This window comes from Centroberyx gerrardi, chromosome 23 (assembly GCF_048128805.1).
Source record: "Centroberyx gerrardi isolate f3 chromosome 23, fCenGer3.hap1.cur.20231027, whole genome shotgun sequence".
NCBI classification, from domain to species: domain Eukaryota; kingdom Metazoa; phylum Chordata; class Actinopteri; order Beryciformes; family Berycidae; genus Centroberyx; species Centroberyx gerrardi.
The window spans coordinates 11,272,277-11,343,528 of NC_136019.1; the positions used below are offsets into that span (position 1 = coordinate 11,272,277).

The 71,252-nt window shown below is 42.6% G+C and overlaps 4 protein-coding genes across 6 annotated transcripts; 3 read left to right on the forward strand and 1 right to left on the reverse strand.

The window, feature by feature from the left end:
• Positions 1-1,202: 1,202 nt before the first annotated feature.
• Positions 1,203-15,126, reverse strand: tnk1 (tyrosine kinase, non-receptor, 1). 2 transcript variants are annotated; one of them, XM_071899010.2, is made up of 14 exons: positions 14,852-15,126; positions 11,935-12,120; positions 10,461-10,531; positions 10,128-10,313; positions 9,393-9,545; positions 8,878-9,155; positions 7,537-7,663; positions 7,208-7,354; positions 6,869-6,963; positions 5,649-5,921; positions 4,660-4,727; positions 3,129-3,631; positions 2,933-3,028; positions 1,203-2,022 (listed from the first exon to the last, which is right to left on the reverse strand). In XM_071899010.2, exons 2-14 carry the CDS (start codon positions 12,095-12,097, stop codon positions 1,846-1,848), a joined length of 2,337 nt encoding a protein of 778 aa, XP_071755111.1. In that variant the 5' UTR covers positions 12,098-12,120; positions 14,852-15,126; the 3' UTR covers positions 1,203-1,845. The 2 variants fall into 2 exon arrangements, with proteins under 2 accessions (XP_071755111.1, XP_071755110.1); XM_071899009.2 differs by having other exon boundaries at positions 11,935-12,124.
• A 3,023-nt stretch (positions 15,127-18,149) lies between these two features.
• trmt44 (tRNA methyltransferase 44 homolog) lies at positions 18,150-30,351 on the forward strand. The gene is made up of 11 exons (XM_071899019.2): positions 18,150-18,513; positions 18,609-18,726; positions 19,496-19,715; positions 19,846-19,914; positions 20,372-20,479; positions 21,170-21,241; positions 22,875-22,981; positions 23,444-23,627; positions 24,818-25,166; positions 29,273-29,389; positions 29,981-30,351. Exons 1-11 carry the CDS (start codon positions 18,180-18,182, stop codon positions 30,223-30,225), a joined length of 1,923 nt encoding a protein of 640 aa, XP_071755120.1. The 5' UTR covers positions 18,150-18,179; the 3' UTR covers positions 30,226-30,351.
• A 20,090-nt stretch (positions 30,352-50,441) lies between these two features.
• Positions 50,442-52,854, forward strand: gpr78b (G protein-coupled receptor 78b). The gene is made up of 3 exons (XM_071899022.1): positions 50,442-51,109; positions 51,253-51,366; positions 52,617-52,854. Exons 1-3 carry the CDS (start codon positions 50,442-50,444, stop codon positions 52,852-52,854), a joined length of 1,020 nt encoding a protein of 339 aa, XP_071755123.1.
• A 5,355-nt stretch (positions 52,855-58,209) lies between these two features.
• LOC139911471 (carboxypeptidase Z-like) lies at positions 58,210-65,826 on the forward strand. Of its 2 annotated transcripts, none has more exons than XM_078291859.1 (11): positions 58,210-58,356; positions 58,866-58,895; positions 59,695-60,069; positions 62,127-62,354; positions 62,455-62,684; positions 63,162-63,323; positions 63,470-63,628; positions 63,989-64,121; positions 64,375-64,514; positions 64,744-64,843; positions 65,100-65,826. In XM_078291859.1, exons 1-11 carry the CDS (start codon positions 58,248-58,250, stop codon positions 65,450-65,452), a joined length of 2,019 nt encoding a protein of 672 aa, XP_078147985.1. In that variant the 5' UTR covers positions 58,210-58,247; the 3' UTR covers positions 65,453-65,826. The 2 variants fall into 2 exon arrangements, with proteins under 2 accessions (XP_078147985.1, XP_078147986.1); XM_078291860.1 differs by having other exon boundaries at positions 62,130-62,354.
• Positions 65,827-71,252: the final 5,426 nt, after the last annotated feature.

Below are 71,252 nucleotides of genomic sequence, written 5' to 3' on the forward strand. Positions count from 1 at the left end.
GGCATGTCCGAGCATGTCCATCCTCGCCTCGCTGCTGGTGGGCAATAACCCATGATTTGATTGTAATCCTGTAATATGTAATATTATGGTTCTTATTCTGCAGCGATCACCAAATTCAGTAGCTTACCAGTCATCAGTAGGAGCAATTCACCTTCTACCTGCTACTGAGCTATATAAATATTTACTCTAAGTCAATATACAGGGTGTCTGCAAGTTTCATCAAGTTAAATTTAAACATTTTAATGCCGGTTAGAAGGAAACATAAGACCAACTTCATGTAAAATAAACTCAAAAATGAAAATGACTAGACCCGTCTGAACATAATCTAGATCTGACAGTCCTCTCAAAAAGTACTTAATTAAGACTTCTATTTAAGACCCTAAATGCTTTGTTTAGCTGCATTCAACACCATTTAAAGCCTTGAGTTTAGATACCGGTAATATGATTTAAGACATTTTTAAGTCTTTTTCATGACCTGCAGACACCTTGATAAAAGTAAAGTTACTATATTAACTTGCAGAGCGGATGGATAAGCATAACGTTTTAGGTGCATAAGTTCTTGGAGTAAATGCTCCAGGTCATCGGTCTGAGTATTTTTAAGGCTGATAGGAAAGGAGTTTTAAACTAGAATTACAATGGAAGCCTATGAGCCTGAACTGATGATGAACGGCTTCATGCCAGTATATGAACCCAAGGGGAAAATATTGTAAGTGCACAATAAAAGTTAATGAAAACTGTACCGAGCACATTATGTATGTGGGAGAAATACATTACGTATGAGGGACTTATAGAGTATTACTGTAACTTACAAAGCTTTTCCATTGATTAATACACTGGAATGAAACCATTTTAAAGTAAAGTGTTGCCTGAGCTTGACCAGCGACCAGTGATTCAATTATGAAGTTTCTAATATTAAAACTGAGTGAGTTGTGAATATAATGAAAGCTTGTAGGCATACTACAAAACTCAGCAAGTCTGACAACAGAATAATTTGAAGGAAGCACACATACTTTTTCTTTTCTTTTCTTAAATGACTATTGTCCATAGCAGACTCAAACCCACGACTTAAATAAAAGGATTACTAAAGCATAAATGTCTGTTATGATGAACATTTCCACGTATTCCCATGTATGAAACGTTACAATTCAGAAAAGAGAAAGGAACTAAAAAGTGCACAGGAGAATAATCTGCTACTGTAGTTAGTGAAGCACAGACAGTAACAGTGATGTTGTCATGTGATGAGCCAAGGAGGGAAACTGCTCATATTGTCACATGAGACAACTCAACATATGGCTTGATCAACAATTTATTCAACACAACAATCAATACTAACACAATATATACAAATTTATCAAGATAGAAAACTATTTGTAAAAAAACAAATAGATAATACACTGGATAACACAATATAAAAGCACAAGTCAGAAGTCTTTTGGGTGAATTCCTGTCTTTTTAAATCTTTTCTTCTTTCATTCATCTTCATTTTTCCATTTTTGTATCCTCTGTAGTGACGTCCCATGCCTTTTTTTCAATATTTGGGCAGCGGCAGCCTAAGAGTTCGAGCGGTGGGTTCGTGACAGGAAGATCGGTGGTTTGAGTCCTGAAGTGGGCTGGAAAATCTGGGCAGAGTGAGAGTGAATGGGAAATGCTCTTCCCTTCCCACAACTACCATCAAGCTGCCCTTGAGCAAGGCATCTAACCCCCAGTTTCTCCAGCTGAGCTGCTCAGCGGCCGGCAGCAGCAGACTGTGTTTGTACTGGGCAGCTCCCAGTGCGGATGTCTGTACGCTTGCTCAGTCCAACCTTCCCTGGATAAATAAAGATGATAATAAGAAAAGAAATAATCTCAAACTCGTCTTTCTGAGCTGATCTGAGGCCGCTCCCTCTCGCCGGGGCCGGGCCGGTCTTCGCGGGACATCCGGATCAGGTAGCGGCTCGCTAACTGCAGGTTCCACTGGTATTTGGAGAGGATCCTCAGGCAGTCCTCTCTGGAGCAGAGGCTCAGCGAGTACAGCTGCTCCAGCTGAGGAGAGAGGGGACAAGGACAGAGGATGAGGCTCAGCCGCAATGGTGCTACTGTGGCTGTGCATTTAGTTTTTTGCACATACAAAGAAATGATAACACTTACAGAGAAGAAAACATGAAAAACTAAAGGTGAGACGAAACTCCAAGAGGCTTATAAAAATAACTCGCCCGAAAAGAAAAAAAGAGGAAAACATTCAGCAACAGAAATCACATAACATAAAAAACTCAACAAGGAGGGTGAAAATTCTTTAAAGTTGTCTTCACACTCTTTATAGCAAATGCCCTGTTGATTGGCCAATACAGCTGCACTAGGCAAGATTTTTATATAAAACACACCCATCTTATCAGCCTAAATCACAAAGTGGGCCTGCAACAGAGAAGAGCATCCCATCTCACCTTACTGAAACGCCGTAGACTTTCCCTATTTGCCCAAATGAAATTCTGGTGCCAGATATGGACACTGGTGTGAAATAATCTCAGTGATGAAGGAAGTGACAGACTGAAACCTAAACAGCAGTGAGCAGCACTCTGTCCAGAGAAAGCTGGACTCACCATCATTAGATCTTTTGCCTTTATCATCCTTTGATATAAAACAATCACAGACCGTCCGGTTTGGTAAAAATTACTGGCATCACATTGATTTCTGATTCAACTTGATTTCTGGGTATTGAAGTCAAGAAACAGCTACCTCTTGCTGCCAATTGGGGCTGCCGACGTGCAAAATTACGAAGTGCAGCTTTAACTTCGCGCATAAGAAAAAAGCCTATAAAGCTGTTTTATCAGTGTCGATCATCTATTGGCTTGTACTTGATACCCTGCTCCTCTTACACACCTTAAATGACTCTAGGCAACAAAAGAAACAGGTAGACGTGGTGTTTTTTTTTTCTTTTGTATTCACAATTAGTCACCTTCAGTTGTTGTTCAGCTCGCGTTGGGTTCCAGTCATTACGGCGAAGTGCGCTATGAACTTCCTCAATGGTCACTCCGTGTACCGCCTCCATAACCTGACCGGAGCAGAGCAGAGCAGGGAGGCTCGTGTTTCACTCCAGGAAACAAAAATGAATCAGAAAAAGCATCTAAAACAGTGAAGAGCCCATCTCATACCTGTGCGACGACAGCGTCCCTGGTGTTCTGCACCTGAGGCGGGTACCGCTCCCTCTCTCGCTCCCGGACTCTCTCCCTCTCTCTGTCCCTCTCTTTGCCGTCCGTGTGGTCGTCCAGCTGCGGGGTGGAGCGTGCCATGTGGGCCATTTTAGCCAGGTTGCCGCCCCCGACGCCCTGCTGAGGCTGGGGTTGGGGTTGGGGTTGGAGTTGGAGTTGGGGTTGCGGCTGCGGAGGCCAGGAGGTTCCCGGGACCGGATGCACCGTGGGCCTCCGGTCCCGCATCAACATCTGAGGCTTGAGGCGCTTGAGGTTGGGGGGCGGAGGCCTGGGAGGCGGGACGATGCTGGCCTCGCTGAATCTGCGGGGGTCCTGCTGCATCACCACACTGCGCGCCACCAGCGCGCCGGGGATGGGCCGCCCCTGCTGGTCCACTCTGACCCCCACGACGGTCTGAGCCCGGCCCTTCGCTCCACTCAGGACCGACTCCAGGCTCTGAGACATACCTGAACACAGAGGGAAACGCGTTCCAGTCTGCCAGTCCCACCAGTGGGTCCATCATTACAAACACATGTTAAGTGGTCAAGCTTTGCTCAAACCCACAGAACTTTATTTTAAATTCTAGTCAAGATCCCAAGGTTTCCAAAGATACCAAATATGTCAGGCTGAATTACAGGGAAACATGTATAAAATGATACACAAGACATCTAGATTTTTTCCATTTGACGTAATGGTGCAGCCAAAAAAACTGCCTGAGCTTGACCAGCCTGTGATTCCATTATGAAGTTTCTAATATTAAAACTGAGTGAGTTATGAATATAATGAAAGCTTGTAGGCATACTTCAAAACTCAGCAAGTCTGACAACAGAATAATTTTAAGCAAGCACACATACTTCAGTATGAGAGACTCACTTTTCTTAAAATGACTATTGCCCATAGCAGACTCAAACCCATGACTTAAATATTAAAAGTTATTATAATATTAAAACAGTTAGAACTTTATTTTAAATTCTAGTCAAGATCCCAAGGTCTGTCAGGCTGAATTACAGGGAACGATGGAGCGAGGAGACAGAATATATATCTGACATTGTTGTACAGTATGAAAAAATGTTTTGAAGCTACTTAAGGTGAAATTTAAGGGGAACGTCAGGGTGCAAGGGGTTAATGGCATCAGGTCTACCATAATTGATGCTCAAAACCACTTTAGACACTACGCACTATCATTTTATAGTTTTTATATTTATTTATATTACCTTTCCTGTATTATTTTTGCTGCTGGCACCCGAATTTCCCCCAGGGGAAATTGCAATCTTATCATATCTCATCTTATCTCATCTTATCTTAATAATACTCAAGGCAGCATGGGCGGTCTAGGGCAGCGAGGATAGTAAAGTGGCAAGAGGGAAGGACGTAGAATAGCAGCTAAACAAGTTAGCGGCCATTTTTCTCGAGGCTAGAAAGCTCACTGCATCATACAGCTCTCTCTACATCCCACAACTGCTTTTCTGTATCATGCTTTCTATTCCCTCCCTACCTGCCATCCTCTGGAGGTTGGAGCCCTCCCTCTCCCTGCTGGCCGGGCCGGTCCTCCAGTTACCACTGCTGTAGAAACCAGAATAGTAAACACATTAGTCAAACAGCCTTGGGGTCGCAGAGTTTACTGACTGACAGCAGATCAAAGTTCAATGTCAGACTACGGTTAACATTCTGGAATAAATTACAGTGAAGGGAAGTTTTTATCTTCTACATAATATAGGCAGTGTGCGATCCTTCTGCAACCGTAGCTGTATTTAGTTTGCTAGTGCTAATTCTGTTACTACTTTGGGAATCTTCTAATTTGAAAACTGAATAACAAATGAAGAAAAAGGCCCCAAGGTTGCAAAAGCTAGTACACTTAAAAGGAAAACTCCACCCTAAGACACTTTAGCACTGTTAAAAAGCTATTGGTGATGTACCTTGCATTTCTGGGCTTAACATTTTTTTCAGCTATCTAAAACATCAATGGTAAATGTCAGATTTTGGTGTCAGCCCCTCAGAATCAAAGAGCAAGGCTTTCTTTCTTTATTCACCATTTTGCATCAACATTTATCATGCAGGGAGAGATCCATCGTAGAAGAAGCAGAGAGACCAATTTCTCCACCGACAGTAGCCTCAATAGACCAGAATGCAATGCAGCTACAAGAGATGTTGTGTTTTCAGTAAGGGGCACGACTCTTGCTTTTTCTCGAGTGGAAAAACTCTCACTCTCTTACTCTTACTATGCTATCGCTCTGTCCACCTGAAACAGCTACAAGTTCAGGCCCATTCTCTGGGGAATGTAGGAAATCACTAACTGAAGTAGAAGTAGACGAGGGAAAGTGGGTACACCAAAAAAGTTAACTACAACACTTCATCTCAAGATAACTAACATCATAGATTGAGGACATGTAACAGAGTATCTAAGTGTGGATTTTTCCTTGAAGAGCCTAAACGAGTTCTAACCAAACAGCTTATGGAGAGGAGTTAATGAGGAATATCACTGACTCGTCCAGGCGCTCAGGCGTTCCCCAGCTGCGGTCGGCATGGACGTCTCCGTGCCCGGTGTGTTGCAGGCTGCCTTTCAGCGGGGCTGAGATGTGGGCGGAGCCTGGAGCCGGACCGGGAGCCGGACCAGGAGGTGGACCTGGAGCCGGACCTGGAGCCGGGTTGGGCGCGGCGGTGCTCGGGGCAGGGAGGCATGGCACGGCCAGGCTGGCAGGAAACCAGCCCACCGCCAGTGTCCTGTGGCTCTGGCCCTTCCACTCACACAGCTCCAGACTGCACAGGGAGAGGCGGCACAGTCAAATCAATTAGAAACACACAGAGGTTCTACTGTACAGGTGCACAGGGACCATCTGGGTGCTAACGGGATACAGATAAGCCAGTCTCTCTTTATGCCTGTAATCATTATCATTTAACATCTCTTGACAGCAGAGACTGACAAATAGCTAAAAGTGCATGGCTAATGAAAAACTAAAACGATTTGCATCATTAATTATCTGAATATAAGATATTTCTACCCCATTTAACTCCACTTATCTGTGTATCTATATTGGTCTGCTAACATACCAACTGCCAATACACTAATCTCAAGCCATAACTTAACATCAGCATTACCAGATGTTATATTCCAATATTGGTTTATTTTTTACATTTTACTGGCATTAAATGTGAGAATGTTCAAAAACTGCACACTCAAAATTGAATGCTAAATAGGAGGCAGTATACACTTTATGACTTGAATTTTAACAACAGGTTTCAATGCATGACTTGAATAGTTTTTAAGTATCTGTAGATATCAGTTCATGAGCGATATAATGTATCCATGTTGAGTTATATGGATTTTTGTGTTGGATTATATTCTATGTTGATTTTTGTGAATCTAGGATCTATTTGTAATCAGTAGATCACAAATGGATCATGGGGAACTAAAGGCTGCATGCAGCGACAGGTAACTGCATACACCTCACTTTCAATAACTTTTTCAATAAATAGTCTTGACCACAGATCTACTTTATAAAGACACTGTAAAGAGAGTGCTGCGGCTGCTAGACTGAGCCAAAACAGCAAAGATGGAGAGGAGACTGTGAGGACTCAAATCACGGTTGGAATGCACTGTTGAGAGCGGGCCGGTCTTAAACCCCACGTCTGATCTGAACAAAGGACCATTGTGTCCGTCTGGGTTTTTTCCCTCTGTTCTTTTCGTCCCGCCCTCTCTCTCTCACCCGTGGTCTATGATGGTCACAAGGTCGTTGGCCACAAGTGTGAGTTTCCTGGGTTCAGCAAAGTCCCGTATTACTTGTACCTCCATTGGATGAGCCTGTGGAGGCAGAGAGGCAGTGAGGACAGAAGTGAGGGCAAAACACACAGATGTACAGAAAAAAGGATTAATTTCTGTATTTATTTAGTATATATTGCAATTATAAGCACACTGTGGGTTATCTTTAATTGTAGGATTCCAAATTATAGTAACAATTTATGACTTGATTATGACAGATTGCTCCTAAATGCTCTCAACAAAACAAAAGATAAGAACTGTTGTTGGATGTTGATCAGCTCCCGACCTCTGCCACCATAGTGGTGAGCTGGGAGAAGGTGGGCCGGTCGGCGGGGTTGCAGGCCCAGCACTTCCTCATGACGCCGTACAGTTCCTGCGGACAATCCGGCGGTCTCTCCAGGCGCTCGCCCTCCCGCTCCACACGCCACAGAATCTGAATTAAAACAAAAACAAACAGCAGAGGGAAGAGATTAAGAGTTAATGGTAGAGATACTAAAACTCTGAGTCATAGACCGTATTATAAAAACACCATGTGGCGGGTGGAGACACACATTCCAAATACTTTTACACAAACATTTTGGCATCAATATTCTGATGTAGCTGACAAATGCATACCTGTCTGCCAGACAGGCCAAACCAGGGCTCCTCACAGTAGGTGAACATCTCCCACAGGGTGACACCAAACATCCACACGTCTGAGCAGTGGGAGAAGGAGCCAACGCGCAGACTCTCTGGAGCGCACCTGGAAGAAAGGGAGGTGGATGGAGCGGAGGGAGGGATGGAGGAGCAGAGGTTAGAGGGGAGAAACGTTAGGCAGCGATCTCCCTGGAAGAGCTGAAAGCATGAGGTGCGCTGTTTCAGAGAGCTGGCAAGCAAGCAGACTGACTAGCAACTGTTGCTATGGCACCGTAGAAAGACCCAGTCAAAGCATGGTGGGTTTAAGTTGGGCCAAGTTTAAAGCTACAATATGCAACTTTCTGGACATTAAAATAACCATAAATAAATAGGATATATAAGACATTATCAGTCTGTCTGTCTGTGAGTCTGTGTATACAGGCCTAAATCCCCCCGTTTGCCTGAAATTGGCTTTTCAGTGATGTTTGGGATGTTTTTGTGTTTATATTATTCGCTGTGGCTGTGCTTAGTGGTGAGTTGGGTTGTGGCTATCAAGGGTAGGGAAGTCATAGCTACAACAACAATGGAGGAAACCAGTAAGACACAAAAGAACAGCGAAACTAAACATGCAGCAGACTGGGCCCGTTCAAAAACACGGTGAACATCAGCATTGTTTTTGTTTTTTTTATTGCAGATTGGCTGCATTCACCATCTGCTTCTTCACTGCCTGTGGAGGCTTTACAGATGTGGGTTTCCTCAGCCTCAGGCTAGATGCCATTTCAAGGTAGGCAGCTCATCAAGATGAGTGACAAGTACTGGGGCATGAACTCGACCAACTGAGGGGGAAGAGGGCGGGACTAACAAACATTTCCTGCCTGAAGGCAAAAAGCTGCATACTGTAGCTTTCACTTCAAACGGTGCAGTGTGTACCGCAATACGCCAAACCCTTGTGAGGTGAAATGGTTATGCTCCAAAACCATTGAAGTGGAGAAAAGTGCACTAGCGCTTCAGCTTCATGCCGTTATTGTAACCGTCACTTTACTGACAGATAACCAGAGCCAAACCAGCAAATCAAGGCAAATCAACAATTAAAAGAAAAACCCCTCTCAGATACTCTTACATTGTTAAATATCATCAATCTGTGATGTTCAATGTGTTATTTTGTGGTGAAGACTTGCTCTAACAAAAGTAATCTCTCAGATTAGTTTTCAGCAAGCATCAGTAATGCCCAATCTAATCAATCTTAGACCTCAAACCTAGATTCCCTCCTCCACCTCTGAATTCCCCCTTGTTGATTTTAAGCACCCTCCTATCCTCTCCCCTCCTCCTCCCGGTCCTCACCAGGCAAACGGGATCCGTCTGTGAGCCGTCATGACGTAGTGGTCGGTCTCCTGGCTCAGGCCCCTCATCAGCCCAAAGTCCCCGATCTTCACCAGCTCCCTGGAAGCCAGCAGGACGTTTCGGGCGGCCAGGTCCCTGTGGATGAACCTCCGGCTCTCCAGGTACTCCATCCCCGCGGCGATCTGGGTGGCAAAGAGCCAGAGGCGCGCCAGAGGGTACTCATACTGACGAGAGCGCAGGGTGTCATACAGGGAGCCCAAGGCGGCCAGCTCCGTTACCTGGGGGAAGGAAGAGGAGGAGGAGAGAAGGAGTTTAGGGAGGGAGGAAAGGGAATTCATCATGTTTATTCAGGCTCCTCAATAGATCTTAGATTGAATAGATCCTTGATATAAGTCGAGATATAAATCCATGGAGCAAATAACCGCGTCTGAAAGGCAGACCTGAGATCTGTGCGCCAACGGAGATCTGTACCAAGACATAAAAGGTTTTGTACATGGCTTATAAGAACATCTTACCATCTTGAGCGGCTGTGTGAGCACCACACCGTAGAGTCGGATGATGTTGGGGTGGTCCAGGGACTGCATGGTGGTCACCTCCTGGAGGAAGTCTGTCAGTGTTTCTGTCTGTCTGGACATACTGCTCCTCAGGGACTTAACCGCTACAGGCAGCTGAGAGGGGGAGATGGAGAGATCAAAGTGTGCCTAAGAATGTGGGTGATGGCTTTTATAACGATCAGCTATGCAATGTCTGTACAACCAAATGTATAAATCACTTTTATTTTGACAGTTCAAAGTAGAAATAGACAGGAAAGACTGGGAGAGAGAGGGAGATGACATGTGACAAAGGACCTGGGCCGGACTCTAAACCAGAACATTGTTTTTACATGGTACCCGCCTTAGACCACTGAGCCACCAAGACGCCCCAATCCAAGCTCATTTTTAAGGAATATTAACCCTTATTATTCAGATTCTGTAAATTGTGGTCACTCAAACTGGACACCCTAGATTTCAAAAGCCACTTTACTGCTGCCAGTTTGAATTCCCGGACTGGCTGGGAAAATGTGGGTGGGGGAAACGCTCTCCCCTCCCTCAACAACTGTCAAGGTGCCACCGAGCAAGGCAGTTAACCCAGCAGCCACCGGGTGTGAATGTGTGTAACTTTGTGAATGTGAAGCAGGAAAAAAGCAGGGAAAGAGCAGGCGTGTTCAGTGGACTCCCCCCAGATAAATAAAGGTTAAAAAATTCCCTCACCACTCTGCCGGTGGGTGTTTGCCACTCTCCCCTCTTCACCACCCCGAAGGAGCCGGAGCCCAGCTTCTCCCCCAGCGTCAGCTCGCTGTCCTGGATCAGACAGGGAAGAGCCCGGCTGCCCGCCTCCTGGCCCGGACCCCCTGCGCTCCACTGGTCACTCCCATCCGGACCTCGACCGCTAAACACCTACGGATAAATAAATTGAGGAATTTATTCTTAATTTACCCGCCTGATTACATTAAGTTTACATAAAAAGAAATTAAATTAAAAAAAAAAAAGGTAAATGAGTCCCACTCTAGAGGGTTAATGTAATGAGACGCGTCAGTCGGATACCTTGGCCATCCATGACCGCGGCCGCGTGTTTGTCTTGTAGCGCTTCAGAGCATCCCATAATCTTCTTTGTGCTGAGTGGGATGGAGGAAAAATAGAGGTGAGCATACTCAACATGACGCATCAGTCTGGTTTCACAGATAGAGATTAAGCATAACTCGAAACTAAAAACATCACAGGGCAATACAAAACAAATCCTATCTTGATTTTACCCCAACCTTCAGTGTAACTGATTCCTCAAAGGTTTTTTTGCTATGGTCTTTACTTCATTACATCATGCAATAACATGTACACCTTAAAGGTGCAATGATTGTTTTGATTTGAAAACATATTCACTGTGCCAAGTATATTGTTGTTGTTGGGTGAAAATGTTCATGTTTTAACATAAATCTAAAGATTACATGGCTCTCTGTAGGTTGAGTAAATTCTGTGATTCTTGGGCTTTCAAACCCCACTGGATAAACTAAAAAATGCATAGTCATCAAGCTAAAAACGGGCCTGTTTTTCTTAGCTCCTGAAAAGTCGACATTTTGGAGATATAAGGTTTTCACCAGACAACAGCGATATGTAATAACTCACTAACTTGAAAGCTGTATTCTTAAAAAGTAGCAGCTTTAAGCCATGCTATTTTTTAAATTTTCATAATTTCACTAAACTGTATTTAACTCTACATTGAATAGTGTCGTCAAGATGACATCGCTTTGATGACATTTACGCAGTTTTGGCATATGTGTGTGATTAATGTGCAAAAAAAGAGTTCCCTTAAATGAGTTCTCAATTAAAAAGGAACACTTTAGTTTAGAGGACTAAGCTTGAAAGGGAATGCCACCCATTTTAATTAATTCAGATATGTTATTTCTGTGCACCAGGACAGTTCAGTCAGTGTCTGTGATGACTTGTGATGTAAAATCAGGGGCTGCTCCATAGACAATGAATGGAACCCTGATTTTGTTGACCAATAAGATGCTAAGTTGAGTTGTCACACTAAAATGAAGTTCATAGTCTAGCATTGCTAACAACTATGACCCAGAATTTGGCTGCAAGAACTCACACAAAACACCATTCACTGTGTATGGCGCAGTGCCAGATTTTTCATCCCAGTAACATCTCAATTTCAACGGTCAGTTCTCCAGTTTCTAGCTTGAGGAAGGAGTGGTGCACGTTCACAAGAATCTGTCCTGGGGCACAGAAATAACATGTGAATTTTTAAATTGGGTGGCATTCCCCTTTAATTCATGCCTATGAACCAAACTCCTACATAACTATCAGCTTGAAACAAAGGACCAGGGAGGAATCCATGACTGGATCCATGGAGTGACTAACAGCATTTGAAAAACAAACAAACTACTGTGGGAAAACAGAAGGCAATGCTTTTGTAATAGACAGCTCTCCCTTGTGGTGAGCCAAAGCTGATGGGGAAATTCTCTCTGGTCAAGGAGATGAATCAGCCTGAATTAACGGAGCGGTTCGGACTAACCGGGTTTGCTGATTCCAATCTGCTCGAGGTCGGACTCCTTGACGTAGGAGAAGTGCTCGATGCGGGTGATGTTGAGGCCGTCCCGGACGCGCAGGTAGAACTTCTCCAGCTGGACCTCGGCCAGGAGCTGGTACAGCCACTGAGTGTCCTGGTCCATCAGCATGACCTGGCCTGCCAGGCGCTGGCCTGCCTTCAGGAGCAAAAGGGCAAAGGTCACAAGACAGCGCAGGGCCAGACAATTCAGTTTTTTTTAAATCTGTCTTTTGTCGTTTCTCTTTTAAGTGTTAAACATTTTGCTGATGTGCTAATCATTCTAAGTGCCTTTTTCATTCAGCCGTCGTCTTCAGGCCACGTTTTCCAGTCAGGCCACATGAGAGAAAGACAAAGATGCAATTAGGAGAAAGTGTCCTTGCCGAGTCTTCCTCAGCTCATTAAAGAGCCTGTTTTACAGTATCTGTGTTCCCACTCGGGCCTCGTTTGGTCACCATGGAGATCTAACAAAAAGCCCTTGATGTGCTTTGTGCAGCAGGGGGGCTGATGAGCTTTCAGCGATGTGCCAAAATTTAACAAGTTGTTTGTTGGTACCCGACAAAGAGGAGGAATCTCATACAGGCGACTAATTTACTGTCTGCTGATTCAAGTTTTATTGTATCAAAGTTTTACAAAGACTGAGTATCCCCCCTAACAGAATGATACTCCTTCAAGCTGACAAAAATAGACACAGGATGGGAAAATGATGGTGCTTCTGTTTTTTGGATAATCAAGAGAACATGAAAGAGTGTGCCATGAATTTCATTTGCACAGACTCAAACTAACGAAGCAGCAGTTAGCCACACAAATGAAACTGAATATGAGATAAGAAGTAAGAAGTAAATGGGTGAAAGATGATAGGAGGAGCAGAACAGTTCGGGCACAGAGGAAGAGAGGAACAGATGGATGAGCGGACAGAGCGGGGCAGGAAACAAAGACAGAGATAAAAGTGTTGCTGTTTTTTTTCCCTCTTTTCCCTCAGAAGCATGAACGTCAGTCACAGACGACGATCTTGCAAGGAATCCTGCAGCAATGCCACAAACCCAGACATGGAAACATTAGCTTGTGAAAGGTTTAGGGGTTCCAGTCCGACCGGATCCTCTTCACACAGTATTTACGTAACTGCGTTTACAAAATCCACAAGATGCTCGACTGCTAAAGACATACTTTGTGTGGGAATTACACCATGAAATAGCAGCATGACCCTGAATAAACTGATATGGGTGGTGGCGGTATCACTTGCACTTTCTAATGAACTACCTGTTCTGTTTGCTTTAATATCTTTAGTGTGTTTACTTAAATATCTTTATTGTAGACAATTACAGACTCGCTCCGTTTGTCTCTCTCTCTCTCTCTTGTTGTTGTTGTTGATGTTGATGTTCTATATGTATAAGTGTCTTAATATGCGTTGTTTTAAAATGATGGACTTTTGGAAGACGAGCCTTTGGGCTAAAAGCCAAATAAAACCAAATCAAAATCAAACACAATCCTCTGCTTCAGCTTTCTTACAGTAAGCCAAGGCTGCAGCAGCAAGGGCGATAAACCTTGTATTCCTTCCTCTTTATTGCAAAATTAAAAGTTAAAACTCATCAAATTCATACAACATTTCATAAAAATGCTGGCTGCCTCCAGGTCTATGTATGCCTGGTTGGTACTGTAGTCATAAATCATCCTCTCGACTCAGTGTGTTATCAGCGGGCCGAGCAGAGCGGGTGTGAGTCAGGAGGACCTTCAACATTCCTGTGTCAACCACCCTGGGAAACCTTAACTAAGTGACTGCTACAGGGTTATTGTGCGTCTGCATTTCACGGCTGTCTTGGACAGATGAACAGCCTGTCATAAAACACTGTCACAGACACACAGACAGACCAACCGACCGACTGACACTAACCAGGCAAATCCAAGAAGGGGCTAGTCTGGGCTTGTGCTGCATTGTGCCTAAATTAATTTCCAGGGACAACTCCCAAACACACACCCAACTGGATCTCACATCAGACAAATTCTCTTCAATTAAAAAAAAACCCCAACAACTTCACTGTGCAGCAAAGGCAAGTAAACAGAGAGGTCAGCTCTGGCTCTGAGATCATCCCCTCTCTATATGTACAGAGTGATGAATCTTTAACCCACCCAGCTACTGAACAATCCTCCCAGCCTAATGGCATGTGTGATATTCATTTAACATTGCTGAGGAGTCACCGGTAAAGCTCGCCGCTCTTTTATCATGCGAGCTATTATCAGACAAGTTGGCTTCAAATGGCCAACAGGATTGTTTACCCAGTCCGGCATCAACTTCTGTTGGACTGCCTTTCTTTACACACGTGATGGCTGCTTCCTCTGGGTGAAGCCAAGATCAAACCAATGGGACACACACACACACACACAGTGCTTGATCAGCGACAGAGGAAAGAGTGTGACAAAGCTTCTCAAACACCAAACACCTGCAAAAGGAAGTGCATGACTCGAGTTGTTAAAACCACTGTCACACTAATCTTCACCTATCAACAGAGGGTGTGCCTCTCAAAAATATACATGACCTTAGTCCTATGCAAAACTGTATAGACAATAGCATGGGAGTGTGTAGAGACTTATTTGGGTGTTTTGGATGTTCACCACTGAGTTCATATAGCTGGAAAAGGAAAAGGGCATGACAGGTATGCACCTAGAGGAAACATAAATAGTCAAATATAGAATTTTGTTAAAGATGAACATGATAGATAAAGCTATAGACAAACCAAAACTGGAGATATATTCGACACTTGCTTATTTTTAATCTGCATTTAGGTGCATTCCAGGACTGTTTTATGTCATTAAAACTTGCTGGACTACTCAAGTTATATTCCTCCAAATGCCTGCAGCGTCCGAGCCAAAGAGAAACACTGATACCTACCGTTAATGAAGAAGAGTCAGTCCTCTGGAGGTTGACAGGCTGTTATTCCTTATGAACCCAGCGTCACATTCACACACGCTCGAGGATAATCCATGTTGGCGACGTCGGCTCTCCACAAATCACGACTCTGCTCTATTAACACTCGAGCTTTGTTTAAATTCACCATTTGATAGATACTCGACCTGTTTGTCGGCAGCGCTGTATTTTCATTTAGTTTTACATTTCTCGGCGAGTCATAAAAAGTTCACTTGTGGGATCTACCTGTGTGTTTTCAGCCTGTTTCTCCGCCCCTTCCTGGTTGAGTTTCACACTGACCACACCTCTTCTGGGTTCCCACCTGTAGCCTCCTGACAGCAAATCACCGGTGATACAAATAATACAGTCTGCTGCCATAAAGCCTCAACACATCAATAACACATATCTGTAATGTTGGTTCCTAATTAGATAATCACTCATCACTAACTAGTTTAACCAGGGATGTAGTGGAGGGTAAACCCACTTAAATCCAGTTTATCCATGTTTTTATTTGAGTTTACACACTTTTTTAAGTTGACATGAATCTTTGGGATGTAAATTCCTACATATCATAGTAAGCAGTATCAAAGTGATGTTATATGAGGAGAGGTAAATAAAAATATTTAGGCTATCTTATGAGAATTTAAGTTATTTTTGCTCTTAATGGTTGTTGTTTGCCTTATGATGATCACAGCAGATCATAGTTTAGCCATGTTTTTATTTACTACCATCACTGAGTCTAATGTAATAGAATTGGGAAATTCCATAGGAGTCACGTCAAAGAAATTAGAAAAAAGGTGAAAAATATTGCTCCACGTAACATCACTATTGTTCTTTTGTGTCCATTATCCATGTTTAGTCTTGCCTTTGGATGCAGACGAAACTTGCCACAAGCTATGAGTCAAATAAAGAAACTCAAATGGTTTTCTCTCTCTCTCTCTCTCTCTCTCTCTCTCTCTCTCTCTCTTCCTCCTTCATACCTGCTGCTGCCAAGCAAGTCTGACCAGATTTTTCCCTCTCACGTGGTGCCAATAATTTGAATGTTCCCCTGCAGCAGCAGCAGCACCTTGCACCTTGCTCTTCCTGGTACAGTACCTCACAGCTGCTCCTCCCTGCCTGGATTACTCAATATACAATAGAGGCGGTGGAGCCCATTCACAGGATCCTGCAAACAGGAGTGGCCGTTCGGATCTGTTTTCACTTCAAAAGCCTACTGGGACACTTTTGTACAATTGCAAATAAGACTATCTCGAACTTTTGAGACATTTGAGAGGAGTTTTGTGTGACGATTGAGTGTCAGCTGATGCATCAATAAGTTATTGGGGTTTGATACTGTATTTAGAGCAATAATTCTCTTTTAATCCACCAGGCAAAGACAACAAATCCAGCTTTTGATAAGGCGTGTGACTGTTTTTTGTGTCGCGTGATGCAGTGAGTATGGGGGCCATCAACTGCCAAGCGCTTTTCAAAACAACATAATGCTACAAAGTGCTTTGCAAACAACACTCAATAACAGTAACAATAACGATGAAAGGTTGGCAAACAATAAAAACATTAGAACTGAATAATTAGTAGAGGGAAAAATCCAAGGCACTCTCCTCTGTATAAAGTGAAAAAGCCTTTATTATTCTTGGCTATTCCATGTTAAAATGTTAGAAAATGCACCAGTAAACCAGGATGTAACACTTTAACGTGAAATAGCCAAGAATAAAGGCTTTTTCACTTTATACAGAGGAGAGTGCCTTTGATTTATTTCTTCTTTTCTCCTCTACTTATGGATTCCCCATATTTCCAATGATCGCCTCCAGTGAGCAGCAGCGTTCCCCATCTGATCAACACTGAATAATTCATACATTCAAAATTCAGTGATACACCTTAAACCCACCGGACAGGTAGTTAGGTAACAACCTGTCAAGTCCGCCTTTCGACAAGCAGCTGAGTCTCGGGGGCGAACGAGGAGTGTGTGGGAGGGATATTTACTCTGCTTCTACTGTCTTCAACCTTATCTGATGTTAAGATTCATGGGGCCAAAGTTTCTGAGTGTCAGCTTACAGTGTGGGAAGGTCTTTCTTTATTGTTTGTGTGTGCGAGAGGCCTGGCTGGAGGTGAAGGGACGTGACCGTGGAAGTATTATACAGATGTGACGTGCTGGGTGATTCATTCAGTCTTTTGAACTGGGCAGAGGGAGTGTTGAAAGTGAGAGGAGAGAAATGTGACAGAGTAGATATGAGCCAGATATGAACCAGTGCTTTCACAGGAATGGATTGGTGTACACCAGTCCAATCCAATCAACCACCAAGTCATGCCTGGGGAGCCAGACTGTTGTGCAGTTTTTCCACTCTTCACCACTCTGACTTCTACTTCTGCTCTCTGTAATTTAGTAAAGATTTCCTGGCAGTGGATATAATGAAATGGATGAATAAGACAAGAGATACATGAGAGATGACAGAAGAACAAAGAGTGACAATGAATGAAGGCTTTGAGGCAAGGCGATTCAACTGTTGAATTAAACTGTTGGCATCATTTACGGAAAGGTCAAAGGTCAAAGCACACAGAAAAAGGAGAGCTTGTGACAAGATCCAAGGGTTTTGATTTAAGCATTTAGCTTATAGCCACTGAGCCTGTTGTGGAATTATAGGAAAGGTATCACAGTTATTGACTAGGAATCTTCTTCTTCCTCTTCTTCCTCTTCTTCTTCTTCTTCTTCTATCATGTTGACTCTTCTGTGGACCCCAGGAAGACTAGAAGTCACTGAGGCATCAACCAATGTGGATCCTAGTAATATGCCCACCTACTACTAGTAGTAGTTTGTTGGCTGGAACAATAAAAATAATAAAAAGAAAAAAGGAAGAAAGTGCTGATTCAAGTATCCCTGGAAATAGTTTCGTTTTAGTCATCATTTACAACTTTCTCGTTTTTCAAAACAGCTTTTAAATTACATTTTTTCAAAAAGGTTCACTGCATCAACAGTCAGTATATTGGCTGCTGCCTAAAGCTAGATAAAGAACAACAGCACTCTCTACTGTATGATTTGGGTAAAGCATATTTGTTGAGTGTGCAAACGTCATCAAAGAGCGACAACATTTCGCTACCTTTTAATATAGCATTATTAATAATAAAGCTTAAAAATATGTTTTCATGTTAGAATATGATCTGGAAGATTATCCGAACAGATTTTACATGCACGCTTTATTAAAAAGCCCCTGTTTTCTTACCGGGACTTTTACTTTGAACGTACAAAATAAAAGTCCCCGGAAGTCAGCTGGTCGGGTTTTGTAAACACATGGCATGCCGTCCTGTTTGACGTTGAATTATGCCAAAACTGTTTGATATAAAGTTCCCAGGAGAATGCAAGACTCTTCCCGAGGGATTTTGGTCCGCTGTCGACGTCTGGATAAAGAAACCTCACGTTGTAAACAAACGTCTGTGCGGCGCCAAGGAGACGGAGAGTAAAGATGTGGGAGCTGAGGCTGTTGGACCGCTGCTACACCCTGATCCCAAAGAGTCGAGTGATGTTTTATCCTTCTTGACGAGTGGAGTTTCATCTGCTCACGAAACGGAAAAACTCTGGTCCTCCACTGTCAGAACATTTATTCCTAAAGTGAACTGCTACGGCTCAAATGTACACAAAGAAGTTATACTGAAAGGTAAGATTGTGAAAGGCTCTGCTCAGTTCTGCTATCTTATGTTCGTTTTAAATGCATTTTAAAGGCCTCTTTTTGTATTTCTTTACTTTCTGTAGACTTTGACAGGCAGCGCGTGACCTTTCTGCCGTTTGAAGAGGATGCAGAGGGGCAGGTTTCTCAAAAGAAGGGCAACGTTTATCAGATCCAGCTCCTCCAGCAGGACGGGGAGGAATGGTGAGTGGGAAAATGTCCATATTCTGTCATACAGAGGAAGTTCAAATAAGAAGTGATACAGAAAACTTCTGGCTCTCCCTGCTGTGGATCAGCATGACTGAATACATGCGCTTTCAAGACTGTGTTCGCACATTCAGCCTATGTTTAATTAATGTTAACAAAGACACTTAAATCTCCTGAATCCTCCTCTCTAAGTTTGAATTCACATTAAAATACTTAATGCCTTCATGTGGACAGAAGGGAAAGATGACAGTTAGAAAAATACCTGTACACTGAACTAATGTATTTTATTTCTAGGCTATTTGTGCAAGGTAATCGGTGGATACTTTAAGAAAATGAATGAAGCAAGCCTCTCCTAAATATTCTTTATTCTTTTTTTAGTTATGTTGACGTACTTGTAGTCCTGAATCCCCTTAGCAGACTGATGAAAGCTGACACACACAGAATAACTGATTCCTCGATTGTCGCAAATAAAGAATGAACTACACAAATCTTGTCCACATCCCAAAAAGGTTATCTGAATGCTGCATTATTATTATTAGTAGTAACAGTAGTAGTAGTAGCAGCAGTAGTATTGGTATATATGGGTGTGGAAGTAGATTTTAGGATAATGTGTTGGCAGTGATGTCTTTTTTCCTGCACCGTCTCTATTCTCTTCTCCCCAGATGCAGCTTTGTTGTTTGTATTGAAATGTTTTCATATTTAAAACCCTCGACAAACTGGATAACGCAGAAGAACAAAGTCTAGATGACTCCCCTCTCTCCTGCAGGGCCTTGGAGCTGCATGTCTTGAGTCCAGACGATTGGTTCTCAGACGGGCTGGTCTACCCCAAGCTGCCCTGGCTGTCCAGAGATCTGCTGCCCAAACTGGTGCGCTGGGCCTCCGAGAGCCGGAGCAGCGAGTTCAGGAGCACCTTGTCCCTGCTGCCGGTGGAGAAGTACAGCCTCACCTACCAGCAGCTCAAGGACAAGTACAAGGAGATGGTCAAGGTAAACGCAGTGGAAGACCTGAAGACTTGTTGCTGCTCATTTGTGTATTTATAAACTTGTCTCATGGCTGAATTTCATCATTTAGGTTGGGCATAGATCATTATTACTGATGTTTTATTCGTATGCCCAGGTTTGGCCCGAAGTGACGGATCCAGAGAAGTTTGTCTTTGAGGATGTTGCTATTGCTACATATCTCTTGGTGAGTTTAAGCTTGGCTGATATGTGTTTTAACGCCCCAATCAGTAATTTATTTGGCAATATAAATTGTAGTTGTATTTGCAATTTTGCATGGATTCTTGAAGAGTTTCACTGTACTTATACATGGGAAAATAAGGTTCTTGCAACTGTCATATGCCACTGTAATGGCATACAGGTCTTTTTTACGTCCATTGCCAAACAAACATGTCTAACCATGCGTGTGAAACTCATATTTATCTGCCACATGCCATCTGTCCGTGTATAAAAAGCTGAGTCGATCAGTTTGCGAGTGAAAAATGTCTTTAACCCAATAAATCAGTTGATAAAACATCCTCAGGTGGAGTGACAGGGTCTCAACAGGTGGAGCCGTATTGCTCCTGTGGATTGGGGTTTTGCCAGAATGAGTGAAACCTCTCATGAACATACTGCAGTACTTACTGTCTGTCTGTGCTGTGCAGGTCCTGTGGGCCGAGGAGCGAGCAGAGAAGAGTCTGACTGCCAGACAGTCGTTTGTGGACCTGGGCTGTGGAAACGGCCTGCTGGTCCACATACTGTGCAATGAAGGGGTGAGTTCAGGACTGTGTGAACGTTGGCCTCTGTCTACCGTACCCAGTTGAAATGACAGCCATTTTCAGCTTTATGTTTTTATAGGTAGAGCACTTAGACTTCCAAACATATTATATCAAACCTCACAGAACAAACCTAGACTTTAATATCAAAATTTCATATCAACCACTTGAAAAATGGATCAGCAATCTAGTTTGAAAATGATTGCTGGCATGATAATAAAATTCATTAGGGAATATAATTGAAATTATTAGCTATCATTAGACTTTTGCTTGCAAAATAGTACTATTGAAGAGAATGCATTCAGCCGGATTTTTGAATATTGACAAAAAAAATTCAGTTGAATTTGCCTCTGGTTGACTTGTTCCACTATATGCACCACCTTTATGTCCAGATAAACCGCCCCATGAAGAAGACTGACCTCTCAGGCAAAGGTCTTTTAATTAGCCAAATATTCATCTGCGGCTTAATCGATGACATGGGGCCGGTCAGAGCCCAGGTGAGGGGGATTAATGCCTCTGAACATATTTAATCTGTGGTCTCACATCGCCCGGCCGGCCAGTCACAAACTGGGGCAGGTGTAATTGAAATTACACACAGCGGTCGGCGGGCAGAGTGTGAGCGTGGCAGAGGTCGGGCCGGCCGATGAGGCGATTAGCCGCTGACCGTCACGCCGTCTTGTGTTGCAGCATCCTGGAAAGGGCATCGACGTGCGGAAGAGGAAGATCTGGGACATGTACGGCCCGCAGACTCTGCTAGAGGTGAGTCAGGTGAACATGAAGGAGAAGCTTGATTGTAGATGAATTCAGGTTTTTAATTAGTGCTGTTATCATTTCACCTAAGACTGGGAATCCAGGTCACATGTCCTGTAATTTGAATGTGACGCCCACTTTTAAACTACCATCACCCCACTACTGCTTTATGTTTTGATTTATTGGAGTGAATATTTTTTATTATATTATATTTTTTCACTCTTAAATTGGTTGATTGATACTACTGTCAGTATGTGACAGCTACACATTTTTTAACAGCTGCAGATTTTTAATGAATTGTGAAGCTGGTATGTATAAAAATATGGAGTTATTGATGGATCTGAAGCTTGCAGAGGTTATTCAGCAGTTCAGCAGTTTTTACCCTTCAAAAATCCATTTGTATAAATCCACTGAGCGTAATTGAGACTCTGTGAAGATTCCTGAAGAGAAACATTTGTAGATGGAGAATATATTTGTCTCAATTTCCTCAGTCCCATGATAGCTCAAAATATGTTTGTGTTGTCTAATTGTTTACATGGAATACATAAATACTGTAATTTTGTACAGCTTCAAAATCAAAATGTTGGCCAATCTACTTGAGACTAAAAAAAAAAATCAGATTCTTGGATTCCTTGGTGGTGTGAACCGTTTGGATTAAGGATTGGGCCTTTAAGTGTTTTTTAAATGGGCCATGTTCATTTGTTGACACATATACCTTGAAACATAGGAGTTCATGAACTGCTGTTTTCTTGAAAAGCATAATGCAGAAAAAAATGGTCTCAGTTCCATCGTTGTAGTCTGTATATTTTAGTTTAGCAGCATCAAAGGAGTGACATCCCTACATTAAGATTACCTGGAGCAGTCAGCATTGTCGGCTAAAAGGTGGAAAGTGTGAAACATTTTGCTAAAGGGAATCCCACTTTAATGATCGCTACAAGGAACTTGAGAGATACATGAGAGAGCGAAGTGTAACCAAAGTACCGCTGCAGATGGGACTGAACTTCTCACAGACAGACTCACACACACATTTGCAGGGAAACCTCCCCAAAACACACACCGTACTTCCCCGTCTGCCTCTCAGCTTCAGTCTTTCATTTGACAACGAGCTGCTGACTGCTCCCACTGCCGCTCATCTATTATTGACCGTGTTTCTGCCGAGGCGGAAGTGGCAGACCGGCCTGGTCGGACCCTCGGGAACGCAGTACTCCGTGTTAAACCTTCATTTGGACTCTCTCTGGATCTCCTGGGCCTCCATTCTTTTAACTTGCAGTATTTCTGATGTTGATGATGGGCCTACCTAAGGAATGAATTCAATACAGATAGCTTTACATAAATTCTTGGCTATATTTGTTAAGATTATATGATTGATGATCATTTTGCCTAGACCAATTAGTCTCTGATTTGGCCAAATAAGAAGCAACATCCTCCTGAATCAACAACATCCTCTTTAGGAGTTTATTCCCGAGGCGTTATTCCCCCCTGACATATTAAAAGTTTGAGAGGATCCAGGAGTTTTCCTCCTGGCGCAGCGCCGCCGCGTCTCAAACAATTTATAATAAGTGATTCAGAATCAAATTACGGCAGCGTGCATATTCCCCCGGTCTGAGGGGCTCTTGTGCTTTTGGGGTCTTTGCTATTTCAGGAAAAGGCAATCACTCCCGGCGAGTGCTTCTTATTCCCCGGTACGGACTGGCTGATTGGGAACCACTCGGACGAGCTCACACCCTGGATCCCCGTCATCGCAGCCAGGCAAGTCATCAGCAGACACAATCTCACTCAGCCGCTCAAGTGCCAGCTGATCTCTCCAATTTGGAATAACATTATTGCTCCATGGGCAGGGGAGAGACTGTGTGTGTGTGTGTGTGTGTGTGTGTGCCTGCCTCCATGCATGTGAATTCAGTAGCATTTAATGAGACAGCCACCTGATGGCGATGTTGAGCCTCAGTCTGATGTATATTTTTTCCTCTTATCTGATCAGAGATAAAGTGTTTTGAAATCTCCTGTGATGGATTCTCCCTCCTCAATGTTTTGGCGTTTCCTGTCTGTTGCTCAAACTTTGCTTAAACACAACCAACAGGCTGTTTACAGTGGAAAATACGTACAGGAATGTGTAACCACAGCAACATACATTCAATGCATTTGCCAATGAAGATTTACAGAATCAGTTTCAGCAGCACTGAGTAAGGATTTCCTTTTGTTTTCACGTTGCAGGTCCTCTTACTCCTGCCGGTACTTTGTCCTCCCCTGCTGTTTCTTTGACTTCTACGGAAAATACCAGAGGCGGCAGTGTAAGAAGTCCCAGTATAAGGAATACATAGACTTCATCACTGAGGTCAGCCAAGCCAGTGGCTTCAACACTGAGGAGGACTGCCTGAGAATACCTTCCACCAAACGGGTAGGCTTACACTGTACAGCCCAGTCCAGACTCAAACCTCTGACTTACAACTCAAAGTCCAGACTCAAAACTCACCTATAGGCCTAGATTATGCATCCAAGAACCCCCGTTTCATGTAAATTTTGCTGCCTTATTGTACAATTTAAAATTGTTGACATTGACATTTTTTTCCAAGTTCCTTGCTCTGGAGAAAGTGATGCGACTTTCTTGCACTTTAAACGACAGTAAGAAGTTAGAACAGGTTAAGCGGCGGCATCCCTTACATTTATACTATATAACAGCATGACCTCGAGTGTGATATTGCTTTTATACAACAGCTCTATAAACAACGCTATTTATCAAGTAATGCTAATTTGAGACAACAGATTAGGATGTTTTTTTTTTTTTTCAGTCAACGAAAGTGTTTTATAGTCTTAGTCTTAGAAAGGGTCTTAGTTTTGGTTTAAGATTACACCCTTGGTGACCATCCAATAAAGCAGAAGTGCCATAAAATCTATTTCTAAATAAAAACAAAGGAACCCTCGCAAGTGAGCCACTGGACTTGGAGGCACAACATTGATAGCAACTGATTTCCGGCACAGCTGTGCATCGCTGCCTCGTTTCCACCTGAACCTCATTTAGACTGGGATTATGTCTCCTAGAGTAGAGTAGCGGAGCGAGTCTTTATTGTTCCCGAAGGGCCATTTGTTTTATAGCTAGTAGTCATTAAGGCTACAATGCACATGAGCACATTAAACCAACAAGCAAGTGTTTAATGTGCTTTTACTGTATGGGAATCAGTCATAGTCAGTTAGTTCATAAACGCAAAAGCTGTTGGAAAAGTTTTTAATTTTGTTGGCTCTATTCTTGTGAAAGTTAGAGATGAGCCTATAAACCTTTTAATAAACCTTTTTTCTAAAAAGTTAAAACATTTGAACAGGTTGATGAGGTCATTGGTATTAAATAAAGTGGTTCTCTCCAAAATCAGTTAGATATATACACAATCATATATGAATTTCCCCAAGGGGATTAATAAAGTGCTATCTATCTATCTATCATGGTGGCATTTCTGTTATTCATTTTGTAGATTGTAACACACATATGGCAGATTAGCATCGTTATTTCTGCTTTGAGTTGCTCATTGTAGAGTTCCAGTCCTCAGCACCCAAGGGAGACGGACCCTGGTCTGATGTGAACCTCTTCTTCTGCAGGTTTGTCTGGTAGGAAAGTCGAGAACCTACCAGCTGTCTGACGAGGCCCAGGCAGAGCACCGAAGAGCTCGTTACGTCCAGAGCCGCCAGACTCCTTCTGGGGTCACAGCTCAAGGGTCAGAGGTCAAAAATGACGGGGACAGTTGCCATGACAACACAGACACTGACAGGACTTCCGGGAACGACTGGGGAGCCGGGTTCCAGCCCCGAGACCGAGTTGAAACGGTTCGAAACTGCGCTGCTCTCCCCCGGGACTTTGTAGATGGTGTTGTCCTGCGGGTTGCTAACGTTCTACTGAGAATGACCAAGGATGAAGACGGAGGTTCTCCCAGTGCCTGGAACCAAGGAGGTAGGAGGAACCGCAACACAACAGCCACAATTTTCTCTTCTGCCTAATAAAAGAAGATCCAGGTCACACAGAAAACTAAGTCTCCCCCGTAGATGAGCTGTTTCTGAAATGCTGAACAGGTTCGGATTAAATCAAAACTAGAGCGCATTATTTCTGATGTTTGCTGACCCCGGTGTTTATTATTATGAACATTGGGTTTCTGAGGGTTTCGTTACAAGGCTTTGTGATTCATATCTGATGCAGGACAGCTGCAGATACAACCTGAACAAGTGAAACACTTTCAAAACAAGAGTGATGAATCACTTCTCACATTTCCTGTCAGTACCTTAAAATACATTGCGAGCCGCTTCGTGGCACAGCGCCATGTCGGTGGATTCTGCAGCCTGTAACTCTCATCTAAACCATCTAAATCATTTTATCTAACACCCCCGCCCCCCCTCCACCATACCCCCCTACCCCCCGCCCCCCCATCAGTGTCAGTCGGCAGGACCCACATGGCACAGGGCGACACCACTTTGAACCCTGTCAGTATTTCACCCTCCACCAGCCACTTCCTGCACCGCACAGAGCAGAGAGCGCCACACACACACACACACCGTATCACACACACACACTCTCACTTATATACCACCCACGCATCACCTTTGTCAACGCCTCTGCACCCCTCGCTGCCACACAGACACACACACAATGTGAATGAGATAAGGAGATGAGGTCTACTATGATTAAAACAGAAAATTCTCTGTCAGGATGTCAGGGCTGAAATTAGAGAGAGAGAGAGAGAGAGAGAGAGAATACGAGGGAGAAGGAGGGAATAAAGAGAGACGGGGTCTGTAACTCGGTATAGAGATGACTGGATGAATAATGCACCATGATCCATGATTTATGCATGAGTACGCATTTGTATTGAGGTATTCCTGTCAGTTATCTCATCTGCTGTGTAAGAACAAAGGGTAAATTCAGGCTAAAGCCAGGCTGTGCTGAACAGATCCAGGTGAGCCTCACAGTCATCTAAAGGAGTTTGGTATTCGGCGGCGGCCCACTTTAATTGCACCTTCAAACAGCATGAGGACTATTGATATTTTTGCCTATTTTTTCTTGATATTAAACTATTCTTTAAAGCTGCACTAGGCAATATTTTTATCAGCCTAAATCACAGAGCAGGGCTGCAATAGAGAAGATCATCCTATCCCTGCTAATTGAGATGCTCTAGATTCCCCCTATTTGGTCAAATGAAATTCTGATGTCAGGTATTGACACTTCCCCACCAGTAGGAAGTGATGAATCTAAACTTAAGAGTGAAATACAAACTGTCTCCTAAACAGCAGAGAGCAGCTCGTCCCTTTGGTATAATTTGGTATCACACACCGGCTGGGTTGGTAAACATGCTGTGTGCTGTTTACTGATGTTAAGTTTATGTTTATTTTATTTAAGAAAGGGACAGTGCACATTAATAAACATAAGAACTTAGATGCACCATGTAAATATGCCAGATTTAGCCATACAGGCTAATTTTCATCTGTAGTCCATGGGAAGGTTGATGGATGAAGGTTAAAGGAACATAAAAGAAGATACATAACACATAAGTACAGACAAATGAGTAAAAACTATGCAAACATTGACCAGAAGCATTACAAGCAGCATAAAAGAAGATACAAAACACATAAGCACAGACAAATGAGTAAAAACTACTATATATTACATGATTTCTGGGTATTGAAGTTCACATTTTTCAAACAGTTACCTCTCTCTGCCATTTGGAGCTGCTATGCTCCAAATAGCAGATGCTGTAGCACTGTACAAAAGCCTTGGCTCTTATGGTTATAAAATGATGTTGCCCTAATGGGGGCAAAAGTCAATATGTAACCCGTTCATTTCTAAACGCATTCTGCAGAGACCGCTTCATCACTGGAGTCATGCGTGGCAATCTGCTGTGCTAAACATCATCTCATTAAACTCCAATTTCTTGTTTCCTTGTATCCTTATTCTTGTTTGTGAAAGACAGAGGTAGCAGTTACCAAAACACAAGGTCTGATGTAACTCTCCCTTGTGCAGTTTGTGTGACCTAACCTAGCTTGGGTGTAAGAGGGGGGTGGGTGAGAGTGAATATGTGAATATTTAGGTTATCAAGTGGGAACCTCCCGTCACAGATGCTTTGCTTAATTAAACCTGCAAAGTATTTATTAGGTCTGATAGACAAGAGCAGGAACAGATAGGCAAACTCTCCCTTTCACTCACTGATAGCTGCAGCATAGAAACTGCTGAACTTTCTGGGATACACCCGTGTTTTTTTGCAACTTAAAGTGATCCTCTCAAATTTTGTATTCACCGCTCAACATTTTTAGAGCTAATTTTTCCTCCACTTAGCCTGATTTTGAACAGGCTTAAGCAGCAAAAACAATCCCCCCCCCCAACAAGCAATCAATCTTTGGCCATCTTAGCGTTTATTTTGCACAGGGGACGTTTAACCTGGAGCAGTCCAAATGTACCTACAGCTAAGCCATTAATAATAATCTACGCCTGGTCTCAGTCCAAGCAGAGTCCACATTGTCAATACTGCCCTTCTCCCATTAATCCCCATTAACATTGCAGGCAGTAAAGGGCAGCTCTAAACTGTGTATTGATATTATATTAAGGGCTGCAGCTCTCTGGCGTCTGGGCTGTGAGACGGCCGTCTGCCCGCTTTCACACTCTGGACCGCAGGACTTTGTTTGGCTTTGCAGGCTCCTGTGCATGTGGGTGTGTGTTGCATATTTTGAGGATTAAGTCAGCAATGTGACCTTCTAAATTTTGGATGTATTTGGGTGCGCATATGTTTTTGACGAATTTCAGTGGTAGATGGGAAAACACTTTTTTTTTTATAGCTCAAAATGCAGGTTTATTTTACTCCATTTTGTACAGGCATTACGAATGTAAACAAACTTAACAGCACTAAAATACATGTGTAACTACGTCCTTGTATTGAAAGCGCAGACAGTATATTTCAGAGTGAAAATGTCTTTAAATCCAATAAGTCACAATGTAAACAAAGCCTGTAGTCGGACTCAGTGTTGCAGCAGAAGGTGTCATGTCACCATCACAGTTTCCAGGTGCAATAGAGCAGACAAATATCCCCAATTTAATGATTAACTTCAAACAATAGGCTACATTGGTCTTATGTCGTTTTTCATTAGTGGCTTTGCACCAGCTGGAACATCACATTGTCTGCAGATTTAGGTCAAATAATGTTGTGAAACAGCAGCAGGAGCATCAGAAACCCTGTGGCGAGGCGCTCTCCAATATGTCAGAGAAAGAGGAGGCGATTGTCATTTATACAAACCAAAGGTCAGCCCCGATTAAATTCCCTTCTGGGGGAAAAAGGGCAAGCCAGAAATACTGAAATTCTCATGGAACGAAACCCAAAGGCTGGCGGCGGCGGACACACGGCGTACGTCATTTATCTGCTCGGCACGGAGTCGGTTTGGAGATTAAAAGCAGATTAGGGGCTTGGTGTATTTCAATATCAGCCCCCTTTCTCCTTTCTTTACTTTTTGGTATCTAAAATTACTGTCCCAGTGGGGGAGGCAGCAGTAGTTAGTTGGTGACGACAATGACTCACACACTCAAATGGCCGGTGGGAGAGGCAGTGGTGAAATGCACTCCGGTCGCTGTGACAGCTTGTTGGAGAGACTTTAATTGAGCACACTTCACAGCGCTGACTGACACTGAGGGAAGCTGACTGCGGGAAGTATCTTTTCCTGTAAATGTTTCTGTATATAGCATTGATCTTCCCTCTCTCATTCTCACCCCGTCTCTCCTGGAACACTTCTGCTCTCATCCCGCTCTGTAATAATGGCTCTGCCTCTCAGAACAAAAGCTCAACTCAACTCTATCAGCTGTCTTTAATGCATCTTTCTTCGCCGAATGCACCAGACATAACCAGCTGAAAAGGAAAATTTACTTTGGCTTTAATGGTGAAGACGAAGCAGAAGACAAAGAAATAAAACCTCTGGACATACCTGAACTAGTGTGCCAAGATATTGAGAAATGTTAAACTGATCGACCTCCCCCTCCTCTTCTTCTTTCCCTCTATTCTTTTTTCTTTCCCCCTCCTTCCTCCTCTTCAGGCAGTCTTTCTGTGAGAGAGGTGGCTGAGCTGTTGGAGCAGGAGACCCTGCAGCTCCTAAAGAAGGAGTGTGGAGGCCTGCAGACGCTCCTCAAGAACAACCACCAAGTCTTTAGAGGTAGTTCAGCCTCAAAGCTGGTCCACACCAAATAGAAAAACATGGAAGTTTGCATTGCATAAGAAATGTTTTTTCCCCGAATGTAGTTCATTGTAGCAAAACATTAGCAAGCACTTACTCTTTTCATTCACTGGATTCTCTGATGAGGTGAATCCAGGTGAAGGCCATTATGCCTTATTGATTTCCCTTATTAAATCTAAACCAATCACAAAGGAGGAGATGAAGAGAAGCAGACGAGTTAGAGAAGGATTTTCAAGCTTTGAGACAATGTGTGCAAAAGGGGCTGCAACTCAGGAAGATGTCCTTTAATATTTAGTACATTCAGTGTATTTTCTTTCTCCATCTCCTTGGCCAGTAAAGCAATTTTGGGAACGTTGCCTGCCTTCTCATTTTTAACCAGTTTGTTTTTATGGAATGGGTAAACCAGGTTTTAATTGCTTTGATTGGAGTGAGCATTATGTAGGAACACTTCAACTAGATTTATTCGTAATCTTTGCTAATATGAAGGAATATTAACAGAGCACTTTATTCTGAAGCCTTTCTTGCACGACAGATGATTGAATTCCCCTCCCTTTTCTTTTCTTCTTCTAGTGGAAGGAGGGAGGGTCTATATCAGAGACTGGCGGGTGATGAGCGAGAGGAAGACTTCCAGGACCAATGTGAAGAGGAAGCCCGTCGCCCTCGGCGCCCTGAAGACTCGCCCCTGCTGGTTCCACGCCCACCACCCTCATGGCTGCCCCCTGCAGGCTGAACAGTGCGCTTTTGCCCACGGACCCGATGACCTCCGACCCTCCACCAGACCACTGAAGAAGATAAAGAGCGATGATGCCCTTTGATTGGTTCATTCATTCTGAACTTTTTATTTGGACATTTCATTTGAATTTATTGAGTTGATTTTTAAATGACCACCAACGATATATGTGTACCTTTGATCTAAAACTAAATATTGGTGAATACAGTAACCTTTGTTCTATGCAACAGTGTGTCAGTATGAGGGATCTTGGGGAATTATTAATTAGTATTGCAAGTACTTGTATAGAGGTTAAGCTTAAACGGCAATAGGCAAGATTTTTATGGAAAATATATCCATCTTATCTGCCTAAATCAGAAATGGGGCTGCAATGGACGAGCGTCCCAAAACAGTCTCCTAAACTGCAGCAAGCGAGCGCTCCGTCGGTCTGCGGCTGAACCTGCTGTGAAAAGATTTTCTTCACCACCTCTAGAAGAGATTTCGGTCACAGGAATGTGCAGTTTACTGATGTCACATTACATCATTACTGGATACTGAGGTTCTCAAAATTCAAACCATTACCTCTCTCTGCCATGTGGGACCGCCAACATGCAAAGTTGCCCTAGTGCAGCTTCAAGTTTCAGGCTTGGAGCTCGCTGACACCTGGGGGAAAATGTGACAGAAGTATGAGAAAGTAATGGTATTTACTCTGACAGACTTGTTATTTTATTTTTAAATCTTATCAAGCTTATTTTTAGGATTTTAGTGAAATATTCTTACTGCACTGGCAGATAATTTTGTTTTTTCAACAAGTTTGTCATTTTTTCAGAATAATGTAACTCGTTTCAGGACATTTACTAAAAAAGTAAAAGTGAAATGGAGTGGAGTTTATTGTTTCAAGATTTTCTTCATTGTTTTATGATGAATTCTTGAAAGAAGTCATATTGGCATGTATCAAGTGAAATTTATTGAAACCAGCAAGATTGTCTGCCAGTGCAGTGAGATCATTTGTCTAAAAATATCATGAAATAAGCTTGATAGGTCTGGAAACAAGTTAAAATCACTGAACAACTTTTCATTTTTTGCAGTGTACTGAAATTTAATCTCAAAGCATTCATTTGGCTTTTTATTTGTTTCAGGAGTGGAACTTTGTAAAGACCTGGAAATTGTTACTTATTGATGTGGATTTCAAAATACATTTTTTGTTTTTTGTTTTTTTTAAAGATGAAAAAGTCTGTCAGAGCTTTTTGTCAAAGCTTTTTAACCATTATTTATCCAAGCAAGGGGTTTTCTGAGCACTCATGCATTTTTTCAGCGCTGCCCTGCTTCGTGTTCCTCCACTGGAGCAAAACTTTTAAAACTTCTGCGTTCTTATTTTACCTCTACACTTCACTTATGCGGTAAATTCACCACAGCCAGGTACTTTGAGGTTCACAGACGGGGCAGCAGCAAAGACCGGACAGCGTTTGAACAAAGTAAATGTTAGGAGTATGAATTATTTGTTGGCTAGAGTTGAGGGCTTCGCTGCATGCCGTCCCCTGTGGACCGCTGCTCTCTGCTGTACTTCTCCGCCACGCTTCGCCCAGACCCTGCAGCTCAAATGTCAGTCAAAGACAGTAGGGCCCACCCACGGCCTGCAGTGGGGTGATGAGAGGAGGCTTCTCTGGGGGGGGGGGGCATCAGACCCATCTGTCCAGAGTGGAGAAATCTGTCTGTAATGCACAGCATCCTGCACACCTGTTGACCCTGTGTGTAGCCTGGGATGCCAGATTGGTGCTGCTGTTGTCAGCCACATGAAGACAGACTTTGCATTTGAAATTCGTCCACCTCAGGAACATTGTATAAAGATCAAGAATTTCAATCAAGTGCAAAAGATACAAAAGTCTACATCTGAGCTGTCTGGCTTCATTTTTCTCATTCAGCTGCACTAGGGAAGATTTTTCTGTAAAAATACACCCGTCTTATCTGCCTAAATCAGGAAATGGGGCTGCAACACCCCCACCCCAACAGAGACACCATAGATTTGCTCTATTTACCCAAATGAAATTCTGGTGTTGGGTGTGAACACTTCTCCACCAACAGGAGGTGACAGATTGAAACTTAAGCGTGACACACAAACTTTCTCATAAACAGCAGCGACTGAGAAAACTGAAAACCGTCCAGAGAAAACTAGACTCATCAACATTAGATCTTTTTCCTCTCTTGTCCCTTTTGGTATAAAGCATCACAGAACAGCCGGGTCGGTAAACATGAGCATGTTGTGTGCAGTTTACTGACGTCACATTACAGGATTTCTGGGTTTTGAAGCCCGCAAAATTCAAACACTTGCCTCTCGCTGCCATTTGGAGCCGCCAACGTGCAAAGATGCCCAGTGCAGCTTTAATGTAAAGGAAATTCACCTAAGATACCCAATATGTGGGAAAAGGGCTAAAAATCAACACACCAATAATCACTTGATTTATTAAGCACAGTGATGAACCCTGTGTCAGGCAGTCGCCATACATATTGCACACTTCATTTGCTCCTTGTTTTTCCTGTTCAGAGGGCTAAAATCCATACTGTGGTTGAAGGGGACAGCCTAAGGTTAGTTACATATTAGCAGACTGGATGCCCCCAAATCCCCTGGAGCTCCATGGCTGTATCATTGAATACTGATGAAGACGTACGCCGTTTACTCAATCTGACCACAGGGTCAACGCAGGGAGGAAGAGCCGACACCGAAGAAAGCCCCGTAGTCTGCTGGAGAACCAAGAGGGCGAAAGACAGTGCAGTAGCTGGGAAGTTGTGACGGACGTACAGTATTATGGAATTTGACGGTCCTGGTTTTGACGAGAAGCGCTCTGTTGTTTGCAGTCATATAATGCACAGCTATGTGTGGGTTTTAATGAGCTGCACAAGTCATCTCTCTCTCTCTCTCTCTCTCTCTCTCTCTCTCTCTCTCCCCCTCTCTCCCTCCCTCATTCCCCCCCAGTGTCATTATTGTTTCCAGGAAGAAATCAATTCTCGAGAACGCTCCTGCGGCTCTCCCAACATCCAATCGACCTGCTGCCCTACATTTCACTGCTGAGACGCGTGACGTGGCCGGGGAGCGGAGGCGTTCGCCATCCCCCCCCGCCTCCTCCCATACACACACACACACACACTCATGCTCACTCTGTCTGCGACCCTTTGACCCCAGCCCTTCCTGCCCCCCCCCTCCTCCTCACCCCCATCCAATAAGCCGTCATTATGACTCTGTTTATGTCCGCCTCGCATCGCTGCCTTGGAGACCCCGGAGGAGATCCAGAGCAAGCAGGATTGATCCTCCACCCCCCCACCCCCTCCCGCCCCCCACCCCACCTACACTGAGTCAGTCTCCCCACCCCTGGCCCTCGGATATCAAACAAATCATCAGAGCTGTGTCGCTCACCCCGTCTAAAGAATGCATCATCGTGCCAAAAACAACAGAAACAAACTAGAAAACAGTTCTCAGGAAAATATGTGGCTGTAAGATAAGTGATGTGTGTCCGTAAGAAAGAAATGTAATTATCGAATGGAGTTTCCCTGCTCAGTGGATGGAACATTGTGTGGATGTTGCCGCAGTTGATCTTATGTGAAGGAGGGTTTGTAAAGAATTGTGAGCACTAGGAAAAGGTTTCACAGTTATTGGCATGTGATGGTGGGAATAAAAGGTCGATTCAAAGTTGCTAAGGTGTCACTTCTCTGCAGCTGGCACCCCGAACCCTCCGGTCCCCAGCAACATGTCACCTCACTGGTTGGATATGTGCCGTCTGTCTTATCCAATCACATCCAAGCATTGTAGCTGTGTTGTATCTCTACAACACAGAATCAAATCTTCAGAGTAATCTATAGTAACTGTAAACTGTTTTGTAATAGTTTAGGAGATCAGATAGCTCCGCATCACAACACAACATCTGGTTCATGTGTGGCCATTTTCAGTCCGTTCCAGATCGCAGGATTCTGTTATTGTTGTTACGGTGGCGAAGGAAACTATGTGAACCTTGTGCAAATCCCCTTTAGCAGCAGTGACTTCAACACAATGTTTCCTTTAAAAGTTAATCTGTCTTACACAATGTCTGATTTGTGGTTGGAGATTTTAACTCGATACTGAAAAAGGCTTCAGTTACTTATTATGTAACGGGTGCTTAAAATTTTAATATATAATGGAAAAAGAAACCTTTTGTATTGCATACCATATCAAACCAATCTTAATCTACTATAGCAGTTTATTATAGCAGATAAATGTCCATGTGACACGTCAGTGATTAAATAGTCTTTTATGTTACATCAAAATATAATTTGGATTCAAAACTAACTCCTGTGAGGATATTGCTTATATATTGTTTGCTTATATATCTATATGTGAATGATATCAGTCTTCCAGCCTCAGTAGCCCAGAGGAAAGAATTAGACATGTTGAAAAAGAAAGAAATGGAGGAAGGAGAAACACATTAGCAGACAGACAAAATTACTGCCCATGCCTGAAATCTAGGTCAGGGAGAAGTGGCTGCATCTCTCGAGTGAGCCAACAACTTTCCCCATGTTTCTCTCATGTGTTATTCATCGTGGCACCGTGGGGCTCGACGTAATGCGACGTCTCGGAGACATTATTTTGGACGTACAAGCAGGATTCTTCCTCCGTCTCTCAGCAAGGCGAGCCGCGTGAGACGCTGCTGACAGCTGTCACTGCAATGACTTCTTTTGTTTGACTGTTATTGCCGGAGAAAACCTTTTTTCCTCCGTTTTATTTTATCCACGAGTTGTCTGGAAAGAGAGGGGGTTGAATGATGTTTAGATGCTTTCTTTTTTTTTTGCCAAAGAAATGTATGTGTGTGTGTATGTGTGTGTGTGTGTGTGTGTGTGTGTGTGTGTGTCCTTATCACATCTCCTGTGGCGGTAAAGGATGCTGAAGACACCTGCCTTTCATCTTTTACTCATAGTTCAACTGGGTTACGCCACATTCATATCAATCTATTATATGTGAGAGTGTGTGTGTGTATGTGTGTGTGTGTGTGTGCTTGTGTTTGACATTTTTGTATCCTGAAGTGTCCTTAAACCAAGTTGAACCACAGTAAGATTTAACACCTGTGTATTCCAGTGGATGCAGTGAGTAATGTGTGTGTTGGGTGGGTGGGATTCTTCAAATGTGTGTGTGTCTCCTCCCGCATATTTGACTTGGAGAGAGTGTGTGAGGGGCGAGGGCGTCCAGCTGGAAACGGTGTCAGGCCAGTCCTGGTGTGGCGGGCCGTCCCAGCGGCAGAGCCGGGCCGTGTGGTCAGGCTGAGGTCACCGGTAAAACACTGACCTCACTAGTGAACGCCCCACTGTGAACCACTGGAGGATTAATGACCCTGTTGTTGTGGGGAGGCTTTGTAGCGGCCCGCCTGTGGATGAAGTTTGTGATGTGATACTTTGTTTTTTACTATGTTTTTTTGGCATTTTTGCATTTGATGGTTTTACAGTGACACAGGAAAGATTGGGGGGTCGGCATGTTTGTTCCTCTTCTTTTCCTTTGCGGTGGAAGTTCTTACTCGTGTTTCCACTAGTGATTTGTAGCTGTCATTAAAGTGACTTGAGGGTTATGTAAGACCTAAGACTGCAGTGTCCTTGTGTTGTGTAATCTGGAAATGTAACACTTACAATTCAATAATTACATGTAAAAAATCTGTCAAAATGCATGTTGTTCCTGAGCCTTTCCAACTAAACAAATGCTTCTAAATCCTGGTGTTACATAATTGGACAAAGCTAAGTAAGATAGGACATAACAAATGGCTCATCTTAATTTTATTGAGGAATAGTGGAAGGAAGTCAAGGGATTCTCTTTGTTATGAGTACAAAGTCACAAAGTTAAATGATATTACAGTAAGCTTAACATAAAATATGTTCTATTAATTATGTTAATAGGCATTATCTAATTCAGTTACATAACAAAGAACATTAACAGTGACAAATTGTGTCGCACTTACAGTACAGTGATTAAGCATCACATTATGCCAGATACAGTTGGAGAGCCGCTCTGTGCTTGTCCTCATCAGTCCTCAAGACTGTTTACATGACTGTCAAACAAAAAGCTAAATCCCTCTGAGACATGTGGAGGAAAGCAGATACTGTAAACATTACACCACAGACCGTCATTTGAAAAGATTTTGGCCCCATCTGTGACGGTGTTTGTTGTTCCTTTAACTATGATTTAGAGTCTAGACTGTAGGTGGAGATAGCAGTGAGGAGGATGAAATCTTCTCAGAATAGACATTGTTATACAAGGGCTTAATTCTAGTGAATGAAACCCTCAAGGACCCCTGGGGGCGGAGGGACCCCAAGTTTGGAGGCACTGCTCCTGGCCATCATGAGCACACTGTACGGAGGTAATCAAAGGGGATGCTTCATCTGAGAGAACATTAAGTCTCACAAAACAGAATTAAGTTGGAGCCAGAGTCACAAAGTGCTCTTAAGACAGATCTTAAGAAATTACCCGAGAGGAAATTTGAAAGTTAAGCCTTGAGAAGGCTAGGAAGTGCAATTACCCAATATTTTCTCAAGGTTAGTCTCATCTCTTACAAACTTCTCTTGGTTTCTTACTTACGAACCTCTCAGATAGAGCCAACCTAGCAACCACGATGTAAACAAGCATAAAAAAACACAATTACGACATTAATACACGCTGTCTGCTACAGTTCCTATAGCAATATAACCTTTGTTGGTTTGAAAATTTAAATCCACTTTCACAACCTTTAAGAGGAAAACAAGAGTATAAACCATATCAGCTAATGCAAACCTTTAGTAGCCAACCTCTGCAGTCTAACAGCTAGCTAAGCTTAACAATAACATGTTAAGCTTAAAATGTAAGATACAGTAAGTAAGATTCATACTTTTAAATATCTACTTAATTATCTGAAATGTTTGTTTAAATGAATTAACTTAGAGGCTTACATTTTCACTGCAACAATTTTAAGACACATGGAAGGTTTACTTAAAGGTAAGAAAAAAAACTAAACAAAATTTGAGAATTTCATGAATCCCATGTATTCTGAAGTTTTTCTTAGGAAGCAAAAGTTAAGAAAACACTTAAGAATTTTGATCAATCTTAACTTTTTTCTTAAACCTAAAGTTACAAGAAACAAAGCTCTTGCTGACAACTGAACGGTCCACTACACTTTTAAAATCCCCTCTCACACCTGAGCTCCTTTAAGTCTCGGACGCTGTTCAGTTCTCATCCGGGCGCTTGATCGATATCCCAGAATAGACAAGGGGGATGGCCAGGACTGATAACACACTGCTGGCTTCCCTGAGATTTCTTCACTCTTTTTCTTTTTTTTTTTTTCTCACAGAGTGCACACACACACACACACCTGCCAGACCCCCCCCCCCACCACCCTCCACCTCACCTCCTCAGCCCCCCCTCCCCCCACCCACCACATCTCAGCCACACAGACCTGGGTGACACACCAAGATAAGGGTGTTAGGCGCTCTAGCTGTCATACCTGGTGCTCCCTCACTGTGCCATTGTGTGGACTGTCCTCCACCCCCGCACTCCTCCACTCCTCCACCCCTCCACCCCTCCACCCCTCCCTCTGATGCTTTGCCACAGGAGAGATGGGGATTGCTACTACGACCAGAAAGAGAGAGAAGGAGAGAGAGGGAGAGGAGAGAGGGGAGGAGAGGTGGGGTTGGTTGGTAATGCTGCCATTTGACATTTCACCATTCAAAACGCTCTTATTTGAAATTCAAAAGTTCAGCATTTAGCATCGTGCCATGTACAATGGAGAGCTGCCAAGCCTGGATGCTGCTGCTTCTTCTCAACAAAGAGCTGCAAATACAACAGTATGGGCAAAGCTGTCTATTTAGCACAGGTCTACATGTAGGTAAAATTAGAAGGCGCCATGATGTCTCACTGCATATATGCTTGCTTGCACACTGATGCATCTAGCTGTGCAGTTTATTTATTCATCTGTTCATTTTTATGTATTTAACCTTTACCTTTCCAGGTTAGAGCCGTTCAGTTGAGAGATTTCTTTTGTAGCAGAGAAGACAAAACCAACACATTTAGTTACACAGAAAGATCTGTGATATAACAATATTTTATGAAGTTGTTGAAATTGCTAGTTGGGAGCTAATCCACTGTATTAATATTTGATGAGATGTTAATCTAGCGCTGTCTTCTCCACAAAATGCCTTACAGTTGTGTGTTAATTCCCTCTGTCCCAGTCCTTGCTTCCTCCACTGCTTGTTAGATTTTCTTGTTTCATACAGCATTCAAATCCAGCCTGTTGATATCTTAATAAAGGAAACTGGAGTGTCCGGGGAATTGCAAAATGCTGAATGATGAGGCAACACAGTCATGCGGACCACAAGAGAAGATTACTGACCTACAGGGTAAACGGAAAGTGTGTTTTTGGTTTCATAACATCTTCAATTGTTGTTTCCAACTTTCTCCTCCCAGGCTCAAGTTAAACAAACACTTTGTGACCTGGGCAACCGATGTGCACAACACAGAAACCTACGCCAGTTACGCAATAGTGTGATGCTTTCTCTGTCAATTTAACTTCACTGTTGTGTCAATAACATTTATCAGAGTGCATTTGTGTGTGTTTTACTCACAAACACTATTGCTTCCACTCTGAGTGACCTTTCACCTGGTCTCACACCCCAAAATTCTGCTTTCCAGCTGATGGGTGCAGGTTTCTACTAAGCAGTGAGGTATGCTGAGTTAGACTGAACATCAGTGATAACTACTGATTCTTGGAGCGACTTGATAAAGTCATAAGGAGGTATGCCTGCACAAAAACTAACTATAAGATGGAACATTTTATCAGCTGCTACCAAAAGGTCACATGCAAAGAAGACATTGATCTATTCTTGTATTTGAAGTTTACAAAACTCTTCCTCTTTTTTTTCTAAGCTCCTAATAAAATTACAAGTGGGCGTATTGTTATGTTCAAAGGCTTAGCCATTACATATCAGCATCTTGTTACCTAATCTATGGCCGTTTATTGCATTTCGTTAAAGAAGCAGTTCACACAATTGTGAATTTGTGGAAATTTCATGAAATGTTGTCGACCCCCTTCAGCAGCTTCCAGGCCTGTGTTGTGACAGAGAGAACCACTTTGTATTGTATTGACACGGGACACAAGCACATTAAATTTTGCTTTATGTCTCCAGCAAGCATGCAATATTAAAAGCTGTTCTTTGAAAACACTTTTGCCCTTTTTCATAAGCGCATAGGCTTCTCTGTGATCCCGTATGATGACACTGGCATTGACGCACCTTCAGCAGATAATCACATGAGGACTGTGAAAGTGCCCTCAGTATCCAATCCCCAAAAGGCAAATGACTGGCTTCAGAAACTTGCCGAAGTACTGACCTGAGAAATTGCCTCTGACCAACAAAAGAGCCGTATTATTTTGCTGGGCAGCTTTGATGTGGACTGAAAATGGGGGTTACTATAGAGGCAGACGGGGGGGTGTCGTTACCATGGGAGACGGGCCAAGGTGACCCAGATGACACAAAAGCTGAGCCTGTCGCGCCATTAGGCCTTGAATATTACACTCAGTGCGTCTGATAACACCCCAAAAAGAGCCAGCGGCGCCGCGTTACCCAGAAGTCTTCGGCGTGTCCTCAGCTGAACACGTGAACCGCCCCGCTGCATGGAGGACGGACGTGATCCTCTGTGTTTACCTTTCATCAAGCAAGGCTTCTCAAATACAGCGTATGCGTCGCGCTCGCTAAAGGGCGAGTGTGTGTGTTTGCTTGGAGGCGGGCACCGCTGGCCGCCAATATGGAAAAGTTAAACAGAAACATGTGGCGCTGCAGGGGAGGGCAAACAACAGTGTCAAAACACAGGCAGGGCTGCTGCTGAGCTGTTTGTTTAATGAAAGCTGGCCGCTGCAGCACAGGTTTGATATAGATTTTATACACCTGAAGGCTTTGTTTTGTATCTGTTTGCCCTATGGAAGAATAAAACCACAGCCTCGGCAAAACAGTTCCCCCTTTAATGGTCAGGTTTGAAATGTAAGTCTTCACATTTGGCCTATGACCCACAGGTAGGAGTGTAATTATCTATATAACTAATGCAAACTGGTGCTTTTCTGAATGAGAACGAATGAAAACAAGTATAACAACAGGTTAGGATCACTTGGGTATTACACAGTGTGAACCAGGCAGGTCGAACGTTTCCAGCCAGAGACATGCAGGTCCTTTAAGAGCAGCTCATGTTGAAGCAGGATGTGCTGCAGCTTCATGTTGTGCAAGGCACCTCGTGGCGAAATGGCTTTAAAGGAAGGGGCCTAAAATATTTAGCGCCGCTGTAGAGGATTATGGCGCGTGTCATCATCATGTTACTGCGAGAAAGACGTGGGAATGTAATGATGTTAAACATGCTGAGCTACAGGATTGTTTTGTGCCCATTGTAAGCTAGCTGGCATTTGCAACATCAAAATGAAGCCTAAAGCCAAAACACACAATAATGTCACATGACTTTCTGTTTTGTCTTGACCATATAGGTTTGATTGAATATCCACCTGCCTCATCTTTAGAGAGATTCTCCAGATCTCTAGCGTTGTACCAAACACAAAAAGCCACATATAGCCAAGAGTTTCATCAGTTCAACCAGCCTGCATGGCCACAATCAAAACAGACATCTGCTTTGAAATGGCTCTACTCAATCTAATCGCTTTTTGCCAGGATGTTTGGTAGCCTCTTCTTTGCTTTTAAAGACTCCCTCTGCCTCCCCAGAGAGAGTAAGAGTGGGCGACGCTGGCTCAAAATAGCACCCGCCGAGAAAGGATGAATCAACGCTGCACCTTATGCTTAATTAAAGATTAACGAGAAATTGCTCGGTGGTGTGGAGGTTTCTCCAAGCCTCACTTTACTTCTCTGATTAGGGTTATGTAACACCTGTTAATACTGCATGGACCACACTAAAAAAGTAATGACATCCGCCCGTGTGGCGGAATCAATCCTGTCCTGACAGCCTGTAAGATTTGGAGCTGGTGCGTTGCCAACCCCATTGATACATCGGCTGCTAAAGGACTTAATCACGCTGATTTGTGTGAAATGCCTCTGAATAAATGATGAACCCCCCATGAAAAGGTCCAAGTGGAGGTTCTCCATTTGTTATCTCTTTGATTTAAGTGCTGACAGATGGTTGTCTTGACTGATATAGAGTGCTACTGCCATATGACTACTTTGTGCTGAATGACCCCTGCAGTTCACTGGTGTGCATGGAAAGAAAAACATAATTCATATGTTGACAAGGATCTTGGCAGAGGATTCACACATCTGAAATAAGCAGGGAAACAGGCTTAAAGGAATAGTGCACCGAAGCCACCGTGGCCGCGCAAGGTTTGTGCGTGCAATAGTGTGTGACCTCGGTAATGCGGAAGTACATGCAATGGCGATCGACTCGGATTTTCATGAAAAAATGGACCAAATTACGTTTTTTTCGACTCATAGAGTGATCGTCAGGTGTCAGAAGACTTTGATTATACTACACAAGCTTTATGGAGTAATTTTATAGACATTTATTGCCCTTTTTGAAGCAGAACGTCCAGCTCCCCATTCACTCCCCATTCACTGGAAGAAGCTCCTCCAGCAGCAAAGTTGTATGAAGAAAAAACACTCACCCGAGTTTGTACTGGCATGAGAAAGATAATGACCGAATTTTAATTTTTGGGTGAAGTATTCCTTTAAAGTATGCCACTTTTCTTTTCACACAGTTTCCGTACTTGGGCTTATTGCCCCATAAGGAGCGTAGCCCACTAATGACGTCTCTTCTTCCTGCACAGCCTCAAGCAGCTTTTTGTCATTTCAGGAGTAACAAATTGTTTGAGACCAGGTGACAAATCGACTTTAAGTGCTCAGTTTCTAGATGTTGTTTGGGCATCTTCTTGTGCTTCTTTTGCTGCTGAATCTAAGACAAGAATCTCACTTCCCCCATCCAACATCTAAATAATCAATTTATCATACATATCAGATAATGATTCTGATTCGTTAATTACCTTCAACTGGCTTTAGTAACAGATTGTACAATCATGTTTTCACCTAGAATGGCTAGCAGCTTCACGTTTACTAAAAATACATTCTTATTTACGGACGCAGCCAGTGGGAGTAGTTGTTAGAGCAAGGGAGGGTTACACACACACACACACACCCTCACACCTGGGAACTGCCAAGTACAACTACAGTCTTGTACTGTTGGCAACTAAGCTGCAGTCGGACATCGCGCTCCCTGCTCACAGGCTCTTTGATGTGTTTTTTGGACTAAGAGAGCTTGTTTGTTCATTGTAATGCAAACCAGCGACTCCTCTAATCTCCATTCTGCCACCGCCGAGCCTGTTAGAACAACTAACACACTGTAGGTGACCTAAGCCGGCGCTATGCAGCTGTGATAGCCTTTAAGGCCTTATAAATATCCAATGGGCTGTGTGGCTCAGCAGAGTCAGACAGCAGAAGGTGGCTGTCTTGACCCAGACAGAGTGCTGGGGTGTGCAGAGACTTCCTTCCCTCTGTGCCACGGTGCTGGGCCTTCGTGACTCATGCATCTCTCCCATTATGTAACCGTGGCGGTGGCCCGCTACTTCACACACGGCTCCAGTCCGCCGCTCCGAGAGCGTCTGAGCCTGGGAAGCCTCGCTGGATGACTTGACGTACGGTTGAAGTAGATGTTTTTAGGGCCTGTTGGATGTACAGTGTTCTAGGGAATATTTTGCTGCGGGCATGTCACAGTGAAGGTTTGATGAGGATGAAACAGAGGAGACGTGCTGTGAAATGCACAGGCAGGACAAAGGGAGACTCCTGGGGATTCAGCATTTGATGTGTGTATGGTGTGTGTGTGTGTGTGCAAGAGAGAGAAAAGAGGCACAGAGAGAGATGTGTGTGTGTATTTGCTGTGGAAAGGGGCTGGGGCGCAGTGAGACAGCTGGTGAAATTATAGATCTCATAATATATTCACTGGGCAGTGGAGAAAGTGTAAAATTACCAATGCAACCTCATGCCTCTGCAACTGTTCATTTCCAGAAACTGTAAAAACCTCGACGTGCTGCAATAAATTTCCCTCGCCTCAGACTTGATGAAAAGTGATGAAAAGGCGTATTGTTGGACAAGTGTTGTCAACATCATTCTTACTGCCCTGGAAAACATCTTTTTTTTTTTAAAGAATATTTTTTAGGCTTTATTTCATAGTTGACAGTGAAGAGAGACAGGAAAAATGAAAGATGACATCCTGGGCTGGATTCAAACCCGGCACTTCACAAATACACGGTATGCATCTTAGCCAAGAACATCTTAACTCAAATTCAGTGTTACTTGAACTGACATCGATTAACACTGTTCTTTATGTGTTGAGCAAGTTTCATTACTGTTGGACTTATAAAACCTGTCCAAAACCCATTTTATAATTTCAAAATTCACGAGGAAACTTGGCATTTTTTGTCCTCATTTACCTATAAAGTTGACAGCCTGGAGATATGCGGTTTTCATCCGACAGCAGCGATGAATAACAATTAACATTTATCCATTTAGTAAAATGCACACTATGAAATCCATCTGTGTCACACTGTAATGGTATAATGGTACAGTGTAATTGCGGAGGGTCATTAAACTGTGTGATTTTGTAATGGATGACAGTGATGGGCTTATTATTGGACAGAGTGATGGATAATGTACCGAGCTGTACTGTACATTACGTGCTACACACTCCACTCTCATTACAACTACTCTTCCTTTGTTCTCGAGTTGATTTATTTTATTAACACTGCTTTTCTAGGTACTTCTAAAAGTCTGTGCTTTTACTTTTACATAACTAATTACTCCAACTTTTGCTTGAGCAGGTGTTATGTTTAGATATGAGTCGTGAGTACAATGAAATTTGTCATTTAGCCTACAGTAAAACATCCATTCTTGACTTTACCAAATAAAACTGATTCTAGCTTTGTGGACATGATTAAAAAAGTGACCATCCCACGCAAAAACTATAATCAGGTATTTTTTGGAGGGACAATTTTGGAACATGCACAAATCTTAATGATTTCTATTTAAAATTATCTAAGTATTTGAGTACTTTTTTTAGTATGCTATATTCTTTTTCTTTAGTAATATTCTAGACAAGTACTCTTACTGCAACTTACACTTACATTAACTTAAATACAAATACAGTACTTTTCCTTCACTAATATGTTTCAACACTCCTCCCAACCCAGTGGTTCATGCACCTTACGATGCAGTTTTGATCGCTGCACAACATCAATTTTAAGGAGCTGAGCTCATTACAGCATCCCTGTAAAAAGCTTGTTTAGTGGCGCTTTCTTCATCAGCGTGCCAGTGCGTTTTACAAGGCTCTTTTCATAGTTTGCTGCAGAAGCTATTAGTGTAGCATCACGTGCCCACCGGCCCGGCCCGTCCCGTCCCGTCCCGTCTGCCCGTTGGAGCCTCGGCCGGCTTCAAAGCACTCCTGTCGCCTAATGATAATGAATGCAGTGTGTCTGCTTGCTGTGCTTGGTGGCTCACTGTCAATCTGTTCCCCTCGGTCTCAGGTTACAGTCTGGTATTGCGCTGCTCTCACCGCAGCCCACTGCCAGAGGAGCCGCTGCCAGTTTTCCTCAGTCATTTATCTGCTGTCGGCTGCCCTAAAGAGCTCTGGCTCTGTGGTCATGAACCCTCCGGAATGACAATGTTCCTGTGACCCTGTGGTCCAAATCAAAGGAATGCTCTTCAAATCCAATACAAATACTCAGCCATTTGATGCAATGCAACTACTGCAATATTACAACTATTTTTTTCCTTTGCGTCTTTCTGTTGGAAAGCCATGCAGGAGGCCTCATGAAGCCTCATGAATAAAATCTTTAAATATATGAAGGGATTGATGAGGAAATCAATAAAACCGGATCATTAATAAAACAATAAAGGCATCCTTTCATATGTGGCCTTATGTGGTCTGTCCTTATTGGGTCAAAGCAATCTATTGATGCTTCCTCCTCACCCCTGCTATCTCCCTGTCCGCTCCTTTGGGTCTCCAGATAAAAGAGGGCTCATTGTGAACAAAGCAAAGGTTTGACAGAGCTTTGGACACCTGCAGCGGACCGAACCATTCACTCCGCTCAGGTTCGATAAAGTGGCGGCTGGCTAAAGTGGGACAGACCATTCTGTTGTGGGAGAGACGAGGAATCTGACTAGTAGGACTACGAGAAATTTCAGAAAGGCCCGCGCACACTCGTCACGGCTCAGTCATACGTGTATTTCAGCCTCTGAATACTGTCACAACTGCCCTCCAGTTGCTTGGATACCATAAAAAGAATAACATCCACCATTTCGTTTGGTCGTCTCCACATTGTGACGGCAATTTGGTAATTCAAAACAAAAGCAGTGGATAACTAAGACTTCACAGTCTGCTCGGATGGCAATAACAACCCCATGTAAATGATATTTACATCCACATCAAGCACATGTGGTGCCAGAGATGGTGCGATAACTTCCCAGCCTGGGGTGTTGCTATGGAAACGTGACTCATCACAACAAGTCTTCCTGCTTTACCTGTGGCAGCTGCAGAGTACTCATGAAAGCTATTTCATGCTTCTTTGTTTGCCAACCAGCAGTGCTGAGCCTCACTTTTCAATAACATATCATATCAGATGACTGGTAAAACACACAGATGCTAAAATTGTGGAGTCTTTTTACGGTGAGTTTTTGTGTGTGGCGTACTTGAACACTGAGCGATAGTTTCAACCTCAGCAAAGTGAAGCCCTCATTCTGTGAGGAGCAGCAGGGGAAACGATGATTCAGAACGGGGTTAGAAGGTCAGAAATCAAATGAAATTATTTCCTAGCGCATTTATTTGTCAATCTTTACTAGGTGTGGGACATAACACTTATAAATACCATCAACTGTCGCCTCGTCACCGCAGCTCAAGCCATTAAAAGTGAACGTGTGCGTGGCAGGTGTCGCATCTGTGAGTCAGTTTTGTTTCTGTGTGGTGCTTCAGGTATGTTGTCACACACCGCTCTGGGAAGTGTGGAGGAGGCCCATCTGTCACAGCACTACTAACCCTGTAAACACAATCCTCAGCTGTCATTCACAACAAGCCCGCTCCTCTCATCCTTATTACCTCCCAGTGGCTGCTTTCCTTCCTATACGTGTGGGGGTAATATATATGAGCAATAAATACAACAAAATATGAACCAAAACATCGTACATACAGTATGCAGGAAATATCCGTTTTGAGAAGTCTTCATGCTAACAGCATCATGATGCATAAGGTGACAGTCTTGGCTTCAAATAGGCTTGTTTATAAGATGGATGGGTTACTGGTGGAGACTGATTGTCAAAGTATCTCTAACCTTAAGATCAGATATTGATTCATATATGATGGATCATCTGATCCCTATTTGTATCTCCATCCTTATATCGACTCATGTGAGCTGACCTGCGGCCAGCAGGAGCACAATTTTCAAATAAGCAGTTAAATTGGGTCCATAAATGTAATCGTTAAAACGTGATATCACACTGTATTTTTGACAACTGTGAGTAGACTAGACTGCTATTTATTTTCAGTGTTCTGTGCATGTGTGTGTGAAATAAGCAGGGTTGTGTGGAGAAACTACAGTAGCAAGGACAGCTTTACCATATACTGTATGTACACTGTACATCAAAATAGCACATATAAAAAATGCATTGAATTCCTTGACCCATAAACTGAATTGGAGATTTCAATCTATATCCACGAGATATAGTTACATAATAAGACTGATAGGGCAGTTCAAGTATACTTAACAACCGCAAATATTATGATTATTTGTATGATTATTATGATTATTACAATTGTTATGATGATGATTATTATTATTCATATTATTACTAGTAGTCGTAGTAGTACTAGTATTTATATTGCACTTTTCAAAATGTGTTACATAAAATATAACATAAAATCAACAGCAAAATCAATTTAAAAAAAAAAGAAAAGTAGAAACAAGGCATAAAATGAGTCAAAAAATGGTTAATGTGGGGGTCAAAGGTCTGTGCTATAGCTTGGTGCCAGACCTGTCAGTGCCTTAAATGTGATCAGTGAAATCATAAAATCAATTCTGAAAGTAACCTAAACAACTGCACAAAATGAATAAATGAAAATGTATCTTTTAACTGGTGAGATGATCTGAGAGGCTCATAGACAAACAACAAGTTAGATAAGGGAATACTCTGTTAAGTGATATAAATAATATGAAACACACTGCTGGAGACTCTTCACTCCACAACACTATCAGGGCAAACAGTTACACAATACTGTATCTAGTGCTGTGCCTCTCAGACAGGACAGTTACCCTATAAGCCCAAACCTGGGATCCCTCCTGACCTTAAAGCAGTACTGTATACTCTCTGCACACTCTGTAAAGGCCACGAATTTAAAAGGCACTGCACAGGTACACACTCCGAGTGACATTCCAGGTATCCCGGAGGCCGCGGGGGAACGGCGCCGCTGTGCCGAGATCACACTCGCTCTGATCATCTAAAAGCACTTCACTGGAGGCCCCAAGGTGATCAGAGAGGTGGTTTGTATGAAGGTCAAAGGCTGTTGCGTAAGATTATTAGTGGCTCCGGGTTGGTGAGATTGAAAAGTTGACAGCTTTCAGAGAAGTCCCTGAGCGTTGCTTTGTTACGGCATGGAGGTCATGAAGGGTCCCCAAAGACCCATTTAGGTCCCAGGGTGCTCCGCTCCAGTCTCTTTCTGTCACACTAGGATTCATTCTGTGCTCTTTGTCTGCAATGAAAGAGTTGCATTAAGAGCGTATATTCCCTACAGTACCAACAAGTCCTGCACATTTTATCTCTTAAACCTTCCACATTCTACTTCCTTAGCTTCCCTCTGTGAGAGAAGTTGACTCTAACTCACAATCAATTTGTCGATAACACTATTTTCCCCCAAACTCAGAGCTGGAGATCAGCGTCATGCTCCTGTCTGTCTTTGGTTATTATGTAAACTGGCATTAACTGTATTGTTGGAGGTCCCTGAATGTTACAGTGCTTGCTGGCAGTGAGACAAAGAGACAACAGTTTTCCAGTCCCTGAGACTCAAACAGCTGTGGACTCTGGTCAATAACCAGCGGCTCTCTTGCAGTGTTTGAATGAATTCGGTAACCTGCTACAGGTCCTTGAGGCATTTGAGAGAATACCTGAAAGCGTAATGACTGATTATTCAAGCCAGGTAAAAGAATCGTCTAAAAGCAATCTCATTTCTGGTCCTAATGCCGTGTTCTGTGCTTTGCCCTGGTACCTTGGTTAGGTAATCCACCGGCACTGAGAGTTATATTGGAGGTGACACCCCATCAGGCCTATAAATAGCGGTGCACTTTTCTCCCAGGAGCCCAGCTGTAGCTTTCTCCCAGGCATTTGATCAGTTGTTTGTAGGGGGCTGACATCACCCACTGGTGTTTTGTCTCCCTGACTTTCTGACTGCCGCGCACAATCACACACACACAAGCACATGCACGACACACACACACACACACAGGTATACACACGCGTGCATTACTGGAATGCACAAGCTCACACACACACACATACACATCCTCTGCACCCTAGTACTGTTTCATTAGTGCTAGAATATGTGAGAATGCGTTTCATTAGCTTTACTTAATCGTTTTAAGGTGAATCACTTCATAGTAATGTAGCCTCAGGGTTACCCTAAACTACATTGACTATGACTCACCCAATCATGCTGAGTATTCAACGTTGAGGCCAGCTATGAGCTAGGAAGGTCCTGTGTGCCGTGAATCCTCTTGATATCACTCTTAAATAAATAAATCAATGGTTTTAATTGGAGTGAATTCAGGCACCAGCCCAAAACAAGGCTCATAACAGTGGGAGTATGAAGTGAGCGCAAAAAAACCCACTGCAGGCTGCGTCTGACCCCTGTGAGTCACTGTCTACACAAGCTTATCCAGAGCTGAGCATGACTCAATATCAAGCACTAACATTTCAGAAGAGCGCTGCCTTTGCAGGCAACAGTATGTTACTCTAATTTGGAATAGACACCATTTTATCGCTTAGTATTTCATATCAAACATGTAACTGCCAGTGTGATACAGTGCAGGTTAAATTCCTATAGCTACCTTGTTTTTATTGGCTGTAATTTCATGCGAGCTGCACACCAGACATGTGTGGAGACAAAAAATATATTCACATGTAGACATTTTCCTTTCTTCATCGCTGTTTTCTCTAATTCAGATAGATTTCACATCAAGTCTTCTTAAGCATGTTTACCAAGGATTTAAGAATTTAATTTGTCTTCGTAAACTACATGTGACAGATAATCTTTGATATAGACTAGAGCTGCTTCTCACTGGAGATCTAACAGTGATTTTAGGCCACAGTTCATCTTCAGTCTGCCTCTCTGCCTCTACCTGCAGCTCCACCATAACACATCTCAAGCCTATATTTCTTGCATACGAGACACAAATTATCATACTACACGTGAATACTTATCTACAGTAGCCGCCGGGGCTATAAATAATTAATTTGAGGAAAAGGGTCTATTTGCTCATGTGCCTCTCCTGTGTGTGCACCTGGTGCCGTTTGGTCACGGGAGACGCGTCTCCAATTATCCGGCAGCACATCCCCGCATTTCCCTGCGCCCTTTGCCTCCAGCTCCACATTGATTTGAGCGAGGTGTGACCAATGCGGACGACGCGTGAAACTCGCGTGTGAATAACTTACGTGGGGTGATTGATTTGTATTGTATTTTTACGTAAGTTTGCGCAATTGAATTAAACGACGGAGGCGCGGCAAATCAAAAATAGAAAAAGGTGTAGGCTACCCCAAAATGTGAGAACCAGCAAAATGTAGGTCGGTTTGTGAATATGACAAGTTGTGTCCATGCCACACTGACAGTGACTTCTGTCTCTTCACGTGATATGTAAAAACGATCATTCATTTTAATAGGCATGCGGCTTTGTACCCAGGTCCTCTCCATTCCCCTGCCCTATCTGTGTTTGCTTCACGAGTGGGCCGTCTGCACGCTGTTTAAATGGTCGTAGCCACGGAAAGAGATGCCACACACGCCCAATTTCACTTCGCGAGGCATGCTGCTGCACTTGTCGGATGGTGATGGGAGATAATCCGCAAGTTTGAGGGGAGAGAGATGGTGGCGGTCTCTCCGGTTCAGCACGCTGGACAGCGCTCCGGGAAGTTGGAGAGGACGGCGGGACGCGGACAGCGAGGATTTAATTTAATTGGGGAGCTGCCGGAGGAAATGAGCGACGGGTAACCATGGTGGATTTTAAGTGCTTATTATCAACAACAGGCGCAGGTAACCCGAGAGCGGACTTTCTCAAGTGAGACATGGACTTTGCTGAAATTATTTTCGCGTTGTTCATCGTCGTGGTCGCGGTCGTCTCGCTGTTGTCAAACTTGTTGGTGCTGCTATGTTTCGTCCACAGCACCGAGATACGCCGACAGGTGCCCGGTGTGTTCACCATGAACTTGTCTTTCTGCAACATACTTATCACTGTGCTGAACATGCCGACGACCTTGGTGGGGATTATCAGAAACCAGCAGCCTTTTGGGGATTGCCTTTGCCACACGGTGAGCTTTCTGGAGACCTTTCTGACCGCCAACACCATGTTGAGCATGGCCGCGCTCAGCATAGACCGGTGGATAGCGGTGGTGTTCCCGCTCAGTTACTCCACCAAGATGCGCTATAAGGACGCGGTGATCATGGTGTGCTACTCCTGGCTCCACTCGCTCACCTTCTCCCTCACGGCGCTGCTCTTCTCCTGGGTCGACTACAGCCACGTTTACGCGTCCTGCACCTTGCAGCTGAGCGAGGAGGGCGACAGGATTAAGTTTACAGTTTTCACCGTGGTTTTCCACGCCACTAGTTTCATGCTCTCCCTGCTCATCTTGTGTTTCACATACTTGAAGGTGTTAAAAGTGGCAAGGTTTCACTGCAAGAGGATTGACATTATCACCATGCAGACTCTTTTCCTGCTGGTCGATATTCACCCAAGGTAGCACACTTTACCTAATGCCATACATTCCTCATCTTTTGCCATATTTTCTCATAGCCCTTACAATTTAGTATATCCACTTAGAAACAAAACAATTAATAATTTATAGTATTATAGTACTAAAAGTCCTTTGGTGTTTTCAGCGTGAAACAAAGATGCTTGGCTGAGCAAAAGAGGAGAAAGCAGAGAGCCACAAAAAAGATCAGCATCTTCATCGGCTCATTCATCATCTGCTTTGCTCCTTATGTTATCACAAGGTAAGTCGAATTGATACTCAGCAAATAAGGACTTTATTTACTGCAAACTCTCATAAAACCACATGCCTTGTGAAATAGGTTAAAATATATATAAAAATGCTGATGTTTTTAAACCTTTTCAGTCTGGGAACCAAACTGAGTTATTTTAACCTCATCTTAGGATCCAGACTCATTATAACATACTAGTTTTTTTGTCCTATACTGTAAAGAACCAAAAGAAGCCATCACTAAGGGAATAAGGGAAAATGCAAGCCCAGTGAAGTGCATAATCAGATTACAGTATGTCCTTGTGGTTTCTGATCTTCATCCACATCTTAAACAGCCTACACCAAACAAATTTATGATTCTCATCTTTTCGGTGAACCGTGAGATGACTCTGATCACACACACACACACACACACACACACACACACACACCAGCATCGCCCTGTGAACAGGTGGCTGGCACACACATAAACATGTGTGTATAGGGGCAATACTAGATACAGACAACAAAGGCTTGCTTCCAGAGAAAGGAGGAAATGCTTCAGGGCCCGCAAAACTGCTGTCAGCCACGTGTTTCAGCACTGCGGCGGTGATCATCCATCAGCTTGACGTTTGTGGTGCATGTATGTATGGGGAGGATGAGAGGAAACACATTAACAAGGAAAAGTGTCTCAGTAATTGGAATAACCTCCTGACCAGCCTGCCCACTGGAAGCAGCCTGAGTGACCTGTTGAAGCCCAAAACATCTAATTATGAGGATTCTGCTCATATGCTCTCTGTTCTAGTTTTAATTAGCCTTGTGCATATCATTTACTGACGGTGAAACTGTAATAGTCTTCCCATTCCTCTTCTAGAAATCCCTGTGGTAAACTTTGTGTGCGTTTTGCTTGCATTGCATGTTATATTCATAGTATTCTGTTACATTACCATACAGCCATCTTGGTAGGAAAGTAACAGGTGATTGTAATCAATTAACAGGTGATTAGAATCAAATGACAGCCACAGCCAATGAGCTGTGTATACGGTAAAGCACCATATTGGTAGGAAATGCATGTAACATCATGGGAATATAATGAATACTGTATGTTCTTGCTTCATTATATTGCTCAGTTTGCTAGTTTTAAAATAAGATTTACAGTGGAAACCTCATCCAATCATCACACAATAACATTTGGAAAACTGAAGAAAAAAAGCCATGACTTTGAATAAAATGGGGTTTTATGTAGTCATGTTTTTGCTGCCGCCCCTCTCCCACCCCCTCCAGGTTGGCCGAGCTCCTTCCCTTCGTGGGCATCAACCGCCACTGGGGAATCATCAGTAAGTGCCTGACATACAGCAAGGCCGCGTCCGACCCCTTCGCCTACTCCCTCCTACGTCAGCAGTACAAGAAGGTCCTGGTTACTGTCGTCAACCGGCTGCTCCGTCGTGACCTGTACCCCTCATCTGGCCACAACAGCTCCTTAGACACCGAGAACGACTACTGTCTCCAGAGGATCAGTTAATGGCAAATGCGCGGACATGACAGATACACTACGGCCAAAAATAAAGGTTGCCTCTCTGGAAGAGGGTGGGAGGAGGAAGGAAGGAAAAAGAATGAGCTGGGTATAGAAAGGGGAGAGAGAGAGAGAGAGAGAGAGCGAGGAGAGAGATGGAGAGGACAGGATATTGTTAGGAGGAAAAAGAGAGCAGATAGGGGGGACAGATTGTGGGGGTGGAGGGAGGGGGGGGGAGGGGAAGCGAGAGCAGGAAAGACGGTGGGTGGAGACGAATGAAAAGACAGTAATGAGGGAGAGAATGAATGAGGAAAGAGAGGAAGAAGAAGAGGGGCGAGACAGATAGGGAGTGATGGGGACAATGATGAGACGCTGGCTTCAGACAGTATTGGTAAACAAGGGATCCATGATTCATCGGTGACGCTACACACACACACACACACACACACACACACACACACACAGCCTAGATCAAATGAATCAGTTTCATTGAATAAGTCATGGGCTCAGATGAATCGTAAACTGAAGGACCACACCGCTGGAGACCGTACTGTACCCCCCCCCCCCTCCCCTCCCCTCCCCACTTCAGCAGGAAATAAGAGACATGTATAAAGTGGTCTTTTGTACTGTACCAACCACTTTGTAACGATATCGACAAATCCACATGTAGTGACCTTTCAGGGACGGAGTGGGAGGCTCGCGGTCGATAGGCGGAGAGGCGAAGATGTGAAAGTGTATTGGTCGAGCCGGCTGTCAGTCGCTGGATGATGCCGCTGCACTTCAAATCACATCTGGATAACGTACTTTCAGTGAATGGGAGTACAGGTGTGGAAACTCAAGTGCTGCACGTGATCGCCATGTCCCTGTATTGACCGTGTTAGACTACTTTGCAGTTGTTCACAATGTCATGTCAATCACTGAATATTGATGCACTTTGTATAATTCTCTCAGAGCTACTTTAGTTACAGGAGCCAAAGGCAAATGACATTTATACCATGTTATTAAAGCGTGAGTTGTTACTGAATGTGCTAGAGATAGCCCACTTTTGACTGAAATGCATTTGTACAACTGTACTTTATTTTGCCAGTTGACTGAAGAAAACGTTTGTATGGATATTTACATGATGTTCTATATTTTGCACTGTACAGGAACAACTGATTTGATTATTTAGATAATTTTCTTCAAATGGGAGCAATGTGATGTAGCATAAGAATGTTTTCAAAGTGCTTTAAACACACCGTTTTGTGTTTGTGCCAGATTTAAATATGTGACTTTTTTGGCTGTTCAATACTATAATAATCGAGATAGTTGCTTTATTAAAAAAACCTGTTTCTTTAGATGTACTTTACGCACATGTATTTTTCTTCCTGTAAGCCACTTGCTGTTCTTTGGCAGTGTGATTAGCTATTAGTGGAATATGTGCAATAAAAGCTGTCAATTATAAAAATCATTAAAAAATATTCATGTTTTCAGCTTCACCTTAATGCCACTGAATCGAGATAACATCATTAGATAATATCATATTTCATTTCATGATTAAATTTGTAAGTTTACAGACTAAATTCATCCAACAAAAAGAGGACATGCTAAAAGTCTTGGACACTAAAATAGTAGCAGGTCTCCCACTCAAATGATGCAAAACATATTTAAGGTACTGAGAGGACATTTTGTATGGGAAAGATGACTTGTAAAGAAATATAAGGCCAATTTCAATATCTGAAAGAAAGTTAAAGAGAAAGTTGAAGAAGATGAATTAGATCATTTTGGAAGGAGAGTATACCTGAACAGAAACATAGCCCATTACACATTTGAGCTCCTTTCACCACCAGCTACACCCGTTACTGCATCACATTGTTTTCCTTCTATCTGCCTAGTGTGCCTAATTACACTGCAGATCATGTGCAGCATGAAAACTGACAGCAGTTGTCACATGAACAATTTCTGTTTCAGAAACATTATTGCCGAGCGCAATTAAAGAGACGGGTCAAAGATCATTTCAGCCAGTTAGTGGTTCTGATTTATTCTGACCCAGAAATGACTCCATCTTGCATTCTTAATATGATGCATGGAAGCAGAATAGCAATTATCTGCAGCATAAAGGAATTTCTCTTGACTTTTGTTCCTTTTTTGGCTAACCCCTACCCCAACACCTCTGAATTCAAGCAGTTCATGCTAAAATAATAAAGGAGAAATTGGTGATTAAAATTGCTCAAACGGAAAATGTATTTCTAACACTTATTTTACAGGAGCCGTTAGGACAATAGCTTCCTCTTGAAGTGAGAGTCGACCCAGTTTTGAAACCATAAGTAGGCCACCTTGTGCTGTTGTGCAGTTTACAGACTCCTAACTGGAGAGCTCACTGTAAACTGAGTGAGTTACAAACTGATAAGTACAACTGGATATACTGTGGTGGGATGATAATACCATTTATATATTAACACCCCTGTCATATATTTGCTGTGTTGAGTCCCTACAAACCTCCAGTGCACCACGACGCCTGCAGTGGCTCCTGACTCCTCCGACACGCAGATTAAGTTAAAGACTTCTGGTTCAGCCTGAGGAGGATTTAAAGATACATTAGTTTGCCTTGCAGGGACTAGACCCAGCCTGCAGATACTACACCATCATACTGTAGGTATCCACCTCCAACCCTTCAAGCACTTCAATTCACTGTGAGAAGGGCAATGGGAAAGTGGTTTCTCATACAAGAGTATTAAGATGTTGCAAGGAGGTGAATGTCCTCTCAAAATTGTAAGTTTGATGAAAAATCTAATTCTGGAAACAATAACTGATTATCCGTGTCAGACAAATATGACCAGAATAATAAAAAAGGAGGTCAAAAAGTAACAAATTTTACAAAGAACAGAGAAAAAATGAACAGTAAGGTAATTTTCCAAGCATTACAAACATTTAATGAATGGCACTACAATAAGTGTGACACTTAGAGCTAAACTGTGATCTTCTCCCATGAAGAGTAAATGAAAAAGCTGCCTGTTTGCTACACTTGCTTCTTCTGTCTGTCTTTTTACCATCTTCTTTAGGAGTTTAGGAGTTTTAGGAGCAAAATACCATCTTTGTGGATTATCCTGTATTATGATCATTGCTCCTATTTCAAGGCATTTGTCACTTTATCAACTCTGTGTTCTAATTTATTGCTTCAAATGGACCCATTGGCCTGAATTTCCTCACCTGTAGATTAGAGCTGGTCGATAAAAATCTCTCATTTCGTTAGAGATTCATATCTCTAACAAAATGAGATCAGAAACAAACTAGGGAATATTATTTGAAAATAAGAGTTTTATTGTATATTACTGTGCAGTTCAATCTCATGAACATAAATTTAACACATGATTTTGCAAATGTAAGCAGATCGAAACAATTTCTTATGATTATCGTAATATTAATTTTGTCCGTATTGCCCTGCCCTACTGTAGATTGAACATTTTTAACCATACATTGGCCTCTTTCTTCTAGAGTAAATGGATGTACACACTAATTTCTACATTGATTCAGCCGTGTTCACAGATAAATGCCCCTTCTGTTCTCCATCAGGCCGATGATCATATAGTCACTCTCTAACAGGATCCTTTTAGGTTATTAATTATTACACCCACAGTCTACAATTGTCCTTCTCTACCATGCAGGAAGATCTGTATGTGAGTTCACAGTCAGTCTCTGTAAGTATTTGTCCATGGATGTCTCCCATAGGGGGGGTCATCTCTCCTAGGACATGAAGCGTCATGCCCATCCAATTTCTGGGCCGCACAACAGTCTATCAGCATAATAAATGGCCACATTAAAGATCTAATTCATATTCCTGAGTTTGCCGAAGGATAGTATTTCTACCTGATGAGAGACTTCAGCTCCTGCTCCCACCACCCTCCAATCACTCCACTCATTAGAGCAGAAACCCAGCCAGAGGGCCGAGCTCGCTCTCAAGACACCCCACCCAGTCTTGAACCCACGCGTCCTGCCGGCCTGCATGGTACAGAATCAAGCTACCCATTATGTTAATTCAGATATACTCAGCCTACAGGAGAGAAGATTGTATTTAGTAACATGAGTTAAACTCAGTTGTAGGCAAGACAAAAACAATAGGCTACATGTATTTGCTGTGACTAGCTCCTAGGTTTTTTATTATTTACTTATTTATTTCTGAACAAGCTACCATTACACCAGACTACAAACTGAGTAACGACATGATGCTGCTTATTGGATGGTCAGTAGGCCTACAGTTAAACTAGTGGGCCCCCTAGCGGCCATGTTGGAAGACCACCACGTAGTTCCAGCGTAACTGCCTAGTCCGACTTCTGTCAACATTGCAAACACCATGGTCAACTTTTGTTGTGTGCTTGCTGTTCTAATAAAGCAGGAAAATCAATTTTAAAGACTTACAAAAATTATCAGAAAGAACAAGAGGGTAGCCTCAATTAGCTAATGGCAAAGAAGACGTCAAAGCACACAGCAGGTTCTGCTTAGATCAGTTCATATCTGGTGAGTATTTTGAAGCAGGTGTAGCTTTCCAAATATAAGCTTGTTAACCACGGAACACAAATCTTACTCAACTTTAGAGAAATAAATGTCTGAAAGATTGCTAGCATGCAATAATATCATCTACTGCTTCCGTTGCCTAGCAACACAAAAGAAGCATCAAAGATTACACACCTGTTGATTCACCAAGCGGTACCTAGCCCAGCTAACTAGCTAGCAAGATTTGTAACGAGGAATGTGCTAGCATGACAGTAACGTTACTTTCCTAAACTTTGGCTACAGCTGCTATTTTTCTTAACACTAATCTGATAACACTTTATTATCTCAAAAAGTCATAAAATCGCTTAAACTGACTCATACAAAGTTTTTCATGTGTTCATGTTGGTTCACCAGCGGGCCTCAATATGACGACGCGCTGGTCTTCCACCAGACTAAATCATGGATGTATGCTTTCTATATAAAATGCTCCTGCAGGTGTAACGTTAGCTGTTGGTCAAACAAGGTCCGGGGCAGAGTGCATACTGGACCGAAGTAAAGGAAGGTGGCATTTTGATTTCCTTTCCATATTTTTTTTTAAGAATTACAATGCATGCCAACAAAACCTTAATGACAAAAAAGTTCAAAACCCTAAAGGTGAGAGAGAGAGATGTGTATGCTTGTGTACTGCCAACTTGATATTAATATTTTAACGTAAATTATCGCCGTTTTCACTAAAATCTGCATGCACCTTCTCCTGCTGTCAGATGCTTCCCTAATACTCCATGGATGCTTCACCTCGGAGCCATTTCCTCTGTAATTTGATAGTTGACCGTAATGCGTGTAATAAAGTCGCTTTCGGGGAAGTTCTGGGGAGTTTCTGCAGGCTTGGGAAATTCAACGCAGCCAGAGGGTGTGTGAGGTGCCGCATCAAAATGGGATATAAATCGCGGAAAAGGAGCAATATTTTGCTGTTCCTGCTGCAGTTGCTGACTCTTGGTTGGTGCGCTCCTCCGCGATGTGACCCAGGACACGAATTCCTAGGTAAAGTTTCTCAGCTTCATATGAATACTTAAACGTGCATGAGGACCTGCTGCAGAAATTAGACAAGACATCTTTTGATTTGCAGGCTGAGGGCTACATAACTTTTCCGGATACAACAGCCTACTTTCATACACTAAGGTTTATTGAAGAAAGTTTATTGAAGGTGTGTAATCCATCTTGTAGAAATGTAAAGGTACAAACTTGATGTTAATATAACTAGGATGCAGTAGCCTATAGCATGCCTTTTAGATGAAAGCATGCTTTTCAGCCTTCATGGTAAGGAGTTATAATCCCGTGAAAAATCCCAAACATCTTGGGAATTAATGAGACTTTATTAACAGACAGGCATTAATGAGACTTTACTGACAGACAGGCATTTCGGGGAGCTGTTGGAGCTAGAGGTTTATCAGCACACTTTCTTGTAGGCCACAGTAAAACATTTACAGAAGCCATTGTGCCATCTAGTGTCTGCCACATGACAGTTACTAACATACTGATGTGTCCTGCAGGACGATGCAAGCCAACAGTTGAAGATAAACGTGAGTATTCCTCAGTTTGGAGGAAGAATGGTGTTATATACATGAACTGTTTGGCATCATGATGTAGCTGATTACTTCTATTAACTGTTTTGACTTGAGAAATTATTATCTTTGAATGTAGGTCTTCTCACCTGTGACAGTTTCAGCCCATAACTAATGATGTTTTGATGACAGTTGTAAATCACTGACTATAAAATCTGACTTTTACCACCGATGCATTGGCCCTTGCTGCTATGACGTCAGAAGAAGACCGGGCTGTAAAATCGCCTCACCCTACCCGAGAAGTCAACTGCGTTACATGCTTCAGTCTGTTCATGCCTGTGGATTTGATTTGAGGCAGTGTTTTTCACAACAAAAAGGATGAGATCATAAGTCACACTGGGTGAAGTCTTAATGGAATCTGGCCCAACGGCCATAAACCCATCAGGTGTATTTTTAGATGATCAATGGCAGTATGAAATATTAAAATTCTAATTTCCAGAGATAATAGAAATATTTGGGACTCGATGATTGAAGACAGTACAGCGAGGCTCATGATTAAATGCTCGAGAGATGGTGAAACATACTTTGATCCCTGAAAATGTGATTGATAAAGTTTAGATTGATATTGGTTGTTATTTAAAAGTACTGTAAAGAACTGTTTCTTTAATGTTCACTGCACTTCATCATGCATTTGCTGAACAACCTGTGCAATCAGGTTAATTTCCAAAAGGTCTTCTTGTTGCTTGGTAGTATCTCTGTTAAACCTTGTTACTTAGCTCACCACATATCTCTCTGAACTGCCTTTTTTTACTCCCAGCCAAATGCACAGACATGTTGCTGTCCTACTGCGATGACATGGCTTACACCCAGACCATGTTCCCCAACATCGTCGGCCACAGGACCCGCGAAGAGGCCGAGCTGGGCACCGAGTACCTCCTGCTGAGCGTGGTGGAGTCTCTGCTCGGCGGAGAGTGCACCCCGGACATCCGCATGCTGGGCTGCTCGGTGCTGGCCCCGCGCTGCGAGAAGGACCGGGTGCTGAAGCCCTGCCGCAGCACCTGCGAGGCGGTGCGTAAGAGCTGCGCCCACGCTTTTGATGGAATAGACATGGCCTGGCCCTACTTCCTGGACTGCGATCGTTTCTTCGTCAGTGACCAAGAGGGCTGTTACGACCCCCTGGAGGGCCTCAGAGGTAAGGACTGCAGGTGCTATGTCACTGGTATGGTGACCCTGTCCTTAAAGCCCCCATGAAATTAACTCCCATCACTCTTTAATGGTGACCTCGTGCTGCACCAGTAGGCGTAAAAATAAATTACGACCAATAAAATCATCACATATGTTTGAACAATCTCTCCCCTCGACCCCTCCCATCAAATAAAACTGCCTTTCTCTCCCAGACTGATATTCCATTGGTTTAGACTTTTGAATGATCCATCACTGTGTTATGTCCCGCCCCAACATCCTGTTTCAGAAGGAAATACATCAAATCAGAGAAGTAAAGATGCCATTTCATAGGACCTTTAATGTTGACTGTGACTGATATGACATGTCCGAAGTAATATACTACTATAAAACACTTTAATAATATTTTGAGATATTAGCTTGCAAAGACAAGTCAAGTCATGTTTACTTATATAGCCCTTTATCACAAGCATGTCTCAAAGGGCTTAACATACCATCATATACATGTCATATACCATACTACATCATATACATACTACATACACATCATATACTACATCATATACATACTACATACACATCATATACTACATCATATACATACTACATACACATCATATACTACATCATATACCGTACTACACACAAATGCCTACTGGCAATTTAGAGTCTTCGGTTCACCTGACCTGCATGAGTTTGGACATTATGGGGTGTTGTGAATAAAATTATCACTCAGTGTCAGCAGTCTTTACTTTCAAGAGAGCCTTCTGTTTCTTAGCAGATTTTCAGCAGTCATCTGGTTTGCACACATGCTCATGTGGTGCGCCTCAAAATGCACTTAAATTATTATTGGTCAATGGGAATGCCTCCTTTCTCACATAAACCCTCATTTTCTCTTGTCCTGTGGTTATTTTCACGTGTTTTCATTTCTCCAGTACCTTTTTAAACATTTTCTTAGGTTTGCCCATAAAGTGTACTTTGTTTGACAATGTATTCGGCGGAACCTCTAAAAGCTATATAAACTCTTGAAAAGTGAACATTAGGTTTCCAAAACAGACCAAAAAATGCTATTCTGCCCCCCCTCATAACTTTGACGGCATCATGTGTGAGCCATGTGAGAGCTGAAACATGGCAGTAAGCTCTCCGCAGAAGGAACTGATTTGAACATTTAGCCTCGTCATTTAAGCGTGGAAAAAAGGTTGTATGATCATAAAAGTCTTTAAGATACTAAAAGTCAGTCAGTGAAAAGAAGTACATTGACTTAATCTGCACCACTGTAACAGTGCAACACTCTTTTAGTGTTGTGTGAAACAGTTTTTCCCCAAGCAGAATTTGGTTCAGATGTCTGGCAACACCTTGGGCCTGGATAATTATTCCCATACTCATATTAATTTCAAACTGATGTCCTTGTTGCTGTTTTGACTTTATTTGACTTCAGCCACTTCATTTCTTATCTGGTGACTACAAATTTCAAGTTGACAAATTAGATATTAGAATCCAAGAAACTAGAAGCATTTATATACCCAGGGGTGCCATAGAGTATGTATGTATGATAAAGGGAAGTGAGTGAAAAGTGGGTCTAACCACAATATGGTCATTTTTTCCACCTTACCACATGTAAATGTGGTTCAGAAGAAGCTAAGGAGTATGGCAGCCACACTTAATTCCCAGGGTTTATGATAGACAGATACAATCTTATAGGTCTTTTAAATGTGGCAGTACCAAGGTTTAATATGTGGTCCATATGGTTTTGGAGCTATTAAATATTTTTACAGGTGTAAAAAACGGGTGTGAATGTAAAAATGGGGGCATCAGCAGGTTAAATAGTCTAATGTATTAGCTGAAGTAAGTGTCCCACATACTTTCCACACATTTTCTTATCGGTTTCTGCTGTACATACCAGACTCTCACATCAGCCTATTTATAGCCTGGCCAGCCTACAAGAACGGAGACAGCATTCTCATTTTATTGATGCACGACCTTAAAATGTGGACTGCTGTCTGTCAGTGTTGGAGCCTAAAGAATGCTGTGCAAAAGGGATAAATTATGCCATATAATTCTTTACAGCAGAGCAAGAGATGGAAGCCATTGAAAGCACTGCTAGCGTTCCTGTTGAGGAGCCCTCCACCATGATCCAGTTCACCTATCACTCCAACGCTCAGATGATCAATATCATGAAGAAGACGGAGGCTCGATGCTCCGACATTGCCACTACCTACAGCATCGGCCGCAGTATGGAGGGCAAGGATCTGCTCGTGATCGAGTTCTCCAACAATCCCGGTGAACATGAGCTGCGTAAGTAATACTTTTTAAACTGTGAATTCAGCAGCTTTTTGGTTATTAAGGAAACGAAGGGACTTTATAATAAGAATCAGTTGAATGTGTCCCTCTGTAGTTGAACCAGAGGTAAAGTACATTGGCAACATGCATGGAAATGAAGTCATGGGCCGCCAGCTGCTGATCTACTTGGTCCAGTACCTGTGTTCGGAGTATCTTCTGGGGAACGAGCGCATCCAGACTCTCATCAACACCACCCGCATCCACATTCTGCCCTCCATGAACCCCGACGGCTACGAGATGGCTGCTTCCGGGGTCCAGGACAGTAACTACGCCGATGACGAGGAGGTCAGTTTTCCACAGTCGTACACATAAAAAAAAAAAAAGAATAAGGCGACATTTGCTGTACCGTTTCAGCTATCTCTGTCTATTTCTAATACACTGCCAAATTGGAAAACCAACCAAACTTGAAGAATTTTCCCAGTACCTTAATAATCCAAAACATCCGTATGAAATGTTCAAGTTAAAGAGAATGTTGAAACAGATATCCGCACTTGTTTACATTAAATACCTTGAAATACAAGTTGAAATACAAGTGCCAAGGTTTTTCAGAATATGAAATGTTACAAAATGTGATGCACTGTAATTTGCTGTTATGATGCAGCAACAAGAAAATTCCAGCACTTGGTGGTTTTGATATCTGAAATCCAACTGTTTTGATGATATTGTTTCATTAATATTGTCCTAAATCTTTTGCTAATTTCATAAACATATATATGTAATTATCAAACCTAATCTAACCTATCAAACCTGTGAATTCCACAGAGCCCCAGATATGACACCTGGAACATTGGCCGAACCAACGCCCAGAACATTGACCTGAACAGAAACTTTCCCGATTTGACATCCATTGCTTACAGCCGACGCAGACACAAGGGCCACCGCACCGACCACATCCCAATCCCAGACTATTACTGGTTTGGTAAGGTACAGTATGAATCCTTCTCCATATATGTCCTCTGTCAGTAATGATAGTTTATGGCCTAATGGGTGACATCCTTGAGGAAGCCATTTGTCGTTTTATTTTCATCGTCTGGACTTCTGTCTGAATAAGTCTTAATGCTGCAATTCAGGTTGCACCAGAAACCTATGCTGTCATGAAATGGATACGCTCCATCCCATTTGTGCTCTCGGCTAACTTCCACGGTGGGGACCTGGTGGTGTCGTACCCCTACGATCTCTCCAAACACCCTCTGGAACGCAACATGTTCTCCTCCACGCCAGACGATCAGGTCAACAGGTTCCTTGCAATCACATAACACTAATGTTTACAGAATATCTAGTCTGGTGTCTGTTTCTATGTATGGATTTGATGTCTGCATGTGGCTTTATTATTGGCTCTAGGAAAACAATTGACTATTCATGAATTAGGTGATATGAAACCAAGTAATAAATAATTGTGCAAAAGTAAACAGGTCATCAGTAATTTATCAGGATTGCTCTTCAAAAGGCAGTTCTTCCTGAATGCTTTCTTTGATAATCTGTCATGAAAACCATAATGAATAGCTTTAAACTGACAATGTAAGTACCTGACTTAATTAAAGTTTAATGTTCTTCACCAGCAAAGTAATCCATTGGTTTTAACTCCATAGGTATTCAAACTTCTTGCAAGAACATATGCAAATGCCCATGAAACGATGTCAAATGACAGTGAGTGGTGTGGATCATCTCGCGACAGTCAGGGAGGAATTGTTAATGGAGCCCAGTGGTACAGCTTTGCAGGTGGTAAGTAAAAAAAAAATGAACCACATGCCACAGCAAGGGTTGTATATTTATGCTGCTATGTTGTCAGATCCGACTGGCTCAAAAACACCAGTGAAATGGTAGAAGGTGCCACTAGAGGCTGCTCTAAGACCTGTTATTCTTCATTTGATCAAAGATCTGAGTAGCAATGGGCCAAAGCCTATGGGAAGTCAAGGGGAAATGTCAGAATCATGGATTCCTGTGTAAAGCAAACTATTTTTCTTTATTTGGTCAGGTATGCAGGACTTCAACTATCTCCACACCAACTGTTTTGAGGTAACTGTGGAGCTGGGTTGTGATAAATTCCCTGCTGAAGAGGAGCTGTATACAGGCTGGCACGAAAACAAGGAGGCTTTACTCACATTTATGGAGGCAGTAAGAACAAGTCATGATATTCTGTTCAAGGCATTTTGCTGTAACCTGCACAGTTTGGGAGGGTACCCAACCATAACCATGGGATGATAGATTACTGGAGTTGATTGACCTTGTAGTTGGTATTAGATGGTAAAGTAGTGTTTTGTCTGCGTTTAATTCTTAACTGTAGTATATGCAAATGAAATGACTTGTTTGTAAATGACTTGTCTTGTGTGGTGTTGTTCCCCAGGCCCATCGTGGTATCAAAGGCTTAGTAAAAGATGAGGATGGAAACGGAATCAAAGGGGCAACAGTATCAGTCAGAGGAATAAGGCATGACATTACCACAGGTAATAACATCAGCAACAAATTGTGCCATTTTTGCAGAGGAATGCTTGTTTGTTTTTAAGGTATTAGGTGAGTGAAAGCTATGAGCCTAGGTTTGTTTTCTAGTCCAATGTCTGGTTCAGTGCCAAGTCCTGTCATATCAGTACACTATGGGCAATGTGAGAACTTTGTTTTGAGTGGAAAAACAGTGCGGTCCAATTAAATAAGATAGGCCTGTGACCTGTAAGTCCAACACACAGCCTCTCCCTTCCTCCCCAGCTGCAAATGGAGACTACTGGCGCCTTCTCACCCCTGGCATCCACATCCTGACAGCCTCGGCCCCAGGCTACACCAGAGCTATGAAGAAAGTCTACCTGCCCGCTCACATGAATAAAGCCGGCCGAGTGGACTTTGTGTTGCAGAAAGCTGTGCTGGAGCCCGACATGGAGGACGACTACACCATCCCGTCTATGGGCACCTACGAGCGCTTTGACCCTTACAATCAGTTTGAGCGCTACTCCACGGCTGAAGTGGTTCAGAACCGGGAGGAAAGGACGGAGAAGCCCTGGTGGTGGAACTACTTTGTCAGCTCGGGAGGCGCCGCCCCCACCTGGCTGCTCAGACACTATTAGAGCTTCAGAGAAGTCAAAGAGCAGTTACTCTTCCCTCAGTATACACACAAGCCAGGCTATCATTTAAATCACATGCTGTTTATTGTTGGCGTTACACAGCAGAAAAGTGGAAAAGCTAGTTGGCTGGCCATCAAGTTAGCTTTTACAATTTTTCCTATTATATGCTGTGTTTTGTGCCAAGTTCATGATAACATCATGCAAGCTGCAGTAAGCCACAGTCTTGAGTAAGCCGCCTTTTTTCACTGTGGGCAATCTACAAGCCTTTGCCTTGACAATCACACTGCTTCACTTTATGACCATGATGAAATACAAGAATGTTAAAGACTTATATTTGTATTTACAACTCAGCATAAATAAAGAACTTGTGTTCACTGTCAATACAGTTATTGGTGTATATAGTCACAATTTCTTTTAAACTAAATCTAACCTCACTTGTCAATATAAATCTCCTGTAATGAAACTGAAAAACTCAGAAAACTCAGATATGTTTTATTCAAAATGACCCACTTTCAGTGCTGGCTGGAAGGTGGTAATGAAACAAAATGGCCACTAAGGGGCAGGCTGATTCTACTTCTCGTCCAAGTTACTTTTAGAAACCATGGAATCTATTTAACAGACCTATAAAATGAGCAGAAATACTCCTGTGCAGGTCTGTCATGACACATTGTGCTGAGTCAGTCTTTGATAGGTTTAAAAGGTTTTCTGTCACTTATCTGTCACAGTGTTTCCCAACCCCTGGTCTGTGGAAATGACTGAGCTTTCAGTTGTTGCTTAGCAGCCTCTGATTAAGGCAGATAAACAAAAACAAAGTGATTCTTCATAGAATAAGTTGATTTTAATGATTAAAAACTGAAATTAAAGCTGAAATTATTACATTAATTACACATATTAGTAACTTGAACAATTTGAATTATTAAATTAATTACAACAAACAATATATAGTTGGCTATATGCATAAAAGAGGGTAGTAACTATTAACCATGAGGGATGAACATAGAATCAAGGTGCAGCATTATGCAGAATGATGCCATAAGTCTCCTTTGGAAACTCTTTACACCTGTTTTCTCTGCAGGGTAAACAATTCAGGGACATGCAAAATGTCCCTGAATTGTTTAGTACAAGTAAGTACATGTAATTATGTGACCATAGATTTTTAGTCCTCTTCAAAACAGGTATATCTAGCATTTGACAGTGAGCCCGTTGTGATTTAATGGCCTGGTTAACCAGGGCCATCAGTGAATTTTTCATGATAGTCTACCATGTTACTCACAGATGCGCATGAAATGAGTCAATATACAGTTACATATCTACCTCCCACACATCTGAGCAGGAATTATGTTTTGTAAACTTTAAATCCAAACCTAATTTATGTTTGTGTATATTTCCAGCTGTCAGCTTTCTTGACGAGCTAATCTCCAGTTGAAATAGGCTACTGCCTGCTGTGGAAAGCTCGTTGGGCATAGACCATGTTTTGACCTGTAAAGGTTCCTGTGATAACACCAAAGCCTGAAATGGAACCAACAGGCAACTTGTTGGACTGAATGAGCTAAGAATAATTTTTAACCATGAAAAAAATTATATTTAAATAGCGCTAGACAGGCAAAATGGAACAGTTGAGAATGAAGTGTAAAATGGGGAATATTATTTATTACCCCGGAGTAGAAAGGTTTGGAGTATAGGCTACTAAAAAAGAGAAGAGACAGCCTCAGAACCAAGTCAAGTCAAGGCAACAGCATGAAATTGACCGACAGTTGCGAAGGCAGCTTGGAAAGCAATGGAGAAATGCTCAAGAAGATGAAAAAGACATAGAAGCTACAAAATCACCTAGAAAAGGCACACACATAGCATAAGGCATAGGGAGATGAGGCTTTCTCCAGACATCCCAACAACTTAAGAGCCAGAGCACCAAATGGATGTTAAACCACCAAAATGGAAAGTAGTGCAAAGTCTGCCCCGGGGTCCAATGGAGCCAAATCTGATAAACAAAATAGCTCTTGAGATTTTTGTGGAAGGCCATGAAAGTCGCATGGGAGAAGCAAACAACCCCCAGATCAACATGGAGGAATTCTTTTTACAGAAAAAGAAAGAATCATTAGAGGAAAGTCAATTTAGTAAACTACTTAGAAACCAGCTAAATGACAAGTTAGTGCAAAAATCATTAAAAACAGGCTTCTCTGCGTGTTTACAACACACAAAGCAGAAGAAAGACCCCCATGTTGCATTTCTAGACCTGGGAAATGCATTTGTCTCAGTACCACACAACTTTTGATGGTTAGCTTTCAATTTCTTTAGACTACCAAATAACACAAAAAATCTGGCTCAAGTCTATTTCCAAGACCCACAAGTCTGCTTCACAATACTGGAATTTACCAAGGCATGGCAGCACCTGGAAATTGTCAGGGAAATTGTCAGGAAATTGTCAATGTTATTCATTAGGAAATGCCAATAGTCCCTCGATGTCTTAGCAATGTTGCACTGTATGGGAAGGAGGTCCTTGAGTTACCTCTGTCTACCGAGAGTCGTAACAGAGGAATTCAAATGTGCACAAGTAAGATTGGAGCTGACACTAACAGAATTTGAAGACACAACAGTAAGAAGTTTAGTGTCTAGTTTAGTAACTGGGCAAAAGTGGACCTAAAGAAACAATTCAGAAAGCAAAATTAGCACTTAAACACAGGGATATTGTAGGTCAGGTGCAACGGGGTTGTGGAGGCCTTGGTCTGGTCACAAGTCAACCCATATGGAGCAATGCTACACCATCAGAACAGAGGAGTCTGATAGTGGAGCTAATACATCACCAGCAGGAAGCGGCAAGGTGTGCCAATGCAGTTTCTCAAGCTAAGCAGGGACAATGGGAGAATGTAGAAAGGATGATATGCTGCCGTCACACCAAAACCTCAACCTGTGGCCACATGGCCCCTGTGTTCAGAAACAGCAATGCTTAGACATTTCCTGTCAAAATGCAAGGTGAGTCTTATCACCCAAGAACAAAACACTTGGTTGACGTGTTGAAGTCCCTAGCAGCAGCAATTGATAGTAAACAAAAATAAATGAATTCCTCCACTGTTAGGAGAGAAAGCAACAAGTATCAAATTGCCTTCGTGCATGAAGGTTAGCAAGTTAGGAAAGATTTATTAATGTATAGTCACAAGTTAGGGCAATTAGAAGAAAATAGAGACTGGGAAATGTGAGTGTATATTTATGGATGTATAGCCATTATATTTATGTAGGTATAGTCTTCTCAATTTCTACTCCCAATTCCCATAGTTTTGCACTTTTGTTTTTTCAAGAGTGAAATTTAAAATTGGTATGTGTGTGCATCTCACAGTTGGATTTTTTTATCTGACATTCTGGGAGGTCATGGTGAGCCTAAAAAGAATATTTTAGGTGCAAATAGGCGGAAATAGGTGAGCCAACTGAGCAAAGGTCACTTCCAACTGCTCCACTAACTTACCATATATTATGAATGTGGAAACTGGATATTAATGCCACCAATGTTACTGCCACAGTCCGTCACAGGCGGTGTGACCAGACTGAGGTCAAAACCAAACCGAACACCATGCATCACACTCTAATAGGCATGACTGGCCTGTGTCATTGTCTGCCTAAGCAAATGACTTGTTGGACTTGTCACATGCTTTTCAGCGAGCATAGGACAATCCTATACGGGCTTGACCCTGCTTGCTTTTCTGGGACCTGTTCCCCAAGCTACCCATGTGAGGTGGAGTGCTGGGTCACCAATTACTTGGGGAGGCTGAGAAAGTAGCATAGAGCTGCCCTAAACTGCCAGGTTGTATTAGCATCACCTTGCTGCCAAGTAGGTAAGTAATGCCTCATTTCAGTTCAGTGAACCTGCTCTCTGTTCTCATAGAAGCTGTAATGTGCTTATGTCCCTCTTCGAGATCAGTGTGTGACCATGACTGTTTTAAAAGCCCAATCCAGCATGTGAATATAGTGCCACCTGTGGTTATTCCACTGAAATGTTTTAAACTTTCATAGTCATGAACTGATTCACTGACTCATAATGACTGAAAGTGTGCAACAGTTCAGATACCATCTTAAATGCATGAGGCTGTCAGGTTTTGACATTTTTATTATTTGTAAACACAAGGGAAGAATCCACTGTATCAGTATTTTTAGTTGCAGTGCAATAATTAAAATGAAAGATTATTTTCATTCAGCAAATCTTACTCTTCAAGAATCTAAGTAGGTTTATAATTGATATTCTGAAGACTCCAGGATTGTGGCTTCAACGTAAAACACAATTTTCTATGGGCTAATCTGGGCAATTACTTTCAAGAATCACATTTCATTTAGAGGTTAGAAAACCAGGGCGTCCTGGTGGTGCATACCATGTAGATTCAAATCGTGTAAGACCCTCCTCCCCATCTTTCCTGTCTCTCCACAGTAAAACAATAAAGTGTGTTTCTACTGTACTGTAGAAAACCATTTTCAACTGAAGAATTAAGTGAACCCATTCTCATCTCAGCTTACCTGTCTAGGAGAAAAAAATGTTTGTACCTACCTTCCATCAACCCCACTCCATATGCACACTTGTAACTTGGTGAAGTTAGTTAGCCTTGGATGTTAACATGCACAAAAATAGTCTACTATTCAATTTGCCAGAAGGTTGACTCTGTTGTTACTAATACTAGCAGTTTAAAGGGGAATACCACTGAATCCTGTTTTTCAATTATGCTATTTCCGTGCCCTGGGACAGTTCTGGTCTGTATTAGTGAATGTTCACTCCTGCATCACAAAGCCAGAAATAAGAGATGAGTGTCTTTTATGCCCTTTAATATAATGACACACCGTGTAGTGTCAAGGATGTAATGTATGCGAGCACAAACTTATTCATTGTTAACAGAGCAGCTCCAGGCTTTCCATCAATATAACATCACTGACTAGAGTCCTCTTTCCTCTGCTTTTGAGCTTTGGGAAAGAGGTTTCCATGTTTACAAATGCTAATTGCTGTAGGCTGTTAGAACAAAATGTGAATTTTTAATTTGAAGGTATTTCCCCTTAACTGCTAACAAACCAATCTTGCAAAAGTTCTCGTATTTGTCAACTGTTTTGCTATTTGTAGACACAATACTAAATGAATGAATGAAGTGGGTGTTGTGATGATGCGTGCCTACCACCTTGTTCCTACTGACTCATTCACAGTCACTGTGATTGGCTATACTGATTCTGATTTGTTACTCTGAGGTTTCTAGGTCCCGCCTCCCCAATGATCTGATTAGTTTGTTCTTTGCGACAGGCACAGGAAACCAATCAGCTGCTGCTACTGGGGTATTTTTCGGAAAAGTTACAAGATTGCTAGTAGTAATGCTATCATTGGTTCTCGTTAAGAAGTACGCTCTGATGTTTGAACCACAGCAAGTAATTCAATTCATTTTGTTTGAGTCAGTAATGAACAGGAGGGATGCCTCAGAAAAAAACCACATACCACCAATTCACAAAAGAAGTTTATTTCAATAGAAAATACATCTTAATCTCTTTTCATTCATACTTTTAACACCCTATACACCTCTAACATGACAAAGTACTGCTGAAGCTCTGTGAACGCAACTAGATTAACTTTTCATGAGCCTCGCAGGAGTGATTCGCTCTGCCCTGCCAAACTCGCATAATTGCAAAAACAGCATTTCATTTCCTAATAATGGCTCAGTGTCAAGTCCAATTCAGTCTGCTTGTTAAGCGGGAGCAATTACCGAATCGTACATGTGCAGACAACTCCTCCAGTGGGTGATAATAAGCCACTTTCTTTGTTACAGACCCTGAACAAACTCGGGTGGAA

Coding starts and splice junctions, on each gene's coding strand:
- trmt44 (XM_071899019.2), top strand. CDS start 18,180: ATGCCAAAACTGTTTGATATAAAGTTCCCAGGAGAATGCAAGACTCTT. Junction 20,480..21,169: donor ACATACTGTGCAATGAAGGG/GTGAGTTCAGGA, acceptor CTTGTGTTGCAG/CATCCTGGAAAGGGCATCGA. Junction 29,390..29,980: donor CAACCACCAAGTCTTTAGAG/GTAGTTCAGCCT, acceptor TTCTTCTTCTAG/TGGAAGGAGGGAGGGTCTAT.
- tnk1 (XM_071899010.2), bottom strand. CDS start 12,097: ATGCTGATGGACCAGGACACTCAGTGGCTGTACCAGCTCCTGGCCGAG. Junction 10,314..10,460: donor CGCGGTCATGGATGGCCAAG/GTATCCGACTGA, acceptor ATTTATCCGTAG/GTGTTTAGCGGTCGAGGTCC. Junction 9,546..10,127: donor AAACACCCACCGGCAGAGTG/GTGAGGGAATTT, acceptor TCCCCCTCTCAG/CTGCCTGTAGCGGTTAAGTC.
- gpr78b (XM_071899022.1), top strand. CDS start 50,442: ATGGACTTTGCTGAAATTATTTTCGCGTTGTTCATCGTCGTGGTCGCG. Junction 51,110..51,252: donor CTGGTCGATATTCACCCAAG/GTAGCACACTTT, acceptor TGGTGTTTTCAG/CGTGAAACAAAGATGCTTGG. Junction 51,367..52,616: donor GCTCCTTATGTTATCACAAG/GTAAGTCGAATT, acceptor CACCCCCTCCAG/GTTGGCCGAGCTCCTTCCCT.
- LOC139911471 (XM_078291859.1), top strand. CDS start 58,248: ATGGGATATAAATCGCGGAAAAGGAGCAATATTTTGCTGTTCCTGCTG. Junction 58,896..59,694: donor GCCAACAGTTGAAGATAAAC/GTGAGTATTCCT, acceptor TTTTACTCCCAG/CCAAATGCACAGACATGTTG. Junction 64,515..64,743: donor TACTCACATTTATGGAGGCA/GTAAGAACAAGT, acceptor GTTGTTCCCCAG/GCCCATCGTGGTATCAAAGG.